The sequence below is a fragment of the Bidens hawaiensis genome, unplaced genomic scaffold (genome assembly GCF_021521415.1).
Source record: "Bidens hawaiensis isolate Kalapana, Puna unplaced genomic scaffold, B.hawaiensis_p1.1 tig00031103_1, whole genome shotgun sequence".
NCBI classification, from domain to species: Eukaryota; Viridiplantae; Streptophyta; class Magnoliopsida; order Asterales; family Asteraceae; genus Bidens; species Bidens hawaiensis.
In genome coordinates, this window is record NW_027495210.1 from 219,609 (window position 1) to 286,050 (window position 66,442).

Consider the following 66,442-nt stretch of genomic DNA (forward strand, 5'->3'; position numbering starts at 1 on the left):
GACCGCGTGTCACGTGTTCGGGTTATCAATATAACGTGTTTCGGTTATTGCTTGTGTGTTTGATTTATACGTATTCTACGCTCGTATCTACCTACGCAGGGATTCCGCACCTGCGCAGATAGCGACATCCCGTGTACGATCCGTCCAGGAACCTGCAATTGGTATCAGAGCCATCGGCTCGATTGTGAGGTTCGGGATTTCACGCGGGTGTAGAAAACGTCTCGTTTGACCTATTCACGGGACGAGTTTTTGTTCGTATTGAGTTCTAATCACTATATACAGTCATTTTCAAGCCTTTACAACGACCGGAAACTGCAGAATCGTCGACATCATATCTGAATATTTTCAGTGTTCATCGGGCGAAGTTACTGTTCTTCAGGCGAAGTTGCCGTCACTGAAAGTAGGGTTTCGGCGAAGATATAAGCTTAAGCGAAGTTATTCACAACTTCGCCTGCCTCATAAGTTCGCCTAAGCGAAGTTATCCTCAACTTCGCTTACCTGCTAAGTTCGCCTAAGCGAAGTTATCCTCAACTTCGCCGAGTTTCACGAATTTAAGAATTTTTCCAGCGAAGTTAACTCTTAAGCGAAGTTATTCTTAACTTCGCCTTTAGTACTGTTTGGACAAATTTTTGAATTTTTCGGGTTTTTAAGAAGATGTCGCAAATTAACATCTCTGAATTGGTGAAAATGGAAGTCGAAGCGGGGTCAGCCACTAAGGCCCCAAGGCTGTTAAAAGGAACCGACTTTGTTGCATGGAAGGATCAGTTTATTCAGTATATTAAATACCAGGATGCAAAGATGTGGGTGTGCATCCAGGATGGATATATCCCACCGACCATGGTGTACGAAGGTCGTGATGTGGTTAAGAAGTACAGTAAGATGGATGAAGAGGAAAAGAAGATGTACGAAGCCGAAAGCAAGGCTCACGCAGCTATCACTATGGCTCTTCCACAGGAGATCCTTCATACTTTCAGAAAGTATACATCGGCTCGAGAGCTTTGGGATGCTCTTGAAAATAGATTCGAAGGGAACGTAGGCATTCGTGCCTCGAAGATTAAACTGTTGAAGACTCAGTTCTCTGTCTTCAAATATTTGAAGAACGAATCTCTGGATGATATTATCACTCGATATTATCATCTAATGACAGAGCTAAACAACTATTCGATTGCTTACAGAGAAGAGGAGATAGTTGAAAAGCTTCTCGATGCTCTCCCACCGAAGTGGGAAATGTACACAGTTCTGATGAGGGAAGACAGAGACTTTCCTAATTGTGATTTGGAGACAGCAGTAAACAAGCTCAGAACCTTTGAGCTTAATATGGTTCGTAAAGAGACACCAACAGATCAGATTCAAGACCCTGGTATGTATGGTGCCAAACTTAAGTCAGGCTCAAGTTCGAAGCCTGAATCTGCTGCTTACTACTCCAAAGGAGAGTCAGGTTCTGACTCTTCTAATGAAGGAAACGTTTCAGTAAACATGAACGGTGATGTTTGCTTCGTTGCTGGAGGTTCAAGTGCTTCAAAACCTCAAACATCCAACAGTAGTTTCTCACCCAGTGCCTCAAGCAATAACTATTCCAAGATGCCAATGAGTGTCAAATCTGCTGAAGAGCAGTTTGCAGTCTATGCATCTTTTATTGCTTCATATGAGAACTACATACAAGGGAAGATAGTGGACCCTGCTGTTTTGGATGAGGATTATGACCAGATCGATGCTGATGATCTGGAGGAGATGGATTTGCAATGGCAAATGGCCATGATAGTGAGGCGAGTCAAGCGTTTCATGAATAAGACGGGGAGAAAGTTTGTTGGTGGTAGGCCCGGATTCGACAAGTCTAAAGTGAGGTGCTATAACTGTCAAAAGTATGGGCACTTTGCTAAAGAATGCAGAAACGAGAGAGTTGAACGGGGTCAAGGCCGGTCTGCACAGCCTACTGGGATTAGTAGAGAAGTCAATGCCATGTTATCTAGAGAAGCCGGTGAATACAACTGGAACCTGTATGCGAATGAAACTGGTGAGCAGGCGAATATGGCTAAGGTAGAAAATGAAGATTGTGAGAAGATGACTGGAGAGGAGAAAGCTGCTGGTGAGGAGAAAGCTTTCATGGCAGATAACGATGGTCAACCCTCCGAGGTAAGTCCTAAACCTGTTTGTAAAAATTGTGAGAATTTGTCTGAGCAACTTGCGACCATAACTGATCAGTATGTTCGTTTAGATGCTGAATTTAAAAATCTTAAAGAAGATCATCATTTTACTAAGGCAAGAGAAAACAGTTATAAAGTTAAAATAAAAGCATGTGAAAAAGATGTCAAAAGCTTAAAAACTAAACTTGCTGAAAAAATTGATGTAATTGACCTAAGTTATGAGGTTTTAGAGGAAAAGACTAAACTTATTGCTGATCGTGAAAAGCAGATTGCTGACCACCAGGTGAAAGTGGTGGAACTGAACCGAAAACTCGAGCAGTTCCGAAATTCCTCAGCTATTCTAGATCACCTCGTTAGTGATCAAGGTACCTCTCCAAAGAGAGGAGGAATTGGTTATCACGAGGTGCCACCACCTTATAACCACAACTACACTTTCAACCCTAGTGTACAGAAATCTGCTGAGTTTGAAGTTCCTCAGACAGTTCCCATCAAGGTTACATTTAAAGAACCAACTGTTAGTAATGGCGAAACGAGTTCGCCTGTTTCTAGTGTAAATATTTCTGTTATGAGTCCAGTCTCATCGGATTCGGATAAGTTGTCCGAATCAGGTAAGACGAAAGAGGAGGTAGTGTTACCCACCTGTGGAGATAAAAATAAATCTTCTAAAAAGAGTACTCCACTCAACCCGTATGTCCCACCTTATGTGAGACGAACGGCTGGTAACACTGCCTCTACATCCAAACCAACATTTGAAAAGAAAATGGAGAGTAGGTGTTGCTTTAGATGTAATAAATTAGGACATCTTGTTGCAGATTGCCCTCTGACGCCGAGATACAGAGGTGTGAGGCCAAATAAAACTGAGAATAAGCATCAGTTTGATACTGCTAAAAATGAAAACTTTTCAAAATGCCAAAATGTAACTAATTCAAGTTTTCATAAAAACAAACCTCAGTTTTTCAACCAAACCACAAGATATAACACTTTCAATTCACATAGGTTTGGAAGGCATCACACTAAATCTTCAAGGAGATTTCCTAACAGGACTTACAGGAATTATCCTGATGCTAACTTTGGAAAGCCAGGGTACGGGACGTATCGATCCAAGACCAATTGGTCTTGGGTCCCAAGATTCTAATTCACTGTTTTATTGTGCAGGAACAGTTGAACAGGGCTGCCCACAGTCTTTGGATCGTAGATAGCGGCTGTTCCCGGCACATGACGGGCAACAAACACTTGTTGCAAGACTTAAAACCTGTTCAGGGAGCGAGAGTTAGTTTTGCTGGTGAAAGCGGAGGGAGAATTACTGGTAGAGGTACAGTGTCAAATGGAAGGATGACACTTGAGAATGTAAATTTTGTGGAGGAATTGAAGCACAATCTGCTGAGTGTGTCGCAGATTTGTGATAAAGATTACACTGTCCATTTTACGAAGAATGAAGCGATCGTGTTGAAGCCTGGTTTCCAGATACCAGACGAGTGGATAGTAATGAAAGCTCCACGTGAAACAAATACATATGTGATGGATATGAGGTCTACTGAAATGGCCACGGGAGAATCTTGTTTAATGACGAAAGCAAGCGAATCAGAATCTGAATTGTGGCACAGGAGAATGGGGCACATTCATCTTCGGAAGATGAACTTCATTGTCAAGAATGGGCTTGTGATGGGCGTTCCCTTAAAAAGTTTTAACTTTGAAGACAAATGTATAGCATGCAAGAAGGGAAAGCAACACAAGAAATCCCATCTCACCAAGAAGGTCAACTCTATTGCCGGTACTCTAGAACTACTTCACATGGATCTCTTCGGTCCCGTGAATGTAAAAAGTCTAGGAGGTACTTCTTACTGCTTGGTGATCACTGATGACTACTCGCGATATTCGTGGGTATATTTTCTGAAATCGAAAGATGAGACGGCTCAAATGGTGAAGAATCTAATTACAAAAGTTGAGAACGTCATGAGTAAATCAGTTAAATACATCAGAAGTGACAATGGAACAGAGTTCAAGAACTTTGAAATGGAAATCTTCTGTCTTCAGAAAGGAATTGAACATCAATACAGCGCTCCGTATACTCCGCAACAGAATGGAGTGGCTGAAAGGAAGAACCGAACTTTAATTGAAGGAGCCAGAAATATGCTGGCAGATTCAAAACTTCCTGTGATATTCTGGGCTGAAGCAGTTGCTACAGCCTGCTATGTTCTGAATAGGGTGTTAACCGTTAAGAGACTTGGAAAAACATGTTACGAGCTTATGCATGGAAGGAAGCCCAACTTGAGCGGTCTTGAACCATTCGGGTCTCCTTGTTCGATTTTGAAGACTAATTCAAAATTTGGTGAAGTAGCCGATGAAGGAATCTTAGTCGGTTATGTTGTTGGGACTCCCAACAGACGGGTCTTCAATACGTCGACTTGCAAGGTGGAGGTGGTGTGTAACACCGACATTACTAGTTACCAATCGCCAAAACCAAGCAATGGACCTGCTGAGCTTTTCGACTATGTTAAGCTGTTTAAGTCATTTAACATCCCTAATTTGGAAATTTCTGAAGAAGAAGAAAGAATTGCGTCGAAGATGATACTTGATGAGGAAGAGAATCTATTGCAACGACAGCTTATTGAGAAAAGTCAACCTTCCATATCAAACACCATTGATACCCCTGCTGCCTTACCTGAAGATGAGTTTATCAATCCATTTCACTCTCAGCCAGAAACAACCATTGATGAGATCTCTTCAAATTTGGAAGATAATTTGCATGTCGGTGCTGTTCCGACCACGAGAATTCACAAAGATCACCCATTGGAGAATATTATAGGTGATGTGTCCTCCAGTGTACAAACCAGAAGTAGCTTGAATGAGCACACCTGTGTTTATACAAGCATTAAAGAAACGGGTATAATGAACGAATGTTTGTACTCCTGCTTTATTAGCCAGATTGAACCGAAAAATTATCAAATGGCTCTTAAGGACAGCTCGTGGGTCGAGGCCATGCAAGAAGAGTTGGCTCAATTCGAGAAGATGGAAGTCTGGACTTTGGTTGAAATCCAAGGAATGTGCATGCTATAGGCACAAAATGGGTGTTTAAGTGCAAGAGGGATGAAAAGGGAATTATCATTAGAAACAAGGCAAGGCTGGTTGTTAAAGGTTTTAATCAGCAAGAGGGTATTGATTACAATGAGGTGTTCGCTCCTGTCGCCCGGTTAGAAGCGATAAGATTGTTTTTGGCATTTGCTACATGTAAGAGAATGAAGGTGTTTCAGCTAGATGTGAAGAGTGCGTTTTTAAATGGGAAAGTTGATGAGGTTGTGTATGTTGAGCAACCTCCGGGTTTTCCTGACCCAGACTTTCCTGATCACGTATACAAGTTGAGCAAGGCGCTGTATGGATTACATCAGGCACCTCGTGCCTGGTATTCAACGTTATCGGACTACTTGCTAGAAAATGGTTTTGAAAGGGGTTTGATCGACAGTACTTTGTTCGTGAAGAGAGAAGGAAGCGACTTCCTACTAGTTCAAGTCTACGTGGATGACATCATATTTGCTGCATCAAGAGTCTCCATGTGTCAAGATTTTGAGGATGTCATGAAGAAAAGGTTCGAAATGAGTGCTATGGGTGAACTAACTTTCTTTCTAGGATTGCAGGTTGATCAGAAGAAGGACGGGATGTTCATTCATCAGACGAAGTACGTTCATGATGTGCTCAAGCATTCAAGATGGAGGACAGTTCTCCATATGACACTCCAATCTGCGTCAATCACAAATTGGGCGCTGAATCAGATGGTGACGCAGATGTGGACCCAACTCTGTATCGGGCGATAATAGGTTCATTAATGTATTTAACTGCTTCTAGGCCTGATATAATGTTTGCTGTTTGTCTTTGTGCACGTTTTCAGGCAAATCCGAAAGAATCTCATTTGAAAGGTGCAAAGAGGATACTACGGTATCTCAAGGGCAAGCCGAAGCTAGGGTTGTGGTACCCGAAGGGAGGAGACGTGGAACTGGTTGCTTATACTGATTCTGATTATGGAGGGTGCAATCAGAGTCGGAAGTCGACAACAGGAGGATGTCAGTTTCTCGGTGGAAGATTAGTTTCCTGGCAGTGCAAGAAACTGACGTCAGTTGTAATCTCAACATGTGAAGCTGAATATATGGCAGCATCCAACTGCTGTTCACAGGTTTTGTGGATTCAGCAACAATTGCGCGACTATGGTCTGAATTTCTTACTCACTCATATTTTAATTGATAACACTGCAGCCATCTCAGTAATTAACAATCCCGTGAAACATAGTAAAACCAAACATATTGACATTCGTCATCATTTCATACGGGATTGTGCTGAGAAGAAACTGATTAAGATCGAAAAAGTCGATACGCTCGAGAATTACGCTGATTTATTTACAAAAGCGTTTGATAAATCCAGATTTCAAAACCTAATTGAGCTAAACGGGATGATCAATCCCGAGTAACCATGCTTTTCTTTTGTGTCTTAAAAAAAAAAAAAAAAAAAAAACGTCACTAATCGCTTAAAATTATGTTGGTTATCTCAGTTGGAAGGACATGTCTTAGGATATGTTTTGGTCCTCATCTTCTACTTGTAGATTTTGAGGATAGCCATTAACCAGATGACTGAAAGTGACCGGGGCGATTTATGATGTGTTTTCTTTCTGTCGCTGAAAATTAGTCGGTCATACATAGTTAGAAGGACACATACTTGTATGTGGTCGGTCCAGTTGATCCAGTGGATCTTCAGGATTGCCGTTTACCTGAAGACTTTGACGTGATCGGGGTGATTGAAGTCAAAATTTTTTTTGGGAAATGAAATTACTTTTCAAGTCTATTACTTCGTATGAAGTAAATGTGCTATGTTTAACAGAAAGTTGATCCAACCTTAGAAAATGATATATATACTGATTGTGTGTGCTTAACTAGTGAAGTTATTAGGCTTAAAAGACTTTAGGACAGTCATTGTATGTCATGGTAATTTTTTATGGTGCGTAAAAGTGTATGTGATATTAACTTAAATTACTCGATTTTACGTGGAAACTCCTTAAGAGTTTTGAATGTCTTCATGCATTTCTTTCCGAATGATAGGCAGAAAAGCGACTACCCAGTCATACACGAGCCCGTAAGTGTTCTGATTCCCGTGAAGAAAGCATTTCAAGACACTGCAGTGATCCAGATTCGGGACTTGCAGTGGTTTAGTACTCCGAAGTCTATAAGTATGTATGGATAAAAAAAAAAAAAAATTTAAAGTACTTATGAGTTATTGTAACAATCAAGACTTCTCAATTCTGGAGGAAGAAGAGAACGGGAAGCAGACAACGAGTATCTACAAGTTAATCAGACACTATGGGTCGAAGTCAATTCGGGGTGACTTGGGTATGGCCAAATACGCTTTGAGAATAGATAGAAGGCTTCATTATCTCTGAGTTGTTGCCCACTTAAATTTTGAGCTAAATTGAACCTTAATCCGTATCACAGAAACGATGAAAACCATTTAAGTTATTTACATGCTTACAACCTGTTTCTCTACGTCATAATACGGCTAAACACGGATCTATATGACAGTCACGTAGTGAGTGTGATTCCTGTTAGGATCTTTTCTAAAAACATAGTGGTCCCTGATTAGACTGAAATTTGATCCCTTATTTCGTTAAATTTTTATAAGTTTTTCTATTTTTGTAGTTGTATTATTTTATATCTGGTTACTTAGACTTGATCATTTTTGTTTAATTCTTTTTGGAAGTTTCAAATGTTAATTGCAAAATGTTCAAACTTAAAGGGTTGATTCTGAAAATATAGGCGAAGTTGTTGAATCAGGCGAACTTGTGCTTAACTTCGCCTAGGCGAAGTTATCCTTAACTTCGCCTGACCAACACTAACCCTATATAAGGATTATTAAACAGTGATATCATTATTTTCACAACTCTCAGCGAACTTGAGCTCCGATTTTCCGGCGAACTTGATTTCTTTTCGTTTTCGATCTTTACTTCTAGTTTCTATTATCATTGAGGGTATGTGTTGTCGAAATCTCTCACAAACTTGTTCGTTCTTGATCGTTTTTACCCAGTTCGAAGTGTATAGAGTCTACAGTCACTACTACTGCAGGGTTACCAAGTGTACCACCTGCGGTCACTTCTGCTGCTGATGTCCCGCCAACTCCAACGCCTACTTCAGACTCCGAAAGGATAGCTTCACTAGAGCGGATTGTAGCTGAGCAGTCCAAGACTATTCAAAGCCTAGTGGAAGCAAACCAACTACAGGCCTCCCTCCTGGTCGAGCATTGGAAGATCATAGACGCTATGAAAGCGTTCTTGGCATCTCAGGGGGAGATGAGCTGTAGGGGAGATGAGTTGAGGACAAAACGGAGAGAAGATCATGACGATGATCCCAATGCACCGGAAGGTGCAGGTGGTGAGCTGCCAAGAACTTCTATAGCTCTTGGTACTTCCACAGCTGAGGGGGAGTCTACAAGCGCAGCTGGTGATGATGATGATGTTGATGACGTAATTGACGCGTTGAAAGAGCTAGATGATGATGATGATTTTATGATTGAAGAAGATGTGCTGCCGAGTGATGAGATTGAGAAGATCGGTGAGCAAATTATTGTTGAAAATGTGATAGAAGAAGGGGAGATAGTAGATGAAGATATTGAACACGAGATTCCAGAGGTTGAGATGTCCGATATGGGTGATGAGACAGTTGTGGAAGATACTGAATGGGAAGAGCAGCCGAATTGGAAGGAAGGTTGTGCTCAATGGTTCGTAAAGACGAAGAAACCGGCGGTCCCTAAAATGTTCAAAAAGAGTTACAATATTAAGGGATACGCTGAAGCAAAGAAAGGTATTATCTGCTGGATATATGATGAGCAGCTGCGGCTCTTCGTGATCAAAAGATATGACGGGATTCAGTACTTCAGGAGAACTTTGAGATCATTAAACACACTGCCTGAATGTGAGGTTAAAGACTTAGCCAGATTGGGGTTGATAAATCGAAGTGACAATAACATGGCTAGAGTCATCAGAAAGATCGTATGGAAAGAGAGCATTAAGGAGAAGAAGTTTGAGCTGCTGAAACCACAAAAGGGGAAACTTGTCGAAGACAAGGATAGAGGTTTGAGAGCTGATGGAAAGCCTTGGATGGTTATGAAGTATAAACCGATCCGGTGCCTTAAAGAAGTACCGATGAAGCTTATGCCCAAGGACGTGCTCAAAGACCTAAAATGGTGGTTCGTGGATTGTGAAACAGCGGAGGCGGTAATGGAAGATGAGGATGAACAAGAAGTGCTTAGGGTTTACGACCCGATGCATCTTGTTAATCTATCGCAAGCTGATCTGAAGATGCTCAACGAAAAGAAGATCTTCTACATTCCTGCTTGGAAGGATCAAGCAAGGAAATATCAAAGGGTGGTGTCGGTATGTGTTAGAGAAGGAGCGCACGCGTAAAGCTACAAGATTACAAGACTCAAGCTTTGAAGATCAAGATATGAAGCTACTGCCAAGGGGGAGTCTGTTGGTACATGTATGTCAGTAGTTCATAGTCTAACGTTTGTAATCGAGTCTGTAATGTAATTATGTTTTTGATTATGTTTATGTAACGAGCGAAGTTGTCAACAAGTTCGCTCAGGCGAACTTGTTGAACAAGCGAAGTTATGGACAACTTCGCCTAAGGCGAAGTTGTCGTGTTTATATAACTGTTCACCGTAACAGTTGGAGGTGTTCGAGAGTTCGAGAGTTCGTGAGTTCGCGAGATTGGTTAGGGTTACGTGTTTACAAGTCAGAGTCTGTAATAGTGACCGCGTGTCACGTGTTCGGGTTATCAATATAACGTGTTTCGGTTATTGCTCGTGTGTTTGATTTATACGTATTCTACGCTCGTATCTACCTACGCAGGGATTCCGCACCTGCGCAGATAGCGACATCCCGTGTACGATCCGTCCAGGAACCTGCGGTAGTTACTTTTTATTTATAGCTAGCTTAGTTCCGGATTTTCTAGCCTTTTAGCCACTTTTCCCAAAAATTCCTCACCCTAACCCTAAGCCAAATTACAACCCTCAAGTACTCGTGTTTTATGCTATGTATGTGTCGGTTATATTTGAGCCTTAACCAAGCCTATGCTTTGTTTGGTCATCGTCTTGGCATCGAGTGTACTCAACATACAATATTACATGTATGATCACTAAATATAGCCGAGTGTATGTGTGAACATTGTGAGGTTTGCAAGGTGGGAATGTGATGGCAAAAAATGTAATGTTCTTTAGACTATGTCTTCATTTTTAATAGGCTTGTTTGGAAACATCAATAGTGCTTGCTTGTAAATCTATTAAAAACATTGAATGATAATTGCTTGCGGGTTATTCTTGTTTTTGTGGAGTTTGTTTCATTTGCTTGAGGACAAGCAAAGTTCAAGTGTGTGGATATTTGATGTAACACAATGTGTACACCTTTTAGAATCAAATTATCCTCTTATTTTGGTAAAACTCCATGCAAATTCGTTGTATTCGGTACTTATTTGAGTTATTTATGAATTTGCAGGTCCGGACGCCCGCCTGACGAAGAAACGATGAAAAGATGGTGTTTTTTCGGACAAAAATCAAGAATCTGCCAAAAGTGCATGACCATGCCAAGAAAGCGCATGACCATGCAGAGAGCAGGTGCATGACCATGCTAAGAAAGTGTATGGCCATGCTGAGCAACTGCACCATCATGCACTTTATGGGTATGATGGTGCACCTTTATCGGAACCCGTGCACATCTGATATCGTGCCAAGGTGCATGACCATGCACTTTAGGTGCATGATGGTGCACCTTTATTGGAACCCGTGCACATCTACTGCCGTGCCAAAGTGCATGACCATGCACTTTATGTGCATGATGGAGCACCTTTATTGAAACCCGTGCACATCTACTGTCGTGCCAAAAGTGAAACTGCACCATCATGCACTTTTTGTGCACCACCGTGCACTCCCGAGGGCACGAGCCCGTGCACTATCCGATGCCGAGAACAAGACACATCAACTTTGAAAGTGCACTAGCCAGTGCCGCAAATGCACGACCATGCACTTTTTGTGCATGACCGTGCACATTTTTGGAACCTGCAACTCTGAGCCGCCGAAAGTGAAAGTTTGACTTACCCAAAATAGTGCACGACCATGCACTTTTTGTGCGTGACCATGCACTTTGACCAGAAGCTTATAAACACTTGTTTTCACTTCATTTTGGTGTGTGGAGTCTTGGGGATTCTCTCCCAACCAAGTGTAGCAATATTTGGGGATTCTTGGAGGCTTCCACCAACACAAGATTCATCATTCCATCCTTTAATCCTTGCTTGATCTTAGTTTGCATTCCTTTGTTCTTGAACATGTTTTGTAAGCTTATTACTAGTTTGATTGTAGTTGTATTAAGCCTTATGGGCTAATTACTTTTGCTATCTAGACAATGTTGAAACTCTTATTAATGTGATATATTATCTATGTATGATTTTGGTAAAGTGGTTTTCTTTCAAGAATATGGTTGAATTTATAAGTTGATATTAATGATGTTCATGCTTGTTATGTTACATAACCTTGTTAGTTTTGCAAATGTTTAGGCATTCATGTTGCAAAACTATGTTCTAGATGTTTGTTTGTAAACCTTGAATGTTCATGAAATCTTTGTTTACATTGCTAAGTTAGGAATGACTAGTAAAAATTAACTTGGTTATATAATTATTGATGAGTATGAAACCCTACACTTAATATTGGAAAATTGATGAGTGTTGTTATGATTCTTGACTTGGTGATGACTTGCTAGTTAAAGTTTCATAAGTTTATATTAATTTCATGAATTTGGCTACTTTAGTGTAATCTTAGGTGGTTAGAATGTTGTTCATGCTAGCTTTCCTTTGATTATGAGACTTTGTTGTTTTGACAAACAAGTTAGTCTATGTTTATCTCTTGATTGAAAACCCATCATGATGATCATTTGCTAGTATTAGGTTGCTTTATTGAAATCTAGTATTTATGTTTAGATTCATGATGTTTTGCCATATCATTGCTATTTTGTCATGTTAGTAGAGTGAATTCTTGTCTAGGTAGTTTGTTGGATTGATAGTTTTTCTTGTATTTTTACTTGCTTTGTTTTTATTTTTTGCTATTAATTAGTTAAATATTCAAATCAAGATTTATTTGTTCGGTTGGTCATTTACAAAGATTTAGTACTAGAAATTTGTCGTGTCCATGGATTGATACCCGGTTCTTACCGACACCTTATTACAAACGATAGGTACACTTGCCTTTCGTGTGTGGTTTAGTTGTAGGTGAAAAACCTATTTTAAAACCCGATTTGTGTGGAACTTTTACTTAAAACATTTATATATATATATTTATACACACGTCAAACCCTTTATAAAAAAGGTTACCTTGCACCACTACTTAGATGTGTGGGCCCTGAACAAAGTCAATATCTGATCAAAGAGGTTCACGAGGGGATATGTGGAGCTCATTTTGGGCCAAGAACGGTCGTTGAAAAATTGATGAACCTCGGATACTTCTGGCCCACGATGCACCGAGATGCAACAGAACAACTTAAGAAATGTGAAGCTTGTCAAATTCATGCACCGGTTCCCAAAAGCCCTAAACACGATCTAGTTCCCATCTCCTCGGCTTGGCCATTCCACAAGTGGGGAATGGTTATCGTTGGTCCATTCCCACCAGCCAAGGGTGGGTTAAAATTTTTGTTAGTAGCCGTGGACTACTTCACCAAGTGGCCTGAAGTCAAACCACTTGCAAAAATAACGGGCAAACAATTCATCGACTTTGTATGGGAAAGCATCATTTGTCGCTATGGGCTGCCAAGAGTGTTGGTCACGGATAATGGGAAACAATTTTCTGAAAAGCCTTTTAGCACATGGTGCAAGGAATTCAGAATCACCCAAGTGTTCAGCTCAGTTGCATACACACAATCTAACGGCCAAGTTGAAAGAACAAACAAAACTATTGTGGAAGGAATCAAAGCAAGGTTGGGAAGACATGACAACAATTGGCTCGAAGAACTCCCAAATGTTCTATGGGCAATAAGAACGACCGAAAAAACAAGCCACGAACGAACACCTTAACAGCTTAGTGTTCGGATCGGAAGCTGTAATCCCAGCAGAAGTCAGAGTTGTGACTCAAAGAACACTCAACATGGACCTCGAATCAAACAACAATGAGACCATTTTGAACTTGCAACTCCTTGAAGAAATCCGTGACCAAGCCACAGTACAAGAGGCTAAGTACACAACAAAAAATGGAAGCTTATTACAATGCAAGAGTGAAACATGAACGTTTCAGGCCAGGAGATCTTGTACTCCGAAACAACGAGGCCAGCAAGAAAGAAAACCAAGGAAAACTCGGCCCAAAGTGGGAAGGACCATATTCAATCCTTGAAGCTCACAAAGGTGGATCCTACAAACTGGCCGAAGCAGAAGGCAAAAAGCTTCCCAGACACTGGAATGGAAAAACCCTTAAAGGTTCCATGCCTAGTCAAGTATTTAAAATGTATTTCAAGAGATGTACAACTCTCCTTTTTGTAAACAAAAACCTCTTGAATGAATGATGAAGTCTTTATCATAACTTGTCTTTACTATCCTATAATCAGGTTGAGAACCTAGCAAGAAACTCCATGGCAAGGGCCATGTAAGGGGATGAGCTCCCAGGTCACATCGCCCAATAGGTTCAAGGGTTAAATGAACCTATATAAGGGGTGAGTTCCAATATCAATATAACTCCATGAGACTTAGAAAATTTTTTCAAACAAAACTTGTCTCATAGACGGGTCTGAACAGCCTACATCAATTCGTTCCTTAAGCTTTGAAAAAAGTTTACGAAACAAATATACACTAAGTAATGATATAAAGGAGAACAACATGTGCTTTTTACCTGATGAAGCCTTGAAGCTAAAGTGATTGCAGCATAAAAACTTCTTAAGGAAATTAGTTAAATAAACACATCAAACAAACAAGACAAACAACAAAAATACAAAACATCAAATGCTACGATTCATAAAAAGGCCCCTAAAGGCCATAACAACATTGTTCACAATAGCCATCCAGGCTAAACAAGGAAATAATAAAGATTCCCGTAAAATTGTTCAAACGACCAACAAGGCCAACCACAACCATAGAGCAGAAACCTTAAGGGTTCCATACAAAACCTAAATTGTTTAAGTACATCACATTGTTTAATGTGCTAAGATAGCTACAAATTAATTGTTCAAACATCAGAATCAGGTTTTGAAACACTGGCACCACCACTCTTGCCTTTCTTAAACTTCCTCACTTTTAAGTCACCACCAACAATAGCTGAACCTTCGAGACTGGCCGCATGAGACCCACTAGTATCTCCAGACAAAGTCTCTTCACTATCAACCCGAGAGGGAACGTTTCTTGGATAAAGACACAAGCACCTCATAACAAATCTTCTCATCAAGCCTAGCTAGTTTTAAAACCCTGCAAAACAGAAATGGGTTTAGTAACTCATCGACGCCGAAGAACGATAACTTTGTTTTCAGTAGGATCGGTTTTGCCATTCAAAAGGGGGTGGCGGCGCAGCTTGTTGCCCGCTTACCTGCCTCTTTATTGTAATTGGAACTATTTTTAATATAATTTAAAAGGAAACTTCACCCACGTAGGGGTAAGTAAGCCTCTCCATTGCATGAACAGAGTCTTCAAAAAGCTTGGAAGCTTCAGGATTGAACGTAGATGATTGCTCCAAGGTTTGACCAGATTCATGAAGTTTGAAACCAGCAACTAAACCCAAGTGTTTTCCATAGTTAGCAATTTTGTGTAAACGCCACCCAAAACTGAATTAAATTCGGACTAGTGAAGAAGGTAAGTCACAACTTGATGAAACCTATGCTCAATCAGCCATCGGTTGTCATTGGTAGCTTGAACGACTGAAGCCTTCTGACCTTTCTTCTCAAAGCGAAGGTTTTCTTCTGAGCCTCCAAGGCTTCCCTCTCGGCTTCCAGCTGAACTCTATTAGCTTACATCTTCTTTTTCAACTCCTCAATATCAACCTCATGATTACGGGAAAGTTCATCAATCTTCTTCACCCAATCTTCCTTCTTCGAAAACCCATCAACATCCTCTTCAATGCTGCCATGGAGGCCTTCATCCTATCCTTTTTCTTGGAAAATTCTTCATACTCTTGCATCCCTTTTCGAAAGCGGGTAACACCCTCAGCCAAAAGGGCAGAAAGGTTGCAAGAGCTAAGGATCAGTCTCGAGAGCATGGTATCACCCTCCATCTCAGATATAGAACTACGAACTCCAGGGGGAGCAAAGTTAGCCAAAACTTCAGCACAAACATCCGGGTCTTTAAAACTATTACCAACTTTAACACTCTAGTCAGGAACATAAACCTCGTATCCACCCAACCCTTGAACAGTGGGTATCACAACCTTTTTATCAACTGACTTCTTCTTCTTAGCTACAATAAACCCTTGCTCTCTCTCTGCCTCAACACTTGGACCCTGATCCACAGCGGTCTCAACGTCGTCACTAACATCTACAAGCTCATGTGAGGACAGTGGACCAGAGGGTTTTAAACAAACGCCGATTAAAACGGTGGGTAGAAACCTTGGTAGTAGTGGCTGTCACACCCCGACTTAGGGCCTAGGCGTGTGACCAATAGTTGGTACCCTGTTTTGTAAATATATCAGAGTTGCGGGTTTGTTTTAGCGGAAGTCTTTTATTATAAAATATTATTATATTAAAAACTCGGGTTAAATACTCGTTTGATATTTCAAATACATTTCTTTAGAAAATATAATTCTTTACTGTATTTTAAATAAAATATCTGAGCCACTAGAAAGCATCTAATGACTAATTATCCAATCTTCTATTATGTCTTGCTTGTATGTTCTAACCTTTCTTGTTTTCCTGTAAAATGGTTAGAAAATACGTCAGCACACAGCTGGTGAATGACGCTGACTCTTTGTAAAATCTTTTCAATACCTTTGTGAAACCAACAATAATACCTTTGTGACTACTCATTAGGCACCCAACTAAATTGGGATCAAATTACCCTAAGTACCTTGTACAATTAATTATATACACAATATCATTTCTTTTGAACAGTCCCGTAGACTTCCAGAGGCATGTTGATGATATGCATGGCCTCGGGGAAATGCCGAGTCACCATGTATGAATGGATCCAGACACATGTATACTCTTAATCAGAGTGTCCGTTTCTTATTATTGTAACACAAGGTTTTAAGAATTCGTAAATCCTATGCAAACTTTCGACTCTAAAAGAGTTTTGTAAAAGTTTATGGCATATTCACCTTTTCTATTTATAATCAGTTTCTATTACTGATTCCTGTTTTCTGATTCTGCTTCTTGTTTTGTTACCTCGGACCTATAGTACGAGAATAACCTTTTGTATAAATAACTAGATCACTGATCTAGCTTCAATCCTTTAGTCTGCTTTGTATAGCTTTAACCTTGATAAAAACATTTGTTATATAAAGCATTTGGACCTTAGTCATCTTGTTTATTTACCAATTATATACTACGTTTCTTCTTCAGGAAGAAACGTCTATACTGAGTTTCTTCTTCAAGAAGAAACATTAATTTAACTATACTCTTTGAATATTATATTTCTTAATAATAAAGAAATACTATTTTGATTATACCCTTTATATGTTCATGCTTACGTTTCTTAATCAATAAGAAAACTATATTTTGACTATAACCTTTACTTAAGAAAAGTTATATAATGCTTAATTGTAATCAAGGTTCGGACTATACCTCCGACTATGGTCTAAGCCATTTATAATAATAAAATAATAACTTAGGCAGAACCCCTACCTCGCACGGGTATTCGGAGTCAGATATTCCTAAGTTTATACGGGCATCACTTCTACTCTATATGCATGTTTATCGAGGCGTTCTTGATCCACCTTTCTTGGCACACAAATCGAGACGATGTTCATGTGTCTCCGGGCCGTGCACATACTTCGAGGCAGAATGTCGGGTTATTTTTGGGTGGCACGCACTTCGAGGAAAACACTGGGTATTTGGCACGGATTACGAGGTGTTGATTGTCGAGTCGGTGGCACGCAAAACAGTGCTTGTCAAGTAAAACGAGGTAGAGAGAGTGTAATCTAGAGAGAGAGTGTGAGAGGTGTGTGGGAAATGAGCCGTGAGGCTCCCCTTTTATAGCTGGTTTCTGGTCCCATCGCGATACGCGATGGGCCCTTTCTTCAACCGCGTCGCGTATCGCTATGCCCACCATTCTAAGATCATGCCACATGTAGCCACGTGGCCTGACACATCTGCCACATGTCGCCACATGGCCTGACACGTGTCACACGGAGGTGACACATCTGCCACATGTCACTGATATACGTCTATTTATACATCTTGGATCCCTTGTAAAGTTATGTTTATTTAATGTTTTAAGTTCGGTTTAGTTCATGTTTTGTTAATCTTTTATTAATTAAGGTTTTTGAGTCAAGTATTATAGATATCATGTTTTAACTCTTTTGGTGTCTTGCATATTAAAGCTTTATTCTTTCTATCTTTTTATGCAAAGTTTATGCTCGATTTGCTCGTTAATGATTACGTGATTACTTCACTTACGAGTTTTTGATTTATGTTCATGTATATGGTGGCTTGGTGTTCAAGGGAAAGGAGGTCTAGAAGATTCTTAAAGTTACTTGGAGATCAAGGGAGATATTTATCAAGTTTATGCAAAGAATAATCAAGAAAAAATAAGAAAATCCGTTGCATCCCTTTTGAGTGTGCCTCGCCGCGCTAAGGCAGAAGGTAATATGCCTTAGTGTGGCCCCTAGGCCTTCTGGTTAGCAAAAAAAAGCAAGCCGCGCCACGCTAAGGTAAAAGGCAATATGCCTTCGCGCGTCTCCTAGGGCTCCCTGGTCAGCCATCTTTGCAAGTCCAAGCCCGTTACTCGCTTATATAAACATCTGTTGCATTCCTAGCCGATTCTACAACTTTGGGCAGCCGATTTTGAGAGAATTATTAAGGGTTTGAAGGTGATTTGAAGCTAGGAACCAAGGAGGATCAAGAGTTGTTTCATCCGGGTGTTCAAGGATCAATCGCAAAGGGTTTTATCGCTCTAACTTTCGTTCCTTGTTCATTATTTGTCATGTCTTTCCTCTTTGTTTTTAATACCTGTTTAGGATTGTTTTTAATAATGATTCTAGGCTAGAATTCATATCTACCTAGGTTTGATGAACATGTTTGAGACTTGATTCTTGCTTTGAACTATTGTTTGATTATGGATTTTCTTATTTAATAGTAAAGACTTGGTTTTTTTTTCATGATGCATATAAGTATTTATTATCTTGATTGATTATTAACTATTGATTCACATAGATCTTTTATCTTTTGATTGTGTTCTTTAGATTTAGGGTTTATGTTTAATCATTACTTGGTGTTTTGATTATTATGGTTGAATAGGCCTATTAGATCATAGAAGCTTGTTAATTGTTGGTTAGGGTTTTAAATGCTTTGCTAAATTCCAATAGCTGTAAGGTGAGGACTTTTTCATGTGTCTTGGTCAATTGCATGCTAGGATAGTTGGTGACAATATTCTTGCTTATTGTGTTGATTCATGTTCATGATGTCATGATAGCTTACCAAGTTATCTAGAGTTTAGTGTTTCGTAAGATTGCTTGCTTTAGATACTATTAATTAACCCTAATTGATGACTTTGCGGAAATCAATAATACTGATTGCTTAATAATCTAATAATTGTTCTTTAGGATTTTATTTGATTCATTCAAAGGTCCTTAGGGTTTGTTAGATGAATACGTTTAGAAATCAGTTTCCATAATCATGTTATTTGTCCATTGCTTGATGATTATTGATGCATGGGATTCTTACCTAGGTAGATTCCTTCTCTTATTGGTTTCGATCTTGTGTTTAGTTGCTTATTTCTCGTTTGCTTGCTTATTTATTTTCTTAGTTTAATATTAGTTTAAAACCCCCCTTAAAACATTAATAATAAATAGTTGTGTCGTAAGTCGAGTCTAATTAGTTAATTTACGTAATTTATAGAGTCGTGTGGGTTCGATATTCCGGACTTACTTAGTTTTAGTACAATTGACCGGTTCACTTGTCAGTGTTTTGCTTAGTTGAGTCTTAAGTCTAGCTTTTATTACTTGTTTAATTTAGTTAATATTTATTGACTGTTTTTAGCATATCAGTCACACGGAGGTGACACGTGTTGCTGAGTCACAACGGACCATCGCGATACGCGATGGCCGTGTTCTTGGACTCATCGCGTATCGCGATGGATCCTTGGATAACATTTTTCACTTTTAGTCCTTTATCTTTAGTAGTTTTTTCATATCTGGGTCTAACTCTTGTTATCCAAAAATACTAAGGCGGCTCTCAAGCGGCGATGCGAGCCTGCGAAGTGCAAAGTGCGCCATCAAAGAGCAACATTGCGCCCAACGCCCTTCGCTGTCGTCGTCGCCTTCGTCCTCGCCCGAGCCCGTGCGCGTGTGAGTCGGGTGCTTCGCACCCTCCGCTAGGACCACTAGCTGCATGCTTGGCATAAAAGAATATAACTATGGAAACTTTGCTTCTTATAAAGAGCTTCCATTTCTTTACCACTTTCCATGTGGGATAGATTCCATTTTCTATACCCTTGTGGAATGCTTCCACTTTCTTACATCCTTCCATGTGTGATGGAGTTTTCTTATTTCTTTCATATAGGAAGACTTAACTTAGGAAATATTTTTATTTCCTTATTTTTTTTATATTTCCTTAGTTAATATTTTACCATGATTTGACTTGAGATTATTTTTGATCCTTTAACTTTATTATTTTGTCAAATTTGGACCAAAATTTTGGGGATGTTACAGTGACCTTGGTAAAACCTTTAACATTTGAAACACTCACGTAACCAGAACCTTCGAACCTATGCTCCGCCCCTCGAACAACAGCATTTTCACCAATAGTAGCTGCAACATCTCCAAATGCAACATCAGAAGTATCATCGCTTTTCACAAAGTCCAAGGCAGACATAACTACAAAAACAACGGAAATTTATCAACAAGCATATTGTGGAAACAAAACAATGCAAGATAATAAAATGCATACCCTTATCATTTCTTATAAGCACGGGATCACGATTAGGCTTATCCCACAACTAGCTAAGTCCTAACAAAACGAGAAAATGTTCGGGAAAGGGGCGAAGCCGTGACGGACACTTTCTAATGGATCTCAAAAACAGATCGCCCAACTTCGAATCAGATGTCTCTGCTCATTCAAAACGGCGTCGGGGTGCCTCCAAATAAGCTTAAAGGGAACAATAGAATCGGAAACAAAGAAAAACCGATCTTTCCAGGTACCAAGGGTTGTAACCCTGGAAGAGATCAAGCAAGTATCAACCTGAGAAGTCTCAAAGGTATACCAATCGCCGTTCTTCGCTAAACGGAAGAAACGACGAAAGAACAACAACGATGGATCAAACGCTAAAGCCCTACACAAAACTTCAAAATTCAAAACCCTAGCCAGCCCCAATGATTGAATCTGACCAAACGATACAAGATAATATTCTAACACATTCAAAACAAATATCGAAAAAGGGTGACGGAGGTTAGAGAACTCGAAATGGCGACAATAAAGAGCAACCGACCCGGCCGGACAACGATCAATCGAAGCGTCAACCGCCGGAGCCACTGGTTTAAACTCTAAACCTATACCCCAATCGAGGCAAAACGATTCGACTTCCTCTGGGTCAAACGAGAATAGCTCACCGATAAATCTTTACGGGCACCCATAATTTCGAAAGAAAAGGTGAAGATTTGAACTAACCTGGCAAAGGATTGAAGGAAACTTGATAATATGTTTGGAGAATAATGTGGGTATTTAAAGAAAAAACTAAAGGGAATAGTAGGTGTTGATATTAAATAGCAGACATTGGGAACTGCTACTTGCAGAAACCACCCAATCAGTCACATCACCTGTCTTTTCAAAAATTCAAAAAAGCGAACCCTTCAAAGCTTGAAGCCTTTAAGCAATAAAAGAATGTGCAAAAGTCAGACATCTTTGAGCCTACTTCCCAAAAACCTCTGACTGGGGGGCTGATTACGGGGGTAGCCCAAAGCCCAATAAAATGACTATCACACATTAACGCTAAAAAGGTTAAATGGTTAAAAGGTTCGTTTACCGCCAATTCAGGAGAACGAGTACACGAACAGTAAAAAGCATGTAACAGTAACGCATCAAATCACTGATTACTTGTCTCTCAGCCGTAAAAAGGACACATGCTCAGAAAGCATACTATTAACCACATGTCAATAACCTCTCGCGCCTAAAAAGGTCAGCCCTCTACTGCAACAAGGATTCACTAGTATAACCACGGGACAAAAGCCTTACATTCCTTCTCTATATAAGGAATGTAACTCAGTCATAACAGACACACCAGATCTGTGAGTTAACTTACACTCTCTGATCTTCTATTATTCCTTGAGAACTTGCACTTTGCATGTTTCTTTCTTACTTCAAAAATAACATAACTTCACTAAGAATCTACATCCAAGAATCAGCTCTTGCATCTCGGTCTTGGATCCTTAGTGAACCATAACAAATAACAACTAAACTAGTGAACCTCTCTCTACGTCTTGCAAACGTAGAGGGACCCGACGACCTGCGTTAGGTTAACCGGAACCCTTGAAGCCTGTTAGCCTAACCAATATATTCACTATCATTGGTCTTATAATTGTTGTAGCAACAACAACCATGATACTTAAAATAATCACAAAACATTATCCATATGTACAACTAAATCATATCTTGTTAAGTCAAAGCTCTTTGTTTCCCGACTAAACAAAATTAAACCTTATGATAAACGATTACAAAGCATTTGTCATTCACGACTTGATGAATCTGTAATCTTTAATATATATAAACGAAAGCATAAATATCTTACGTTTCGCGATGTGGTCGCCCCCCCTTTTTTTGGAGTCACCAAATTTGCTTGATTTTTAATTGAGGCTTCTCATGCATTTGACCTGAATTCACGGATATGGGTCTCATCAAACCCATATATTTATTAGGACGTGATCCGTTAACTACCTAAAATGTTAGGACGTGATCCGTTAACTACCTAAAATAGGCCATTTTGGTAATAAAAAAATGATCTTGTTTTAAATGTGGCCGATTTTTTAGTACCTGTTTAGGGCACTCAATATCTCGGAGACGGCCCTGGTAGGGATGTACTAAAATTAATATATGATTTATTTAAAAAAAGATATATATTATTTATAATTAAAAAATCAATTTTATAGTAAATAAACGGGTCGTGAGTCTCATCAAACCCATATAGCTTTTAACTATGGTTATAACATCTCATTTATCTGTGAAACAGTTTATCATTAAACCATAAGAAGTATATATTAACTTTCATACAATAAAAAAATAAAAATTTAAAAAGTAAATAAATATAAGAAACAAATAATATAAAACAACCACTGTAATACGGGGGATAAAAACTAGTTAAATTATATATGCAAGAGTTGCTTTAACATTGGATAATTTAATGCTTGAATGTTAAATAATTTTAAAGTTATCATTTAAATCAAAATCACAATTAACAAGTAACAACATAAATGTGATATCTTTAGTCAAATCTCATGCTTTAATGTTATGTCTACAAGAACAATATAGAGCAATAAGAAATTTGTCTCGTCTCAAATATCATTAATATGTTTTATAGGTTAACTAGTGTGGGTCACGGACTCTCACAAAATGGTCCGACATGACGTGCCTTATCACGCATGATGGGTCTAAAACACCGCCCATGGTCATGCGTGACGAGTCTGCCTTAGGAGGGTCACACGGTTCAGGCAACAAACGTATGTATTTTCCTTTTCTTTTATCATTTATTCTTTATTTTATGATGGAGGTGGGTGATGGGTGGTTGGCTGGAGATATGGTGGAGGTGGGCGGTTGGTGGTTGTGCTTCGCGGTGGGTGGCTGTTGTTGAAGAAGAAAAGAGGAAGGAGAAAAATGGTTAGGTTTTGGTTTATAATTAACAAAATTTACAACTTTGTCATTCAAAAAAAATATGTTATATATAGTATGAAATATTATTGGTTTTAACATTTAGTTTGTTTTATGGGTATTTAAGATTTAATTAATTTTATAAATATTACAAGTTTAAATATGTATTTTATAAATATATAAATTGTATCTAATAAAAAAAGAAAATAGAAAATAAGAGTGAGGAGAACGACCCATATATACCCCTACTTGAAAGATGATGTTGAATGACGGAGGAAAAGCTGGTCTGATGCGGACGTGACAAATGAGGGGGGGGGGGGGGGATGACTCAAATGAGCCATACCTCTTAGCCTTACAACAATTGTGTATTACAGTATAAGTTCATGGTTAACATGCTCGGTTTAGGTATCCAAGGATGATGACTTTCTACAAAGTCTTTACCAATCTCTAGGATAATGAAAAGTAAATTTATGAGATTCACACATAAAACAGGCAATATTGATACTAGAGACTAGAGATATACCATAACGAAACATCAAAACCAAAACACACTAACTGGGTTATATAACAAACCCACCCTACATAGTACAAAGTACAAAGGTATTAAATGAAACTTTTATTAGAAGCATTGGTTGGTTATTATATGCTAGGCTACAAAATTGTGATTATAAAAAGGACATAGGTACGAACAAAATAGTGAAATACATATGACTATGATCATGTATTAAACGAAAACATGGGAATAGTTAATAGATGTCATATAGTTTGATTCATTTTGAAAACATTATTCATATTCAACATAACAAGTATGCTACAAAGCGAACTAAAATCATCAGCGGTCAATTTATCAACAACCCTTTAAAAAAGTGGTTATCAACGAAAATCGTTGGACGAATCTCTATCAGGAATATAGGCGTGGGTAATTTGATATATGTGCATGAGCAGACATACTATATATAGGTATTTGATGCATTTAACGAATTACGAATGAGATATTCTGGTGTGTGTGTGTGTGTGTGTGTGTAAATTACTTTATAAATAATTCGAGTGAATTGAGCGAGCAACAAGCAAGCGGACCTTTGTTTGTGCTTTGCTCGTTTCCAAACTAAACCAAGCTGATCGGCTCGTTTAAAACAAAACTAAAATTCGAACAAGCATTTTCCAAGTATGTTTCGATTAGGCGTCAAATGAATTTCAAACGTCAAACTATTTAGATAACCCTAACCACTCTCATGGGCCTTTCCCTCCAAACCGTGGCCCAATCATGGACGTGTCACCTCATCTACAAATGCCAAAGGAATGTGGACTAGAGACTTGGATATGGTATTAACTATTAACCTCTGTCTTTCACAAGTGGATTTGTCATGGATCTAGCATAAATTGTTACATGAAATTGATTTTCAAAGGAGCAAGATCCATTTTGTGGAGTCGTTACTTTAAATACTTCTTCAAACATTTGGTTTTGTAGGCAACCACATCTCTAATGGCTAAGAGCGGTCAGGGCCGACCCAAAAAGGGATCAAAGAGGTCAACGGACTCATAATCATTCTTCCAAGAGGCCCATAATCATTAAAAGATATATATTTTATATATAAATTTTCTTTTGAAACATAAGTATGCAAAATAACTCCTTTGTGTAATGGAAAAAGTGGTATTATATGACAATATGTAATCTAATGCCACAAGTTCAATTTGTATTGGTGATGTATTTATTTTTATAGAAAAAAGCTTTTCTTTTGTGTTTTATATGGGTTATTTTAATAACTTTTATTATTATTATTTTATTATTATTTGCTTTGGTCTGTATTGGTTTTTGAAAATGCAACTTGATTGGTAAAATTGTCTAATTATTTATTACATAACTAAAAACGTGATTTCATATGCTCTTTTTATGCACGTCCTATGCCCTGAAATTTTAGAAAATTCTTAAAGATAGTCCTAGAAATGATAGTCCTTGTTCCGTAAAAAAATCACCCGAAAAAAAACAACCAGAGAGATAGTGTTCCTATATGCCCCCCTTTCTCATATGGCTTTTCCCCGACTCCATTCCATACGCTCTAATAGTTGCATATTTGCTTGGAACTTTAAATGGCCAAGCACACCTATTAGTTGTTGGTTATGAGGTATAGTGGGACCCTACATTAATATAGGTTTGCTTGACTTAAAAAAGGCTATTGGTTAGTTTTCAAGAAAAGCTAATTATAATTGAATTTTAAAAAAAAAATAATGGATGAAAATTATGTCTCTAACATCCAACCAACAAATTGAAATGATTTTTATGTAAATCTTAAACTTGTATTATATGTTTCAATATCGACAACATCTTTATAAATTGTTACCATGTATTTTTTGTTTATTAGCGTTTGAAACTACTCACAATACCATAGTGAGCCTTTTTGAGACATGATGCCAATCGGTCATACTGATTTTGACATTGCAGGTCTGATTCACCTAATAACACCATTCAAAGGAAACTTACCACTGTGAGAAAACTTATTTGAGACGGTTTTAAACTTGAAAGCTTAAAGATCCAAAGTGTTAATTATCACCCTCGCAATCATACCGGAAGACCAATTATAAATAGACTTGTTCACCTGTTAATGAGGCTATTAATTGACTTGTGGTACTAATTGTTTACTTTCATATGTTTTTTTTAGACACAATATTAATTATAAAGCAATAAATATTATACGATTAACCACCATACTCGCAACGGCTCAACCCTAAATAAATTTCTATGTTGGACTTTATATGATCGGTTACATATGATCATACATTGTAAATGATCTCTATCTCAAGTGGTTGAGATGCGATATTCAAAAACTTTAATTTAAAAACGAAGGTATTGGGTTGCCCCACATGCGATAAAAATAGAGGGTTTTAGGTTGGGCCAAGGGTTCTCTCACATATGATGAGTTTCCTCCTGATAATGGTGTCTGATACTTGGGGAATGGAGGTCAACGGGTGAGTCAGTGGCCCGTCAGTGATCCACGTTAGCCGTTAAAAAAAACATATGATCATGCATTGAAGCTAACGTCACATGGATTATATCTATACCATGATTGACAAGAACATAGCTGTCGTACTGTTTGGAAGTAATACGCAGTCATCAATTCTTGATAAGTGATAACAAGCAAAATTTGAATCAATGTAGTTGGGTTAATACGGTTTTAAGTTAGTGAGTTTGTTTTATCTTGTTTTTTAATGTTAAGTCTAACCGATACTTTACTAGTTTACTATTATAAGAATTAGTTTGCTCGGTTTCGAGTAACGGGTTTGTTCGGGCTAGATTAATCGGGTACTTCAACATCGACGAACCTACTTTGTCCCTTTATGTATGTATTTTTTTGTCTATTAAAAATGGCATTGTTTTGAAACAATGTTATTTTTAATAGACAAAAAATATCTTTGTTTGTCATTAAAAAAAAGAGATTGTTTTAATACATGACAAAATGATAATAATGTTTTAAGGTGTCAAATAAAATAAAAATAAGAATGAAAGAAAACAATGGAAAACCTAGCAACTAAGGCTTTAAAATTTGAGGAAACTTCATTAGAAAATTTTAACTTTTTTTTAGAAAAGTTATTTTTTTAGAGCAATGACTTTCTTTTTAGTGTTTAGACCACACACTCTTTAATTTGAAGAGTCGTGTTGCTCCCATTCGGGGCATACTATGTTGCTTAACCGAGGCCCACACTGACTTCAGAGTTTGCTTGGGTGTTCCCCCCGAAAAACCATACCACCGGCAGTCGTTGGCTCAACAAGAGCAGCAGTCTCTTGTGTAACACACAGCGAGACAAAAACCCGAGCGAGCTCGGGAACTAAACTGAAAACCTCACAAGACGTAGCTCAAAATATTTTATTGTCAATACCCACCTAAAGTGACACGAAACGGCCAATTTTAAATAATATGGAATTAAACCTACTGCCATTTTTTAATTCACTTGATAGTAAATTAGTAATACTTTGATAGCCCAGCCTAATACACTTCAGCCCAGATTATTTAAGTCCATAAGTTTAGCCCAAACACTTAATTAAAGTGCAGCCCACTTTTGGACTTTCAATTGAGATTGGATGACAACGACACGTCAACACGCCATGGCGGTCATGCTACTTTTATTCATTTTTTTTTTCTCTTCTAATTCATTTTCACAACTATGGAAATAAGGCAAATAACATATCATAAAAGTTTTTATGGGATTTTGCCTAGCGGTATCATGCTTTATACTAACCTTGCATAATTATGATCGTGTTGTATACAAATTACATAAAGAATATTTTTTTCGTAGGATTGTAAAGCGAAGGTGAACTTTTTTTTATCTTGTTTTTAATCTGGATTAAATTAAGGAATAATAGATAATGGTTATTGCTTATAGGGGAAAATTCATGTACATTTAATATTAACATGAGAACGTAAAAATCAATACCAATTTAAAAAAATGAGAACATAATAAACCATATAAACTACAATAGCATTCTACATAAACAATTATTTACAATAATAAATAAAAAAAAGCCTAAAAATTACAACAAAATAATCAAAGCAAGAACAAAATAATAACAACAAATACTAGCAAATACTTATAACATAAAAAATGATAAATCTAATAATAACAAAATATAAATCAACAAATACTTTTAACGTCTCATAATCGAAAATTAACAAATATAAACAAAAAATACCAGCAAACACCTATAAAAATAAACATAATAAAAACGTGAAATTGATTCTCACTGTTTTAATGTTAAGAATATAATGTATTTCATCGTTTCTTATATGCTTTATGATAAAAGTATGGAAAAACTCACATATCCAAATAACACAATAATCTACCATTATGTAACATTATTCTCACATATTGCAAGACAGTCAAAAGAAACTTTGATATATATACTAAAAACATGAGAACACATATGTTTTAATTTTATGTATGTTTGGTAAAGATAGGGTACACGTGGCATTGAGTAAGGCTGATCTAATCCCTTCAAGGTCTTGGATGGTTAGATATCACACACACCCTATTCGTTATCTCATCATATGCACTTCCACATTCTTCTCTTCCTTTTTTGTCATCATCACCATCACCTCTTTAATTGTGTTCAAGGGTTGTAGATAAAAAGTTAACAAACATATAAAAATATATGTTAAGAAAGAACAATTAGTCATATCATTATTACTTTATAAATATAGGTTTTGTATTCATATAAAACGTGTATCTATTAAACATTTAGGCAGGTTTTATGTCTAAAGTCACACATTTCAATAATGATATGTTAGCAGATTAAACAAATATGCGTAAACCACGTAGAGCATATTCATTTGGTCATGAAAATGATGTTTATGAAGAAAGAAAAGATAAATCAACTCAAAATTAAATACATGTAAACATAGAATAAACAAATTGAATGTGATATTTAGGCGTTAGCTCCTCTTGCAAACATCAACTTGTTAAGGCTTATACGACTCGTATATGCCTACACGAGTTGAATAGGCATGGCAATTTAACGAAAAGGTCATATTTTCAGTTTGACCCTTCTATATGTCTCGTATACCTTTTTGTGTATGAACTATATGTATCGCATAAACCCTAAACGACTTGTATAGTTCTTCATTGATAACCATAAACTATAAGTCTCATATATATATCTATTGGACTCAAATACATCTACATGACTTGTATATTTGATGGTGAATGATGCCTAATGAAAAAATTAAACCTATACAACTCATACAGTCTAATATACGATAATGGTCTCCGGCGGCCAAATTTTTAAGCAAATTTAAAACTAAAATTCCAAATCTAAAATAGTTATTTGAAATATGTATTGAGAGGTTGTCAGTTCGGATCCCGAATACACCCAGGTTTTCCTCTCACGATATGTTACGCCAAAGAGTTATGCTCTTATGGCGACAAAACGCCATCAAGTAGCAGTTGAAGTTATGGTTTTCTGGGGAACGCTTAAGCCAACGTGAGTCTGATTAAGACAACATAATATAGTCAGAATAGGTCAATAAGACTCTCCAATTTTGGAAGTGCAGTGATCTAGACACAAAAAAACTCACAGTTAAAAAAAAAATAAAACATAATATTTGTAAAAAATGGCAGGTACATACTACAACAATAATTAATTAATGTTATGATATTTTGTAATATACGTTGTCAGAGTGTCAAGATTTGTTTTGATCCAGGTGTTTTTGTCGATAGCATCTAACTTGTAACGGATATTTATATTACGATATTCAGTTGTCCGTTAAAGAAAATACAACGGTTATTTATGTTATGGTATTTTGTAACACACGTTGAAACTGTGTCAAGATTTGTTTTGATCCGAGTGTTTTTGTCGCTAGCATCTAGCTTGTAACGGATATTTATATTACGATATTTGATATTCTGTTGTTCGTTAAAGGAAATACAACGGTTATTTATGTTACGATATTTTGTAACACACGTGGTAGCGGTGTCAAGATTCGTTTTGATCCGGGTGTTTTTGTCGCTAACATTAAACTTCTAACGGTTATTTATATTACGATATCATGTTGTTCGTTTAAAAAAAAAAGTAAAAAGAAAACACACTACTATAGTCTATACCACAGACACGAACAAAAGCATACAGACCGTTGGATTTTTAGGGTAAAAGGTGAACCACACGATCAAACCCCAACATCATCATCAGGCGCACATAAACTAGGTGCCAAAAATACACGTTTGACCTAGGCCCTATTATTATTATTATATATATTTATTCTTCTTATCATCGTCAGACATACAACATTAATCCACCCACAAATAAATACCCTCATCTCATCTTCTCTTCTTCCAACCATTCTCATTTCATTGATTATTAAGTCAAATCAAAGGCTTCATTCATGTTTAACATTTAAACGATGGAGGTTAATTTGTTGTATGTATGTATATTGTTTGATGATTGAGTTGAAGAATACATATTGAAGAATACATTGAAGTAGAAAGAGAAAGAAGATTAAACGCAGGTACGGAAAACCCGTATTTTTTATATGATTTGAAGAATTTTCGGCTGTTAAAACGACGTAGTTGAAAGAAAGAAAGAGTCGTAAACTGAAGATACGGCGTCGTTTACTACCGCATCAATAATAATAATAATAATAATCGGCTGCGGCAGATCTGAGGATACTAAGTCCATCGGTTAATAATAATAATAATTATTATTATTATTATTATTGTGGTGGTGAATGATGATGTCTTCAAATTAGGGTTTTTTGGTCTACGGAACAAGATCTGATCCGTGATGAGATATTGAGTGGTTATTGATCTTGATCTGGTGGATAATAATATGAGTGGCCGTCGGCTGTTCAAAAAACTCGTGGCTCGAATAAAACTTGATTTGAAATGACCCGAGCTGAGTTGGCTCATTTTTTTTTGTAACCGACCTTGGGCTAAGCTTGGATCGGGTCATGGCTCGGCTCGTTGGCTAGATCTTACGCTCGTTTAACTTCAAAGTCGAGCCCGAGTCTAGCGGAGTTGCCATATTTAATATCGAGCTTGAGCTTGAACCCACCCTGGATTGGATCGGACCGGTCAATGTGACAACGGGCACGGGAATGGGCACCGCTAGGCGCGTGTTGGGCGGTGGGGGTGAGGACTAGCGATTAATCGGGGATTAATCAGAAACCAGGATTAATCGACGGGATTAATCAATGATTAATCGCCGCCTAGTCGGCTGTTCAAAAAGCTCGAATAATACTAGCTAAAAAAACTTGATTTGAAACGACCTGAGCTGAGTTGGCTCATTTTGGGCTAAGCTTGGTTCGGCTTGTTGGCTAGATCTTAGGCTCGTTTAACTTAAAAGTCGAGCCCGAGCCTAGCGGAGCTCCCATGTTTAATTTCGAGGTTGAGCTCGAACCCACCCTGGCTCGAACCGAGCCGGTCAATGTGACAAGGCGCTAGTCGGGCGGTAGGGTGGGGACTGGCGATTAATCGGGGATTAATCAGAAACCAGGATTAATTGACAATTAATCGGGATTTATCAATGATTAATCTGTCGCCTAGTCAGGATTTTTTAGATCTATAAAGTTTCTATGAAGGAATTAGATCTAAGCTTCAGGCTAGATCTGTGATGCATAAGTAATATACGTATACGACTAATCCTGTATTCATCTGTTTGTTGCAGGTAGCTTTGTATTGGATGGTATAATTAATGACATTGAAACTGTCTCAACTATCGAATACTAGAATGGATGTTGAACTTTTGAAGGTTATCAATGCGGATATGAAGTGGAATGTTACGAGGAAAAATAGAACCAGCATGACTAGACGCCCACGGAAGCCCGGTGCAGGTGGTTTCGAATGGGTCTGCAGTGTACATGAACTAGCAGAAAACAAGAAGGTATTGTGTTTTAATATTCTTATATGAAAGCCCGAGCGTTTGGTTTGTTTTGCATCACTATATTTAAGTAAGGGTTTGATGTTGAGTTTGACATAATGTTTACTCGTATATTGAAGGTAATTGATGGTTCTTCGAAGAAAAGAAGATTTTTGCATCAATCGACATCAAAGCGTTCCAAAACTCCGTGTATCAAAGGCGAAGACGGGATGTCACCTGGACCGCAAACTCCTTCCGTTTGTTATGAAGATATTGGTCAACGGTGTTGGTCAAGTTCATTACCATTATCAAAGAGCCAGAAGGCAAAATCCAAATCCCGGTTGAGAAACAGTAAGACGAAGAAGACAAAAAAGGGTGTTCAAAATCTGATTGACTTTTCGGGTATTGCGCTTCTTGCGGATGTTGCGTGCAGTATCTCCGTTCAAGAAGCTACATATCGTGTGGAAGATTTTTCCATGTCAAAAGAATGCACGAAACCTGAAGTTAAAATAGGTAACACATGCGGTGTTGATGTAAAGGAAGGTATTGTATCACCGGGATCAAATGGTTCGGCGGTTCAACCGAATGTGAATGATATTGGGACGGAAGTTGAGGAGAAAAAGGTTGCGCCTTCTAAAGGGTTAAGGTTACATTGGGACTTGAACACCGTGATGGATGATTGGGAGGATCCTTGTGATGATATGCAAATCGAATCCGTGAAGCATGAAGATACTTTTATCTCAGTCGCTCCACTCCTGGAAACCTGTAATGCTGTTTCTACTGAAAAAACGTATGACAAAAAGACGGTTACTGTTAAGACATCGGACGGCGAGAGTTGTGCTAGTAAGTGTGAAGATTTTTTGACTTCACCGACGTCAGTTTTAAAAGAACAAAGCGTTGCGAATTGTGAAACGGACACGATAGATGGTCTTAAGTTAGACCAGCAGCGTGTATCCACAGAAGTAATTCAAGGTGTATGCGACAAAAAAGTTACTACAGAAGATCGTGTGATTGAGTGCTGTGGCTCAAATGTTGAAGTTGACTATGATTCACCGTTTGAAGATGGTGAGTTGCGAGAGCCAATTGAAAAACCAGAAAAAGAGACTGTATGTAACGAGTCTGATAATATATACACAGATGAGTTTGGTACTATTGGCAACTCTTTATTAGGAAAAGTTGACCATGGTCAAACCATGGACAATCAGCATTCATTGCTGGTGAAAGCTGTACCAAAAAATGATACCGATCAAGATATGCAAGTAGATGCTTTTGAAAGACCGCGTACTGATGAACCGGAAAAAGATATTTGTGAAAGGAAAGAATTTCGTCTAGACGAATCAACATCTTTTGATGTATGTAGGAATGGTGAATATTTACACCAAAGCAGGTAATTTCTAATGCTCTAAATGTTTTACATATTTATCTGATGTTTTATTCATATTTTTTAACTTTTAACGTTTCAACTTTGTGCAGGTCTAGTAATATAGGAGATTCCACCGTGAGAGAGTACGACTTGAAAAGCCATCGGAGTCTCGACCGAAACTATTCTAGAAACTACAATTCAAGGGGTGGGCCGGGTGGCGGTTACAGGACCCAAGACCGAAGGCCATCACCACCCGAAAGAAACAACGGTTATGGTAGTTATAGAGGACCACCTTTAGCTAGAAGCCATAGCCGTGATAGATACAGATATCATTCACAAGAATACCATGATCCCAAACCACATTTTACTCCCAATTTCAATCGACCCAGTGCTCAACCTCGATCCAGATCCAGATCCGGGTCCCCAATCGCTTGGAATTTTCAAAAACACAAGAACTCGGATACAAACAGTTCTGGTGAGATTAAAACCGGAACTAGAGGCGGTCATGTCTCTCCGGACCGTTCCTCTAAATGTTTTGATGACCACCATAGATTCAAGGATGGCCAGTTTAGAGACAAGAGACAACCATCCGTCACACAACGGTATGAACCAACCGGGTATTTTGAAAAACAGAAGCCAGACGATTATTATCGATTCAATCAACGGTCTGCAAGGTTTTCACAGATGAATGGTTACAAGTACAAGGATAACAGTGATGATTTCAGGAAACATGATGGTTATTATGACAAAGCGAACCGTGTGGGTCGGTCTGTTGATGATGGTGCGAGGCGGTTTAGGTACGCTAATAATCGAGAGTAGAAAGTTATAGTTTACAGGACTTTCTGTGGAGTATTGAATCCCTTAATTCTTTTTGTTTTTTTGTTTTTTTTATTCATATAGTCTGGAGGGTTCTTTTTGTTATGATGGGTATTTAGGATAATATCATTGTATGTTTCATGTCCTGTTTTTTGTTTGGTCAAATTCCATTTGATTGAATGGTTCTTTTTGGCCATCATCATCATCCCCTCTGTAAGAGAATGAAAAAAGAATGCTAGTTTTATGTTTTTGAATATTGTAGGACTGCATTCTGCGGTTAATCATGGTTTGGTTCAATTGTTTTAAGAACATGTAGTCGCATGTGTAACCGGTGCTGGTACGCGTGTAATGCTGCATGAGATGTGTAATGGTTTCAGTATGCGGTACGTGCGTAACAGTAACAAAGCATTGAGGACATAACCGGTGCCGAAAACGTGACCAATGCTGTTACGCGCGTAATGCTGGCATGAGATGTGTAACGGTTTCAGTATGTAATATTAAAAGATCGTTTTCTAAACCAACCTGTTTTGACCTGTAATATTAAAAGACCGTCTTTTAAACCAACCCGTTTTGACCTGAAGCCTATTCCAACTTGAACCCATTCTATCTCGAAACTTGTTTTGACTCGACTCGTCTCGACCCGAATCCGTCCCTACTTGGACCAAATTAACTCTCTTTGAATCGAAATGTACCGTAATATTAAAAGACCGTCAAAACCCCGTTCTATCTCGAAAATTGTTGAGTCGACTCCTCTTGACCCGAACCTGTCCCCACTCAGACCGAATTAACCCTTTTTCGAATAGACATGTTCTGACTCTTGACCCGAATCTGCCCGACCCGACTCGACCGTTGGCCATTATTTACTTGTGATTAACTGTCATACAACAATCATTTATAATCAGGAACTCTTAACACTTGCATCATGGGATTGATCTCTACTCATTACACTGAGTGAGAATCAAATCCCAAGTGTAATTATTACACAATGTACTTAATTTACAACCAATATAAACATCTGAAACTTCTTCTTTTGATCAAATATATACATCTGTTATCATCATCACCAGTTAAAGCTCATGGATTCCAAATGAAGATTATTAACTTCTCTTGAAGAGCATATCTTAGCAACTTCATGTCTCATTTTTCTGGGCCCACAAACCACAACTCCAACATCTGATCTCTTCTTGTTGTTCTCCATCAGTATCTCTGTGATCATTAAAAAAACATCAATAAGTTAATGTTATAGATCTTAGTCATCTTACATTATACAACATTTAATGCAAAGGGATTTGAAAGTTGAAACATTACTCTTTAGATCAGGCCTATGTCCAAAATGGACCTCCGTAGTTTCGACAACGGACATATTAGGAAAGCTTTCGATTTCTCCGGTTTGGTGAAGTTCCACATTTTGCACTTTAATCCCTTCCTTTTTACCGTTCTCTTTCTTTCGCCACAAAAAAACGAAACTAGTAGCTAAGAAGACGCTAACGCATACAAAAAACATGTCCCATAGAGTTTTAAAAGTGTAATTATAAGCCGAAGGTCCTCCAACGAGCTCTTTTGGGTAGATGTGGTATCTAAGAACAAGCCCCAAGAAAACAAGATACACGATGAACGCCGAGGAGATTATTAAACACAACCATAGCCAACTGTTGGGACCAAGTGGTTCTGAAATGGGCACGTCACATGGCTCGGGTTTGAACCATATGGTTTGAAGATTGTTATCCGTGTTTTCAAGGGTTGTTGCTGCTCGGTTTCTCTAGTAATGTAAGCTTGTATTTTAAGATTTATTTGAGAAAGATTTGAAGTGGTACTAGTGTTTGATGTTAATGGAAGCAAGAGTTTGAGCATTGAAAGATCTGTCGAGTTTTTGAAGGCGCAAACGAGGAGAATATTTGTTGGGATCTTGCGGTTATCGTTGAGTTGTTGTTGGAACGTAAGCTCACGGATTATGGAAATGAATGGTGTGATGCCACTGCCTCCACTAATCAATACTAGATTCTCATAGCTACACAAGAAAATATATAAGATTATAATCATTAAGTAAAGTTTATTCATTCTAAATAGTTAGTTAGTTAACTAATTAACCAAGAGTTAACTAACCTTAGAAAATGTGGTGAAGCAGGTCCATAGGGTCCTTCGACGGACACTTGAAGACTATTAATCGGTGAACCAGAAAGCTCTTTGTAAAGCTTTCGGGACCAAGTTCCCTCACACTTGATTACAATGCTTAAGATATCAGGCTCGGTATTAGCATTGGATGTCACTGTAAAAGGATGCCACTGCAAGGTGGAGATTGATGGTACATTCACAAACAAGATGCTTGTTGGAGTATACTCCAATCCTGCAACATATATATATGACACATATCAACATTTAATATATTTTACTTATCTAGTTATAGAGTTGTACCATGGACGGACTCACTATATAAGGTGTGGGGTCAACAGACTTTGCCATTTTTTTTTTAATTTTACATGTAACATATATTACAGTTTTTTAGCTGATCCTTTAGAATTTTGAATGCCCACCCCATAGTTTTATAAACTTACTTAGAAATGAACAATTTATACATGTTGCAATCAGAAACAAAGTGAAAACATAATAGCAATAAAATAAAAACTTCAATTTAATTTGATAAAAATATTTTAGTTATTCTTTTTAAATGATTATTGAAGGGTTTATTGTTTTTCGTGACCATGATTACCTTAAAACCTTGTTTTAGCTCTTTATCAGCTAGAACGACAAAATATTATTATTTATGTGACCCGATTTGACACAAACTGAATATTCAGATGTCTAGTTAAGAGACATCCGAGCATAGAAAAAAACTTACCCCAATAGATAAAATCCTGGATATGCTGCTAGTTATACAGTGTCTATATCTAATGAACAAAAATAGTTTTTAGATTGTTTATTTATTAATGTGTTTTAAAGTAAACAAGTGAGATTGCTCATGTGTTAAAGACTTAAAAGGACATAATTGAGGTATAATCTTACCAGCAACCTTGGCGAAGTTAAGTTCAATGACATTACAAGGCAGGAGACGTGCAGCGACAAGCCTAATTTTCGTTTGTGATTGTAAGAATCTTAAGTATCTATCGATTAAAAAGAGGAAAATCCCGGGAAGAATCAAGCAGAAGTAGGCCACTCCAACGTGAATGATGTAAAAGAAGAGGTATAGAAGGTAAGTTTGGTGAACATAGAAGAAAATCTCAAACATCTTTTGCCTTACTCTACGGATGCTTGTAACCCACATGACTATTGACACCACGAATGCGATTTCTCCGGCTACGTTGGAAAGGTAAGTTTGGCTCCATTGCTTCATCTACATCATCATAAAAGGTATTAACTTGTTGATTTTCGGTTCCTTATGTTAACTTAATAACAATTGAAATTATAACATTTAAGGATTTGTCGTTAAAAGCAGTTTTGTAATTACAGTTCAACATAACACACAATTAGGGTTTGTGACAGTATCTTACTAAAATATAACGAAATAGTGAATACTATAACTTACCAATCGAACACTACGCAAACATATATAAGATGATTCTAAGTATTCAAAAAACCAGAAATATTCATGCTTGGTACCAAACATAATATCTACTAACTAAATATATAGACAAAATAACTAGACCCTTTAAAGATCACCTATTAACAAGTTTTACTTATTCAATACACAAGCTTAGTAAAACACATTTGATCTGTAAATACAAAGACCACCTAAACTTATTTCTTTAATAGTACTATTGACATAGATATATATTTTTAATACAAAAATACTATTGACATATGTATATATATTTTTAATCCTAACTGCTTTAAGATGGTTTGAATTATCAATCACACCCTATTGAAGCAACTATAGATTGCTTTTAGAAGAGTATAGTGGAGGTTTCAGTCTTTCAATTCATCTTTGTCTAAAAAGAAAAGGGATTGAAATATTCTAAGACAATTCATATAATTCCAGTAACATAACAATTAATATTCGTCAATTCTCCCTCCCCATCATGCCCCAGCCCACCCACTCACCATCATTTAACATTCAATTATTATTAATAAAACTATCACCACTATTAGTACTTAATAAAGAATTAAATTATAAACTTTCTATTTAAACGTTTCATATGTAAAGGATATTCTATTTAAACATTCAATTTAAACTATCTATTTAAAGTATCCTACGATATTGATAACTTTATACAATCATTTAATCAATTTAAATTATAAAAAATATGTTGTGTTAAGTTTTTAAAACTATATGATTAGATGTCTTAATTTGGACACGTATTAATTTCTTAATAAAATAGTACTTAAAATAAAAAAAAATCAAGAGATAATGTTGTGGGAAGAACCAAAGAACCTTGTAAAATGAAAGTACAAAACTACAAATAATATGTTAACTACAACTGGCATAAAATTTGATAATCTTACTCTTAAATTATAGAGTTTGTCTAAAAGCAAGTGTGGACAGTTACTAAAAGTATAATAATTAACAAAGATTAGTCAAGTCTATTTTTTAATGTATTTCTTTTTAATATAAAAGAGTTTTGACTTTAATATGTGCCCTTAAGGCTTACGGCGCAAAGAGATAATTAAATCTAGGAAACTGATAATGAATTCAAAACAACAATCTACAAGTTTTTATCTCATATATATAAGAACGGCCTGATTTAATTTAAAGGCGTTCCTAAGTTCGAATCCCTCTTATAGTTGTATTATCCATCTAATTATAGTATATAACTTTTCCTTTTTTTGTGTGATATATTAATTTTACTTAATATATATCATTGTTGTGTTACTAACGACCAATATTATAATACGAGTGTAAATATAAAACCTAAACCAATGATTGGAATAGGATATTGAAGAGGTAGGTCCCAGCAGAGCCCAGTTGGACCCGCAAGACTCACCTCAAAGAGGGACGTCTGCGCAGTTGAACCCGCAAGACTCACCTTCAAGAGGGACGTCTGCGCAAAGACTAAACTCGCAACTCACCTTGAAGAGGGACGTCTGCGCAAAAACCAACTAGATCCGCAGGACCCACCATGCTCAGAGACGTGACGTCCTTACGCGCAGTACGCAAGCTGTTCCCGCAGGAAAAGCCTCCCAATGGTCGACGTACTTCGCCTGTTCCCGCAGCAACGGATACTAGCCATCAGGGAAGGCTACCCGCGCAGCAAGGCTACACGCACAAGACACTAACTCTTAAATAATTCAGCAATGTCACCTGAAGAAGGAGTGAGCAAGCCGGGAATACTCCAGCCCAAAGCCGGGAAAACTCCCGCTCAAATGAGCCAGTCCGTACGCTACTGGAGGATCTTTTGTACTGTACCTGCCAAGGTATGGACAAAAGATCTGACCAAAGCTGCGACAGCTCACTGACAACAGTACGACGAGCAGCACGCTCTACTACTTAATGTCACTATCAGCCGCTGCCTACTCACCAACCTGTCGTAGCACGTGCATAGCCTGCAGTTGGTGGAAAAGGAATAGTACACAGCCGGCCTGGTCACTATCAGCCGCTGCCTACCCACCAACCACCAGCATGGCACGTGCGTAGCCCACAGTTGGTAGAACAGGAATACTATTCAGCCGGCTGTACCTAGAGGTGCACAAACCGGTTTTTTTAAAAAAACCGGTTCGGTTATTAACCGGACCGGTTTTTTTTGGCCCGGAAAAAAACCGGTTCGACCGGACCGGTTAATAACCGGTTTTTTGCTGTCAAAACCCTAACCGGTCTAACCGGTTAGGACCGGTTTAGAAACCGGTTAGAACCGGTTAATAAACCGGTTTTTTTATTAACCGGTTTTTTTTATTAACCGGTTTTTTTTATTAACCGTTTTTTTTTTTTTTAAATTTCGCGGTTTCAAATACGAATATTTGTTTTTTATATTTTGTACTTAATGAAGACCATTATTTTTTCACAGTATAAACAAACCGGTAACTACAAGGCAAAACGGTAACTACAAGGCAAAACGGACTGACCGAAGCCATTCTTTGCTTTCGTTGTTAGGGTTCTTTGCTTGGAAGATGAGTATGAGTGTGTGTTGGTGAATGTGTTTTCAACAAACCAAAGATTAAAAACACATAACTTTCATTTATAGTTTTTACATTAAAAATACAAACATTAAATCGTTATCGCATATTCGTAACTCAAAAATACAAACATTAAATCATTAACACTGAAGAAATCTCTGCCAAGAACTGTTGTTCATGATTTAACTCAAAAATACAAACATTAAATCGTGAACTAGCAGATGCTCCTGTTATTCCCAATCGCAGTTTGTTCATGATTTGCCTCCATGTTTGCTGTTTCTTTAACTAAATTAGAAAAATCCAAATCAACAAGTAAATAAGAGCACATATTAGGAAAAAGAATGCTTAGACACGATTACATGAACAACTTGCTGTTTCTTACTCATGATTTGCCTCCATGTTTGCTGTTTCTTTAACTAATTTTCTTCGCTACCCGATCCCGAGCTATTTATTAGGTAATCGTCGTACGCGGCTTCTTCATCGGTCATTGGTTGAGTGTGTCATTCATTGACCTCGTCTTCATACAAGCCCGCTTCATACTCCATTTCCCCCTCGAGTGAGCGTTGATGTTGTGCCCTATCTAAAGAGTCCAAGTAATCCTTGTAGCAAATCGACATCTCTATAGCTGGTGCAGTGAGTCGAGTCCTCCTAATCGATATAACCCTGCCAGAAACAGAAAAAGCAGACTCCAAAGCTACCGTGGAAGCTTGTACCGTTAGTAAATCTTTGGCCATGGCGGCGAGGATCGGAAACTCATCCTCCTTACCTCTCCACCAAGCCAGCAAATCAAGACTTCTAAATTCATCCGGAGTCATGTGTTTCACAAAGTTGGTACCACCATACCTTCCAAGTTCACTGCTTGGGGTGTTTACCTTTTGACGTTTACCGGCGTCTTCCCAAATCATGTAGTACATCCCCATTTCAAGGTCGGTTTGGGATTGGGATTGGGCAACAGCTCTTAACGAGTCATGAATTTGGGAAGACGACCCGTATTTTGTAAGGTAGACATCATACATGTTTGACAAGGTGGTGTTGAAAGCATTATTTAAAGTTTGGCTATAATAGGGGTTTTGATCGTCGTTTAACCCTAGCTCATCACAAATTTTTTCTATTAAAGCTTCAACACCACCAACATTGATGCAAGGGTTTAACGCAGCAGCACATGTCAAAACAGCGGGTAGTTCTTGAAAATATTTTCTAAATTTTTCTTTCATTTTTACACCCATATCAAAATAAGGTGCACCCCTACAATGAAGTTCATTCAACTTTGTGCACATGACAGCAATATTTGGTAAAGCAATGGGGCTTGTTGGATAGTAAACCCCGGATAAACTAGTTGTGCAAGATTTAAAAATTTGAAGGACCTCCGTAACGATCTCAATCAATAACCAGTTTCTAGGATCGTACGGTGCACATTTACCCCTACTTGACAAAATTTGATGAAACGCAATTAATGATTCTTTTTGTTGGATGGCTTTCTCAAACATATTACAAGTCGAGTTCCATCTTGTTGGACAATCCCAATTTGGCCCCAACCATTGACAATTAGCTTCTACACAAAATTTTTTGTATCTTGAAAATGTTTTATTGTTGCTAAAAACATCTCGTAACATTCTTTTAAAATTGTTTCTTTGCGTTTCGATCACGTTTAACCCATCTTGCACGGCCAAGTTGATAATATGTGCAATGCATCGGCTATGAAAAAACGCTCCATCACAAATAGGTTTATACTTTAATTTTAAATGGCCAACCGCGGCCGTATTGTTGGACGCGTTATCAAACGAAATTGAAAAGATTTTATGTTCAATCTTGTATTGTCGAATGACTTTATCCAAGATTTGAAAAATATTTCTACCCGTGTGCGGGTAATCAAACAATTGAAACGCAACGGTTCGTTTCATCATTTGCCACTACTCGGGGTCAACCCAATGAGCCGTCACACAAATGTATGAGTCGGGCGAACCATGAGGTACCGACCACACATCCGTTGTTAAGTTTACACCAGTTTGTAAGTTTGAAAAGTATGAAATTAGTTCGGATTTAGCGTTTTTCCATGCTTTAAGACAATCTCTTCTAAGGGTCGAACGACTTACGTGTTGGTAGCGTGGTTGAACATAGTTTTGCATCATCTCCGTGAATTGAGGGTTGTCGAAGTGGTTGAAAGGAAGTGTTTGTTGAATCACAAAGTTTGAAAACTGTTGACGCACCGCTTCAACGTCGTACGTAAACACCGCTCATTGATTCGTCATCTCCGGCTGCGAACTACTTCCCGATTCGTCCTTCAAGGCCTTGCAAAAGGGCCTTTGTACATGAGCTTTTAAAGTGGAGTTTGCATCTTTGCCATAAAACTTCAAACAATGTTTGCATCGAGCTTTTTGGCTACCGTTAGACATTTCGCATAGGTCGAAATGTTGCCAAACATCATGGTTTCGTTTCGTGGGGATGACCCGAACGACCGTTTCTCCCCTGTTCGAGGCACCCATGTTGACGGATGAAGCAGCACTTTGGGAGGCCATGATAATCGACTACGAAATAAGAGTGGTATACTCGAGTATGAAATAAACGACTACGAAATAAGCCGCTGCCTACCCACCAACCACCAGCATGGCACGTGCGTAGCCCACAGTTGGTAGAACAGGAATACTATTCAGCCGGCTGTACCTGCTTGGAAACCTACCTTCAGCTATAAATACTCCAACACCTTGGAACGGTATCATTATCTTATATCTTCATATATTATCTGATATCTGCTCTAGTCATTTCTCTTAATATACACTTATATTCAAGAGCAATCTAGTCTGATTCTCACGCCGGAGGGTGATCACAAGGAGGTACCCCCCCTTCTCAGTGACGAGCTCACGGTGTCTGTTTTGCAGGTCATCAGAAGAATAACCATCTTGCCGGACCTAACCCTCGTGGGAAACATCTATTTAACCCCCAGATTATTCGTAATCTGCCCGGGGTCGATTAGTGTTTCTTTAGATATGTATGAAAGAGTTGAAGTAGTACCAAGTACATTGTATCAGTGATACCCCAGTAGATAATGAACCCAACACTGTGTAAAGCAAAGAGAACCATGGATACATGCCCCAACCATATGTGATACTTGATACTCGACTCCGATGTAAGTCCAACCAATCGTAATAGTGACGATCCACGAGTCACGGGAAAGAACAAAAACGCCCACGTTATGTTCCCTATATACCCGAGCCTCAACGACACGCTACGGAACTTGGCTGTCCACCTGCATGATCATTTTATCATTTGTAAAAACATATATATATGCTCTAAAAGTACTTTCAAGCAATCACAAAAATTAATAATCCAAAAAGGTGTTTATAATATAATATTATATAATATAAGTAACTAGCCCCTGTAATCTGATCCCATAGCTCGCAGATGGTCGTCCAAACAAATAAGGGTCGACCATTCAAGTGGATAATAACTGACAGTACACTCAAATGGTCGTCCCTTATTATTTAGGACGGCTGTTTTGACTTTTCAAATGATGTGGGATTAATGGCTGCTTACACTTTTTCATCAACCCCGTGCATCATAAGGTGCGCGAAGCTAACATGCAAGTAATGGTATAGAGACCATCCTAATAACACAACGAACATAGCTGAAAACACAACCGCCATCACGCTCACGATCCCTAGAGGATTCATCACAATCAACGGCCGTTTCCAGAAGTCCAACCATCTTGATCTTCTTGTAAAACTTCTGCACGCGCGCACACAAATATTACATACACAGACTTCATATAATGATATATCATATATGTTTATGTTCTAGTTGGCTTTATAATTAGGTCGATGGATAATATAGTACAATTGCATTTACCTTTTAGGAACATGTTTGGCCTGAAAATGAAGGTAAATACATCCCAAAGATGCCAGAAACATTATTGGAAATGAGAAAAGCGCAAGATTAGTCCCTGGAATTTAACACAACAACTGTTAGCTAGATTAAAAATTATAATAGTTTTCGTTGTATCCATATACATATCAATAATTAAAATTAAGAAAATGACCTTGTTCGCGAAAATAAGTGGAGTTTGTTCGCGAAAATAAGTGGAGTTTAGGTGTTTGAAGAGGGAAGGGGTCCATGAGTTTTAGTAGGTTTTTGTTGGCAGCATAACCCACATAAAGAGCCACCCCACAAACACAAGAAGCATCACCAATCTTGTTAATGTACCTGTGTGCTCTATCTTTCATAGATGTTTTTCAAATGTTGTGGTGTGTTTCTATTAAGGTTTGGGCTTAAATACCCTCCAAAAGGAAAGAGAAATAAGTGACAGAAATCCCTCTTTGATAGTTGACATTGATTATTCAACCATAGTGTCATTATCAAGGGTTAAAATATAGTTGTAATTACATGCAAGTGGTATAAAGAGATAGGCAAAGAAAAATAGCCGACAAAAATATTAGGCATATATAATTACCAATAATAAAGAGAGAGACAAAAGAATTCCTTTAGGCATCACTGAGCAGCTTGCTCTAGAGCGTAAGCACACGCCCATACAACCTTGAAATATTTTTGGGAAATTGCAGAATTCCCAAAATAGTCTATTTGAAGAGAAAGATTCCAAAAATAGTTCATACAAACTTATCTTTAACGTGACATTGGTATTCGTGACGTGAGATTTGTTAACTACTTACAGTGTGACACGTGTAAAGGTAACGTGGAAGTTACTACCAAATTTGTTTGCGCCGATAGTTTTCTGGCCAAAATTAGTTTAAGAAAAAGCATGGTTTTTCGAATTAAAGTTATCGACCCCGTGAGTTTTCAAAAGCTATCGGTTTCCGTGTTTTTTTTAAACTCATCGTCTCCGACGCATTTAAGGTGAATTCATCTTTTTTTTGCATAAAAAGAAGAGTTGTCAGAAAAGTTAGATTTTTATACAAAGTATTTAAATTCGACGGTTTTTAGATGAAAATTATTTTTTTTTGCATAAAAAGAATAGTTGTCAGAAAAATATTAATTTTGATATGAAACTCATTTATTTTTGCATTGGAATTAGAGTTGTCAGATTCGATGAGTTTTGATATAAAACTAATCTTTTTCATTGAGTTTTGATATGAAACTAATCTTCTTCGATGGTTTTAATATGAAACTTATCTTTTTCGTGAGAATTGAGCCCATTTTGTCAGATCCGATGAGTTTTATTTGGAAAATATAGTATCCGATGTTTTTGAATTTAAATCTGTGGTCAGAACAAAGTCACTAACAGCAACATCAGCAGGCTTTGGCCTTATTTTATCGGCCGTCACAAACTCTCTAAGAAACCCGGACTGATCATCTTCCAGCAGGGTACGAAACTGAACGATGTAGGTCTTCTTCCAACCCGTGACACTATGTTGCCATTATAAAACGAACCGACGAACCCAGAACCCATATCAACAACTTCAATCCTTTCACCTCTCTTACATTTCATTGCTTTATAAGAGATTTTTTTGAAATGGAATAACATGCAAGGGAAACATAATATAACAAGTTAAAATACACATTATTTGGATTTATAAAACTTTAATGAAAATCAACGGAGGAGATAAAATTCAGATGTAAATTATCGTTTTTTTAAATTATTTGTAAATTTATTGGTTTTGTTTAAACTTTTTTGAAAATCATCGGACAAGACTAACTTCACTGCAAAAGTATCTTTTTTTTGCAAATTTTTAGAAATTTAACGTAGAAGACAAAATTAACTTGAAATGCGTCGGAGGCGATGAATTTCAAAAAACGCGAATTTCGTCTTTTTTTTAAAACTCACGGGGCCGATAACTTTAATTCGAAAACCATGGTTTTTCAGAAAATGATTTTGGCCAGAAAACTATCGGCGCAGACAGATTTGGTAGTAACTTTCACGTTACCTTTACACGTGTCACACTGTACGTGGTTACCAAATCTCATGTCATGAGTACCAATGTCACGTTGAAGATAAGTTTGTATGGACTATTTTGGGAATCTCTCTATTCAAATGGACTATTTTGGGAACATCTCTCTTCAAATGGAATATTTTGGGAATTATCCCTTTTAATAATCCTAACTTAAGGCACTGCCGATAATAATCTCAATTTTGAAAATAGTTTTCACGGGTCTCAACCTTCACACTATTTGTTTTTATTGGACTACTATTAAAAAAATTTAAGGATGTTAAGTTTTTTTCAAATTTCAAATTGATGTTTTAGAGCTTTTGATAGGAATGAGAATACGAATCGATTGATGTAAAACTGTAGGTTCCTAGCCGGATCTACACGGAATATCTCGTTCTACGTAGGTGCGGAATCCCTACGTAAGACGATACGAGCGTAGAAGACGATACACGTTAAACACAAGCAAACACAAGTTACAATACTCAAAAGACACGTTGTATTGCAACTAGTAACACGTGATATCAATCACCGATTACACAAAACTGAACTCCTTCTTCTAAAACCTAGCCGCAGCTAAACATTTATAACATACGACAACTTCGCCTAACATGTTTAGGCGAAGTTGTCACTAACTTCGCTTGTTTCACAAGTTCGCCCATATCAGGCGAACTTGAGACACAACTTCGCTTAATTTCAAATACAAAACATACTAACTCGATTACAGACACTAGATACTGAACTACTGACATCATGTACCAACAGACTCCCCCTTGGCAGTAGCTTCATATCTCTATCTTCAAACACGTGTCTCGTAATCCCAAAAATCTTGTATCTTCCATCGTCAAGCATGAACGCCTTCTCGTACACAAACTGAAACTACTCTTTGATATTTCTTTGCTTCTTCTTTCCAAGCAGGAATGTAAAATATCTTTTTCTCGTTCAGCACCTGCAGATCAGCTTGAGACAAATTCACTAAATGCATAGGATCATATACTCTCATCAGCTCTTGTTCATCTTCATCCTCCATTACTGCTTCAGCTGTTTCAAAATCAACGTACCACCATTTTAGATCTTTGAGCACATCCTTTGCGCAGTTCCAAGGTCGATTAGTGTTTCTTCATTGCGCATCTTTTAGTGTTTCTTCATTGGCGCCATATTGTGGGATACAGATGTTTAACCCCCAGATATAGTTACTTGTATCCCACATACTGTGGGATACAGATGTTTAATTCCCTGCAGGTGCTAAGTATGTGAAGGGTTTTGCCTTCATCCCACGAGGGTTAGGTCCGGTATCATTATCCACCCAGTTGCTTCATTATGAAGATATAAGATAATGAAGCAACTGGGTGGGGAACCGCCCCAGAGTACAAACCTCTACACGCAGAGGACTAGAGAAAACAACGTCCGGACCGCCCGGCAAAACAAAAAGAGGAAGCTAGGCATTTGGCAGTCAAGGGTAAACTTTGACACCTCATCCAGCTCTCGCTCTTTAGTAGGCGGAAGGGATAACACGCACCCATCAAGCCGACACCCCCGGTGGACGCCGCTCACCAAAAGCGTCACGGAGATATTTGCCACTGAGAAACTCCCATGGCCAAAAGCTCCAACGGTCCGGCACCGACTTGACGCGGATCAGAGCAAATACTGTGACTTCCACGGGACAAAGGGTCACACCACTGAGAAGTGTACATCCTTGAGGGATATTGTTGAATCATTCGTCAAGGATGGAAAACTTACACACCTTGTGGCATCAATCAAGAATGGAAGGAAGAATGACAACCGATACAAAAGCAACGGACGAAAGCCCGTTGACATCAGCATCCACATGGTTCATAGTAACATCTGAGGAATAAAAAGACGGACGACAGAACCATGCGCATGGAAGGAAGCTGAGGTGCGCTTCCCGCGAGTGCCAGGAGGACCCAGCAAAGAAGGCCCTATCGTCATCAAAAGCCAGCTGGGGCACTACATCACTTCCCGCACTCTTGTTGACAACGGCGCCTCGTCAACAGTTATGTACAGGCAGTTCTTCGACAAGCTAGACGACGAAGACAAAGAACGTCTGGAAACGGTCTACGCCTCGATGGAAGGGTTTGACGGCAGCACAAACACCCCCCTGGGTATCCTATCCTTCCCCGTCATTCTCACAGACGGGAAACACTCCCGCACAGAAGACGTGGACTTTGTCGTAATGAGGAAGCCACACCACACATACGACATTCTCTTCGGGAGAGACGGGATGGCAAGATTCAATGCCTTGGTATCTTCAGTCCACGGCATGATGGGATGGCCAACAGCTGAGGGCGTAGCGATGGTCACCGGTATTCCCCAGGTATGCATCGCATCTGTCTCAACACCCAAACCAAAGATGGCTAAACCGACCATCACCGAACCAGAAGAATGGGCCTTCAATGGCAAATACCCCGACCAGGCGGTTACCATTGGCCCAACAGTCATTGATCCTACGCGCACCTTACTCAAACGCTTACTACAGAAAAACGCTGACATCTTCGCATGGAAACCAGCTGACATGACTGGGGTACCTCGAAGTAAGGCAGAGCATAAGCTCAAGTGTGACCCGGCTTTTACGCTGGTCATACAAAAGCGCAGAGTAATGGGGGCGGAACAAGCTAACGCGTGTAGAACCCAAGTCAAGGAACTCCTTGACGCGGGCATCGTACGCGTCAGCAGATATCAAACATGGGTTGCAAATCCTGTCATGGTACCGAAGTCTAACAAACAATGGCGCATGTGCTTAGATTTTAAAGACTTGAACAAAGCATGCCCCAAAGATTGTTACCCGTTACCCGAAATTGATCTTAAGGTAGATTCGCTAGCACCGTTTCGCCTTAAATGCTTCCTTGATGCGTATAAAGGGTACCATCAAATCCACATGGCCGTTGACGATCAGGACAAAACCGCATTTCGGACGCCCGATGGCACATTTTGTTATCAAATGATGCCATTCGGACTTAAGAATGCCGGGTTCACATACCAACGCCTGATGGACAAAGAGTTTCATGCCCAAATTGGGAGGAACTTGGAAGTCTACATGGATGACCTGGTCATCAAAAGCCTTGACCCAGAAACGATGTTGAAAGACATCGAAGAAACATTCAACACACTCAGAAAGATAAACATGAAGCTCAACCCGAGCAAGTGTTCCTTTGGGATGGAAGAAGGGAAGTTCTTAGGAGTCATTGTTACTAAAGATGGCTTCAGAGCGAACCCTGAAAAGGTCGAAGCCATTATCAAAATGGAATCACCTACTACCATCAAACAAGCTCAGACACTGAATGGACGCCTAGTCGCACTTAACCGCTTTTTGGCAAACCATGCGGATAGGTCGTTCCCATTCGTGTCAACGCTGAGAAACTGTTTAAGGAAAACGCACTTCCGCTGGACACCAGAAGCGGAAGCAGCTTTTCAGGAAATTCGGTCACGTTTGATCGAACTCCCAACGCTCACAGCGCCAGAAGCGGGAGAGGAATTAATCCTATACCTCTCCGCCACAGATAGAGCAACCGGGGCCGTCCTGCTAGTCGAGCGAAAAGGCATCCAGATGCCAATCTACTATGTTAGCCGTCTCCTAACAGACGTCGAAACCCGGTACTCTACCCTGGAAAAATTAGTCTTAGCACTTGTACAGGCTTCACGCAGGCTAAGACGATATTTCCAAGGTCACCCAATCACCATTCTCACCAACTTCAAACTTGCAAACGTTTTAGGCAAACCTGAACTGTCGGGACGCCTAGCCAAATGGGCAATAGAATTGGGAGAATATACGATAAAGTATAAGCCGAGGCCAGCCATAAAAGGCTAGGTCTTGGCCGACTTTATTGCAGAAGTCCCCGCCTCGCGGGAGAAAGAGTGCCAGGACGAGGCTCAACCTCTCCAGCACAGGACATCGATGATGTCTGGCGACTCTACACTGATGGAGCAGCCAGCAACGAGGGCTCAGGCGCAGTGTTAAAACTAACCAACCCAGCGGGCCAAGAATACACTTACGCTATTCGACTGGATTTTCCAAGTACAAATAACGAAGCGGAGTATGAAGCATTCTTGGCCGGGCTGAGGATTGCGCGTAAGATGGGAGTAAAGAACTTGGAAGCCCACGTGGATTCCATGTTAGTAGCCAATCAGATAAACGGGACGTACACGGCCGTGAACGACATAATGGCCCTGTACCTCGCTTAAGCAAAAACCCTCATGCGCGATTTTAACGATTGTAAAGTCATACACGTCAATCGTAGCGAAAACAAATCTGCGGATGCGTTAAGCAAGCTTGCGTCATTGGCTTTCACCCACTTGGGAAAGGACATCCGCATTGAACTCCTTGGAGCACCATCAGTCCCACACAAGGAAGTCTGTGTCATTCAAACCGGCACGGAAACGTGGATGACACCAATAATAAATTACCTTGCGGCGGGTATACTACCAGAGTCGAAAAAACAGGCAAGAAAACTACGCTGTAAAGCACTGAACTGTCAACTCATCGATGACATCCTTTACAGATGTAACTTTCTTGGTCCACTCCTCAGATGCGTCGACGACCAAGATGCCGACTACCTCCTAAGGGAAGTACACGAAGGCATCTGTGGGATACACGCAGGTCCACGCGCAGTTGTAGCTAAGCTAAACAACGCGGGATACTTTTGGCCGGGGATGCATACGGATGCACTGGCATACATCAGAAAGTGTAGGTCTTGCCAACTCTACGCACCCAACACGCATCGCCCGAAGAATGAACTTGTTCCAGTCACCTCTTCATGGCCATTTCAGAAGTGGGCTATCGATGTGACAGGCCCATTTCCCACAGCAGCAGGGAACGTCCAGTTTCTAATGGTTGCCATCGACTACTTCACCAAGTGGATAGAAGCAAAACCCTTAGCCCAAACAACAGCAAAACATATCAAAAAATTTATTTGGGAATTTATTATTTGTCGTTTCGGGCTTCCACAGAGTTTGGTGAGTGATAACGGCACCAACTTTGCCGACAAGAAGCTACAACAGTGGCTGAAAGAACTTCAAATCACCCACACCTTTACCTCAGTGGCGCACCCACAGGGTAATGGTGAGGTGGAAAGAGCAAATAGGAGCATCGTCGACGGCATAAAGAAAAGACTATTGGAACACAGATCCGGCTGGGTGGACGAACTTCCACACGTCCTTTGGGCACACAGAACGATGAAAAAGGCAAGTACGGGAGAAACCCCGTTCAGCCTCACTTATGGCACTAAAGCCATGGTCCCGGTCGAAATTGGTCTACCCTCACCAAGGGTCTTGATTCATCCAGAGGACAATGATGCGGAAAGACGGTTAGACCTTATGCTAACCGAAGAACGCAGAGACTTAGCCGCAGTGCGTGAAGAGAACTACAAACGACAAATGCAAAAGTACTACAACACGCGGGTAAAACTCTGCAACTTCAATGTCGGAGACTACATACTGCGTAACAACGAAGCTTCGAACCAAGAACGCCCAGGAAAGCTGGCCCCCGTCTGGGAAGGGCCATACATTATCAAAGAAGTTTTGGGAAAGGGCGCATACCGGCTCGAAAGGCTCGATGGCACCCCCATCCCAAGAACATGGAATGGAGCTCAATTACGCAAATGTTACATGTAGATCAATTCCAAACTTATAAAGAAACGGCCTGGGGCCACTTCTAATGGAAATGATTCTCCTTTATCACATTGTGTTGATCGCTTTACATTTATAAACTTTTCGGACGGTATGCCGGTATTCACCGCATAAATATGGAAAGAAGTCGTTGCGTGTGGACGGCGGCAAAACCCGCATAAACACAAAAAACGACAAACCTCCACGCAGGTCAGTTATAGGTGAAGATTGGTCATCCCACTAAATGAAAGTGACAGTCCTACTCGCACAATCATGATAGAGGAAACTGAACACTAACCTATTGACAACCGCGCGTCGAACGGTTAACTTATTCAAAACACTGGGAAAATTGCTAAAATAAACTAAAATATGCATGCGCAAGTCATGTAACGTTTATAACGCAAGTCACAAAGATTCAAAAGTAAGCAGGACTATACCCCTTACCTTGGCAACCAAGTAACTATAAGACAGGTGCGGGTACAGTGTCAAGGCAAAATCCTTCACATACTTAGCACCTGCAGGGAATTGAAGCCAAGAATACCTCGGCAACCAAGTAACTATAAGACGGGTGCGGGTACAGTGTCAAGGCAAAACCCTTCACATACTTAGCACCCGCAGGGAATTGAAGCCAGGAATACCTTGGAAGTAAAGTAACTATAAGGCGAGTGCGGGTACAGTGTCAAGGCGAAACCCTTCACATACTTAGCACTCCGCAGGGAATTGAAACCAAGAAGGATCTTCTGGGCCATGCTTGCGGAAAGGGATATAACACCCCCGCATAGCGGGAACGTTGAGAACTAGATTGTTGGAAGCTCCAAGATGGAATTGGTTGTTTAACAAAATTGATCACTATGTTTAAAACTACCAAAACCCCGTGGAGAATCTACACAAATGAAACTCAACGCTCCCGACTTGCGAGGAGGTTACACACCTACCCGCATCATACCCAAAGGTCAAGCAGAACAGTGGGAAATTCTGCACGTGACATTAGGAAACCCGTGGGAAGAATCCCCGCGGAGAACCTTAAAACCAAACCCTTTTCAAAACCCCTTGCTTAAGTCCAAAAGTTCACCTCACTTATTAACAATTCATGAGAAGAGCATTGGACTGGGGGGACTTGAGGAGGTAGGTCCCAACAGAGCCCAGTTGGACCCGCAAGACTCACCTCAAAGAGGGACGTCTGCACAGTTGAACCCGCAAGACTCACCTTCAAGAGGGACGTCTGCGCAAAGACTAAACTCGCAACTCACCTTGAAGAGGGACGTCTGCGCAAAAACCAACTAGATCCGCAGGACCCACCATGCTCAGAGACGTGACGTCCTTACGCGCAGTACGCAAGCTGTTCCCGCAGGAAAAGCCTCCCAATGGTCGACGTACTCCGCCTGTTCCCGCAGCAACGGATACTAGCCATCAGGGAAGGCTACCCGCGCAGCAAGGCTACACGCACAAGACACTAACTCTTAAATAATTCAGCATTGTCACCTGAAGAAGGAGTGAGCAAGCCGGGAATACTCCCGCCCAAAGCCGGGAAAACTCCCGCCCAAATGAGCCAGTCCGTACGCTACTGGAGGATCTTTTGTACTGTACCTGCCAAGGTATGGACAAAAGATCTGACCAAAGCTGCGACAGCTCACTGACAACAGTACGACGAGCAGCACGCTCTACTACTTAATGTTACTATCAGCCGCTGCCTACTCACCAACCTGTCGTAGCACGTGCATAGCCTGTAGTTGGTGGAAAAGGAATAGTACACAGCCGGCCTGGTCACTATCAGCCGCTGCCTACCCACCAACCACCAGCATGGCACGTGCGTAGCCCACAGTTGGTAGAACAGGAATACTATTCAGCCGGCTGTACCTGCTTGGAAACCTACCTTCAGCTATAAATACTCCAACACCTTGGAACGGTATCATTATCTTATATCTTCATATATTATCTGATATCTGCTCTAGTCATTTCTCTTAATATACACTTATATTCAAGAGCAATCTAGTCTGATTCTCACGTCGGAGGGTGGTCACAAGGAGGTACCCCCCCTTCTCAGTGACGAGCTCACGGTGTCTGTTTTGCAGGTCATCAGAAGAATAACCATCTTGTCGGACCTAACCCTCGTGGGAAACATCTATTTAACCCCCAGATTATTCGTAATCTGCCCGGGGTCGATTAGTGTTTCTTCAGATATGTATGAAAGAGTTGAAGTAGTACCAAGTACATTTTATCAGTGATACCCCAGTAGATAATGAACCCAACACTATGTAAAGCAAAGAGAACCATGGATACATGCCCCAACCATATGTGATACTTGATACTCGACTCCGATGTAAGTCCAACCAATCGTAATAGTGACGATCCACGAGTCACGGGAAAGAACAAAAACGCCCACGTTATGTTCCCTATATACCCGAGCCTCAACGACACGCTACGGAACTTGGCTGTCCACCTGCATGATCATTTTATCATTTGTAAAAACATATATATATGCTCTAAAAGTACTTTAAGCAATCACAAAAATTAATAATCCAAAAAGGTGTTTATAATATAATATGATATAATATAAGTAACTAGCCCCTGTAATCTGATCCCATAGCTCGCAGATGGTCGTCCAAACAAATAAGGGTCGACCATTCAAGTGGATAATAACTGACAGTACACTCAAATGGTCGTCCCTTATTATTTAGGACGGCTGTTTTGACTTTTCAATTGATGTGGGATTAATGGCTGCTTACACTTTTTCATCAACCCCGTGCATCATAAGGTGCGCGAAGCTAACATGCAAGTAATGGTATAGAGACCATCCTAATAACACAACGAACATAGCTGAAAACACAACCGCCATCACGCTCACGATCCCTAGAGGATTCATCACAATCAACGGCCGTTTCCAGAAGTCCAACCATCTTGATCTTCTTGTAAAACTTCTGCACGCGCGCACACAAATATTACATACACAGACTTCATATAATGATATATCATATATGTTTATGTTCTAGTTGGCTTTATAATTAGGTCGATGGATAATATAGTACAATTGCATTTACCTTTTAGGAACATGTTTGGCCTGAAAATGAAGGTAAATACATCCCAAAGATGCCAGAAACATTATTGGAAATGAGAAAAGCGCAAGATTAGTCCCTGGAATTTAACACAACAACTATTAGCTAGATTAAAAATTATAATAGTTTTCGTTGTATCCATATACATATCAATAATTAAAATTAAGAAAATGACCTTGTTCGCGAAAATAAGTGGAGTTTGTTCGCGAAAATAAGTGGAGTTTAGGTGTTTGAAGAGGGAAGGGGTCCATGAGTTTTAGTAGGTTTTTGTTGGCAGCATAACCCACATAAAGAGCCACCCCACAAACACAAGAAGCATCACCAATCTTGTTAATGTACCTGTGTGCTCTATCTTTCATAGATGTTTTTCAAATGTTGTGGTGTGTTTCTATTAAGGTTTGGGCTTAAATACCCTCCAAAAGGAAAGAGAAATAAGTGACAGAAATCCCTCTTTGATAGTTGACATTGATTATTCAACCATAGTGTCATTATCAAGGGTTAAAATATAGTTGTAATTACATGCAAGTGGTATAAAGAGATAGGCAAAGAAAAATAGCCGACAAAAATATTAGGCATATATAATTACCAATAATAAAGAGAGAGACAAAAGAATTCCTTTAGGCATCACTGAGCAGCTTGCTCTAGAGCGTAAGCACACGCCCATACAACCTTGAAATATTTTTGGGAAATTGCAGAATTCCCAAAATAGTCTATTTGAAGAGAAAGATTCCAAAAATAGTTCATACAAACTTATCTTTAACGTGACATTGGTATTCGTGACGTGAGATTTGTTAACTACTTACAGTGTGACACGTGTAAAGGTAACGTGGAAGTTACTACCAAATTTGTTTGCGCCGATAGTTTCCTGGCCAAAATTAGTTTAAGAAAAAGCATGGTTTTTCGAATTAAAGTTATATGGGGTAAACTCATCGTCTCCGACTCATTTAAGGTGAATTCATCTTTTTTTTGCATAAAAAGAAGAGTTGTCAGAAAAGTTAGATTTTTATACAAAGTATTTAAATTCGACGGTTTTTAGATGAAAATTATTTTTTTTTGCATAAAAAGAATAGTTGTCAGAAAAATATTAATTTTGATATGAAACTCATTTATTTTTGCATTGGAATTAGAGTTGTCAGATTCGATGAGTTTTGATATAAAACTAATCTTTTTCGTTGAGTTTTGATATGAAACTAATCTTTTTCGATGGTTTTAATATGAAACTTATCTTTTTCGTGAGAATTGAGCCCATTTTGTCAGATCCGATGAGTTTTATTTGGAAAATATAGTATCCGATGTTTTTGAATTTAAATCTGTGGTCAGAACAAAGTCACTAACAGCAACATCAGCAGGCTTTGGCCTTATTTTATCGGCCGTCACAAACTCTCTAAGAAACCCGGACTGATCATCTTCCAGCAGGGTACGAAACTGAACGATGTAGGTCTTCTTCCAACCCGTGACACTATGTTGCCATTATAAAACGAACCGACGAACCCAGAACCCATATCAACAACTTCAATCCTTTCACCTCTCTTACATTTCATTGCTTTATAAGAGATTTTTTTGAAATGGAATAACATGCAAGGGAAACATAATATAACAAGTTAAAATACACATTATTTGGATTTATAAAACTTTAATGAAAATCAACGGAGGAGATAAAATTCAGATGTAAATTATCGTTTTTTTAAATTATTTGTAAATTTATTGGTTTTGTTTAAACTTTTTTGAAAATCATCGGACAAGACTAACTTCACTGCAAAAGTATCTTTTTTTTGCAAATTTTTAGAAATTTAACGTAGAAGACAAAATTAACTTGAAATGCGTCGGAGGCGATGAATTTCAAAAAACGCGAATTTCGTTTTTTTTTGAAAACTCATGGGGCCGATAACTTTAATTCGAAAACCATGGTTTTTCAGAAAATGATTTTGGCCAGAAAACTATCGGCGCAGACAGATTTGGAAGTAACTTTCACGTTACCTTTACACGTGTCACACTGTACGTGGTTACCAAATCTCATGTCATTAGTACCAATGTCACGTTGAAGATAAGTTTGTATGGACTATTTTGGGAATCTCTCTATTCAAATGGACTATTTTGGGAACATCTCTCTTCAAATGGATTATTTTGGGAATTATCCCTTTTAATAATCCTAACTTAAGGCACTGCCGATAATAATCTCAATTTTGAAAATAGTTTTCACGGGTCTCAACCTTCACACTATTTGTTTTTATTGGACTACTATTAAAAAAATTTAAGGATGTTAAGTTTTTTTTCAAATTTCAAATTGATGTTTTAGAGCTTTTGATCGGAATGAGAATACGAATCGATTGATGTAAAACTGTAGGTTCCCAGCCGGATCTACACGGAATATCTCGTTCTACGTAGGTGCGGAATCTATACGTAAGATGATACGAGCGTAGAAGACGATACACGTTAAACACAAGCAAACACACGTTACAATACTCAAAAGACACGTTGTATTGCAACTAGTAACACGTGATATCAATCACCGATTACACAAAACTGAACTCCTTTTTCCAAAACCTAGCCGCAGCTAAACATTTATAACATACGACAACTTCGCCTAACATGTTTAGGCGAAGTTGTCACTAACTTCGCTTGTTTCACAAGTTCGCCCATATCAGGCGAACTTGAGACACAACTTCGCTTAATTTCAAATACAAAACATACTAACTCGATTACAGACACTAGATACTGAGCTACTGACATCATGTACCAACAGACTCCCCCTTTGCAGTAGCTTCATATCTCTATCTTCAAACACGTGTCTCGTAATCCCAAAAATCTTGTATCTTCCATCTTCAAGCATGAACGCCTTCTCGTACACAAACTGAAACTACTCTTCGATATTTCTTTGCTTCTTCTTTCCAAGCAGGAATGTAAAATATCTTTTTCTCGTTCAGCACCTGCAGATCAGCTTGAGACAAATTCACTAAATGCATAGGATCATATACTCTCATCAGCTCTTGTTCATCTTCATCCTCCATTACTGCTTCAGCTGTTTCACAATCAACGTACCACCATTTTAGATCTTTGAGCACATCCTTGGGCATTTGTTTCATCGGCACTTCTTTTAGACACCGGATCGGCTTATACTTCATTATCATCCAAGGCTTGCCATCTGCTCTCATTCCTCTGTATTTGTCTTCAACGAGCTTTCCTTTCTGTGGTTTCAACAGCTCGAACTTTTTCTCCTTTATGCTTTCCTTCCAGACTATCTTCCCAATGATCCTAGCCATGTTATCATCACTCCTGTTTATCAACCCCAACCTGGCTAAGTCCTTCACTTCACATTCAGGCAACGTATTCAACGATCTCAACAGCCTCTTGAAATACTGAACCCCATCATACCGTTTAATCACAAAAAGCCTCAACTGCTCGTCATATAACCAACATATAATCCCCTTTTTCGATTCAGCATAACCCCTGATGTTGTAACTTTTCTTGAACATTGTAGGGACCGTCGGTTTCTTAGTCTTACGAACCACTGAGCGTAGCCTTCTTTCCATCTTGGCTGCTCCTCCCATTCTGTCTCATCACATCCTGTATCTTGACCCAAATCTGACTTTTCAACCTCTGGAATTTCATGCTCAACATTCTCCTCCACAATCTCTCCCTCTTCGACTTCACTATCAATCACGATCTCAGCCCCTATCTTCTCTATCTCCTCCAACGGTAACACATCCTCATCACCTATAACATCATCTAACACCTCCTCAGCATCCACAACCACCACATCATCACCCCCTGAACCGCCAGATGCACTCGTTGACTCCCCCTGAGATGTGGAAGTCCCAAGAGCTTGTTCAGTTCTTGGCAACTCTCCACCTGCACCTTTCGATGCATTGGGATCATCGTCTCGATCGTTGCTCTTTTTTGTCCTCAGCTCGTCACCCTTACAGCTCGTCTCCCCCTGAGATGCCAAGAATTGTTTCAAGGCATCAATTATTTTACCATGCTCGATCAGGAGAGACGACTGAATTTGATTCTCCGCAACGAGGCGCTGAATAGCATGAGTCTGGATAAGATTTACTCTTGATTGTTCTGCCACGACCCTTTCAAGCGCTGCTATTCTTTCCGAGTCGGATAAGGTTGCATCGAAATCAAACCTCAGATGTGATATGTCTTGAGCGTACGGAGGAGGGATTCCCAATGTAACCGGCACCTCAGAAACAGGTGGAAACGTAACCGCAGGTGGTATCGTAACCGACAACTCTGCAGTAGCAACAACTGTCGACTCAACAAACCTTGCTACGACCTCCGTTGGAGTAAGAGTTGGAGGTGGAAAGGACACAATCTCCGGAGCCGAGAGATGGAATGTAGCGGGTGGGATGCCGAAGGAAGATGAGGTAGTCACCACGGGAACATCCGTGGCGATTGGCCCTGTAGTTGGCAATGGTGTAGAGACTATAGTCATACCAGACAGTGCGGGTGGAGTGAAACGAACCACCCTTGAGCTCTCACCAGCTCCCGAACCTGCACCTGCCCTTTCTCTTCTCGATCTATGGACCAACTGATGTAAATCTTCCTCAAAGTCCGAATCACTGTCATCGTTGTCTCTCTTCCTCTTCCCATGAATCCTTTCTTGTGTAACTAAAATCCGTCTAGCTTCAGCCACATCATCATCTGAGGAATCAGAATCAGCCTCCGTCGTAGCTGCCATAGCAACATCCACACTAGTAACCCGTGCAACCGAGACTTGCACCTCTTCCTCAGGATCAACACGTTCCATATCGAAGAAACCTTGACCGCCAAAAGCAGCTTCAAGGTCTACAGTTTCCTCCGGTGCCACAACAGGAGCAGCAGGTAAAGCTTGTTGTACCTCAGGTGGTGGTTGAGGTGCTCCAGCCTGTTGTGGTGCCGGATCCCGAAACTCGTCCCCACAAGCTGGGACATACTCTGGGTTGATCAAGTACCCAAATAATGGAGTATGTCGAGGACGGAGCTCAGGTTTACTTCTTGCACTTGATGATCTACACTGAGCGAAGATCCTCTTGCTTACACTCTCCACATATCTAATCGGGCGGCGCTGAGGCAACGTGGGAGCAACGTGATTCAAGATCATTTGAAGGAATCTTGGATACATCAGAAATCTCTCACGCGCCACCGCTCGTCTTTGACGGTCTATCTCGTAGAACACCATCTGACTAAAGCTATAACGCTTATTGTAAGTCAGTGATGTCATTGTCGACTGCATGATCGCACCCATTCCATCTGTACCAGCCTTTCTCCCTGACATACACATGATCATTACGTGCATAAGAAATCGCCATTGGTCTAACAAGAATCCCTTTCGTCTTTGAGTATCTCCCAATGGACCAGAATATTCCATTCTCAGAAAAGCACCACCTCTGAATGGAGCCACGAAATCTGTAGGATCGTCTCTCGTTTCATCCCCAAACTGCAAAGCCACCCTGATCTGTTCAGACGAGAACTGCACTATCTGATTGTTAACCGTTGCACGCATAACCGGGGGCTCGACTCGACAATCATACTCCACTGTCTGCCAGAAATCTTCTATGTTTGGCAAAGATATAGGCAGTGTTGTGGTAATAGCGTGGAAGATACGCGAGCGGATAAGAAACTTGATGATCTCGTGGAAATCATCAACACCGCTCGCATCCGGATCCAAGGTTATGTACATGTTATGCCCCGGGAAAAACTGCCGATTGTTATCTCCTCCTTCGTCACCACCTGCACCACCTGCTCCAGCTAAAGCTGCCATTTCTGCAACAAAAACAGTCTAAGTTAGAGAATCGTCGAGTCAAATCACAACTTCGCCTGTTACCCTGAGCGAAGTTATGATTTATTCTGTATAGGCGAAGTTAGGGGTGGGGCGAAGTTGGTAATAACCTCGCCTTAACTTGAACTTCGCCTGGTAAATGTTAAATAAAAAGGGCCAGGCGAAGTTAATGATAACTTCGCCTAACCACAACTTCGCCTCATATACTGTTAAATAATTAAATATCAGGCGAAGTTAAACCTTAGGCGAAGTTAAGGATAACTTCGCCTAAACTGTAACTTCGCCTGAATATGAATCGGCAACAGTTTAGACGTTCAAACGAAGTGATTTTGGTCAATTTGGAGATTGCGGACTAAACCAAACATGTTTTGACGGAGATCAACACGATCAAGTTGAATATGACTACGTTAAAACAAGTTTGAAAAGCGGGTGTTAGATGTTTGAAAGAACGGGGTCGTGAATCGGGTCGAAACGATCTCTGATTAACGTCATGACATAGATTATAAGATATGACGACACTACACACCTATAAATCGGATTGGTATTTGTCAAAGATAACAAAGATTGAATCGAAAAATAACTTCGCCGAGGTTACTGGAAGATAAGTTCGCTGGGTTTGAAAATAATGATGAGTCTGACCAATAATGTCTTTATATAGGGTCAAAGATGAACAGGCGAAGTTGGGGCTAAGTTCGCCTGTTATATTAACTTCGCTTGATAACCATGTTACAAAACAGACCCTCTAATTTGAACATTATGCTTTTAACTTTTAAACCTTCCTTTAAAAAGTAGAATGTTACGATCAAAGACCAAGTAACCAGATATAAAGACATAAAACGACATAAGTAGAATAAAACTTAGAAATAAAGTACACGGGATCAAATTTCAGTCTCGACAGGGACTACCACGTTTTAGAAAAGATCCGAACAGGAATCATACTAATTAAGTGACTGTCACATAGATCCATGTTCAGCTGTATTAAGACATAAAGAAACAGGTTGTAAGCAGGTAAATAACTTAGAATGATTTTCATCGCTTCTGTGATACGGGTTAGGTTCAATTAAGCTCAAAATATAAATGGGCAACACCTCAGAGATTATGATGTCTCCTATCTATTCTCAAAGCGTATTTGGCTTTCCCCAAGTCACCCCGAGTTGACCTCGACCCGTAGTGTCTGATTAAATAGTAAGTACACGTCGATCAATAGAGTCTTCTTCCCGTTCTCTATCTTGCATCTTGATTGAGAAGTATTAACATTATAAGCTCTAGAATGTCTCAATAACACATAATTTTTTTTTTAATAAATATTTACACAGTTTCAGAGTAGTAAACAACTGCAAGTCCCGAATCTGGATCACTGCAGTTTCTTGATACGCTATCTTCACGGGAATCAGAACACTCACGGGCTCGTGTATGACTGGGTAATCGCTTTTCTGCCTATCATTCGGAAATATATATGCGGAGACATACACAACTCTTAATGAGTTTCCACTTAAGATCGAGGAGATTTAGTTAGTATCACTTCTACTTTTACGCACAATAAAAGGCTACCATGACATACAATGACTGTTCTAAAGTCTTTTAGGCCTAATAACTTTACTAGTTAAGCACACAGATCAGTTTGTCTATCACTTTCCAAGGTTGGATCAATTTTCTTTTAAACATAGTAAAGAAACTTCTTACGAAGTAGTAGACTTGAAAAATTATTTCATCTCCCAATAAAAAAAATTTAACTTCTATCGCCCCGATCAAGTCGAAGTCTTCAGGTAAACGGCTATCCTGAAGATCCAATGGATCAGCTGGACCGACCACATACGAGTATGTGTCCTTCTAACTAAGTATGAACGACTAATTTTTATCGAAAGAATAAAAACACATCATAAACCGCCCCGGTCACTTTCAGTCATCTGGTTAATGGCTATCCTCATACTCTACAGGTAGAAATGAGGACCAAACATATCCGAAGATATGTCCTTAAACTGAAGCAACCGACATAATTCGAAGCGATAGTGAGGTTTTTTTTTTTTTTTTTTTTAAACAAAAACGAAAAACACGGTTACTCGGGATTGATCATCCCATTTAGCTCAACAAGGTTTTGAAAACGAGTTTTGTCGAACGCTTTAGTAAACAAATCAGCGAAATTATCTAACGAATCAACCTTTTCGAGCACTATCAATTTCTTCTCAGCACAATCCCGTATAAAATGATGATGGATGTCAATGTGTTTAGTTTTGCTATGCTTTACGGGATTGATAGTTACTGAGATAGCAGCAGTGTTATCAATGCAAATAGAAGTATGTGTGAAATTCAGACGTAATCGCGCAATTGCTGTTGTATCCAAAGAACCTGGGAGCAGCAGTTCGATGCTGCCATGTATTCTGCTTCACAGGTAGAAATGGCGACTGAGGTCTGCTTCTTGCACTGCCATGACACTAATCCGCCTCCAAGAAACTGACATCCCACCTGTTGTTGACTTCCGATTCTGATTGCATCCTCCATAATCAGAATCTGTGTAGGCGACTAACTCCAAGTCTCCTCCTTTCGTGTACCACAACCCTAGCTTAGGCTTGCCTTTGAGATATCGCAATATCCTCTTCACACCCTTCATGTGAGATTCTTTTGGGTTTGCTGAAAGCGAGCACAAAGACAAAATGCAAACATAATATCAGGTCTAGATGCAGTTAAGTACATTAAAGAACCTATGATTGCCCCGATATTGGGTGGGGTCCACGTCTGCATCACAGTCTGAATCAGCACCCAGTTTATGGTTGACGCAAACTGGAGTATCAAATGGAGTGCTGTCCTTTATCTTGAAGCGTTTGAGAACGTCTTGGACATATTTAGTCTGATGAATGAACATCCCATCTTTCTTCTGATCAACCTGCAGTCCTAAAAAGAAAGTTAGTTCACCCATAGCACTCATTTCAAACCTCTTTTTCATGACGGCTTTCAAATTCCTGACACATGGCGACTTTTGATGCAGCAAAGATGATGTCGTCCACGTAGACTTGCACCAGAAGAAAGTCGCTTCCTTTTCTCTTAACGAACAGTGTGCTATCGATCTTTCCCCTTTCAAATTCATTGTCAAGCAAGTAATCGGATAGAGTTGCGTACCAGGCACGAGGGGCCTGATGTAGCCCATATAGCGCTTTACTTAGCTTGTACAACCGTGATCAGGAAAGTCTGGGTCAGGAAAACCTGGAGGTTGCTCAACTTACACAACCTCATCGACTTTACCGTTAAGAAACTCACTTTTCACGTCTAACTGGAACACCTTCATCTCCTTGTGTGCAGCAAATGCCAAAAACAATCGAATCGCTTCCAATCTCGCTACAGGAGCAAACACTTCATTGTAGTCGATCCCTTCTTGCTGATTAAAACCTTTTACAACCAGCCTCGCCTTGTTCCTGATAATTATCCCCTTTTCATCTCTCTTGCATTTGAAAACCCATTTTGTGCCAATCGCATGCACATTTTTCGGTTTTGCAACCAAATTCCATACCTCCATCTTCTTAAACTGGGCTAACTCTTCTTGCATGGCTTCAACCCACGAGCTGTCCTTGAGAGCCATTTGATAGTTCTTTGGTTCAATATGGCTGATGAAGCAGGTGTACAAGCATTCGTTAATGATGCCTGTATCTTTAATGCTTGTGTAAACACAAGTGTGCTCATTCAAGCTTCGTCTTGTTTGTACACCGTGGACAGATCACCTATCACGTTCTCCAAAGGGTGATTTTTGTGAACACTCGTAGTCGGAACCGAACTGACTTGCAGATTGTCTTCCAGGTTCGAAGGTAGCTCATCAATGGGTGATTGTTGTTGAGAATGAAACGGATTGAAGAATTCCTCTTCTGTAGAGGCAGCAGAGGTATCGACAACATTTGACGAGGAAGGTTGACATTCATCGTACTGCGGTCGTTGCACAAAATTTTCTTCCTCATCATAAAGCATCTTCGTAGCAATTCTCTCATCAACTTCTGCACAATCCAAGTAAGGCAAATTAAAAGATTTAAAAAGCCTATCATAGTCGAAAGCCCCAGCGGGTCCCGTGCTTGGTTTTGGTGATTTGTAACTTGTGATGCCAGTGTTACACACCACCTCAACCTTGCTGGTCGATAGATTAAAGACTCGTCTGTTGGGGGTCCCAACAACATTTCCGACTAAAATACCTTCGTCGGCTATCTCACCAAATTTTGAATTCGTCTTTAATATCGAACACGGGGACCCAGAATGGTTCGAGACCACTCAAGTTAGGCTTTCTACCATGCATAAGTTCATAACATGTTTTATTCAATCTTTAACAGTTAAAACTCTATTAAGGATATAACAGGCTGTAGCAACAGCTTCAGCCCAGAGCACCACAGGAAGTTTAGAATCAGCCAGCATGGTTCTGGCTCCTTCAATTAGCGTTCTGTTCTTCCTCTCAGCCACCCCATTTTGTTGCGGAGTATACGGAGCACTGTACTGGTGGTCTATCCTTTTCTGTAAGCAGAATATCTCCATCTGATAGTTTTTGAACTCTGTCCCATTGTCAGTCCTGATGTATTTAACCTTCTTCCCCATAATATTCTCAACCTTGGTAATCAAATTTATTACCAACTGAACCGTTTCATCATTTGTCTTCAGGAAATATACCCAAGAATATCGAGAGAAATCATCAGTTATCACCAAGCAGTATGATGTTCCACCTAGGCTTTTTACATTCACGGTACCCGAAGAGATCCATGTGAAGTAGGTCTAGGGTACTGACTATTGAATTAACCTTCTTGGTGTGATGAGATTTCTTGTGTTGCTTTCCCTTTTTGCACGATAAGCATTGGTCTTCAAAGTTGAAATTTTTCAAGGGAACACCCAGCACCAGCCCATTCTTGACAATGTAGTTCATTTTTCGAAGATGAATATGCCCCATTCTTCGATGCCATAACTCGGACTCCGATTCAGTTGCTTTTGACAGAAGACATGATTCTTCTGTTGCCATCTCAGTCGACCTCATGTCCATAACATATGTATTCTTTTCCCTTGGAGCCTTCATTACTATCCATTCCTCTGGTATCTTGAAACCATGATACAGTACGATCGCTTCATTTTTGGTAAAGTGCACAGTGTAATCTTTGTCACAGATCTGAGATACACTCAGCAGATTATGCTTCAGCTCTTCAATGAAATTCACTTTTTCTAACTTCATTTTACCATTAGTCACCGTCCCAATTCCAGTAACTCTTCCACCACTCTCTCCAGCAAAACTTACTCTACCTCCCTGAACAGGTTTCCATTCGTGTAACAAATTCTTGTTACCCGTCATGTGCCGGGAACAGCCGCTATCCACAACCCATAGATTGTTTGCAGCCCTATTCAACTGTTCCTGCACGATTAAAGCAAATGATTAAAATCTGGGGACCCAAGACCTATTGGTCTTGGGTCGATTAAATCTGTTAAAAGGCATCCCGTACTTTGGCTGTCCAAAGTTAGTATTAGAATGATTTCTGTAAGTCCTAAAAGGATACCTTCTAGTAGATTGACTCTGAGGCCATCCAAACCTTCGTGAATTAAATGAATTATTACTAATGATTTGGTTGTTAACAGGGAAAAACTGAGATCAACTTCTTTGAAAACCTGGATTAGTCCAATATCTGAACTTTGATGAGTTTTCATTTTTACCATTATAGTAATTACTGTTAGTTCTACTCTCAGTTTTCGAAGGCCTCATACCTCTGAATCTCTGATTCAGAGGGCAATCAGCAATCATGTGTCCTATTTGATTGCATCTGAAACAGCTCCTGTGTTCAACTTTCGTCTCAACAGTTGTTTTAGATGTTGAGGTTGCATTACTGCCCGTTTGTCTAACATATGGTGGGACATACGGGTTTAGTGGAGAATTCTTTTCAGTTGGTTTATGTTCCTCTCCACGTTTTAGTAACACAGCCTCTTCTTTTGTCTCACTAGACTCAGATGTCTTGTCCGAATTTGATGAGACAGGACTAGGAACAGAAATCTTAACATTAGAAACAGGCTTACTTGTTTCGCTTTTACTAACTTCTGGATCTTTAATCGTAACCTTAACAGGAACTGTCTGACCAATTTCAACATCAACAGATTTCTGATTACTAGGATCATAAGTATAGTTATGATTATAAGGAGGTGGAACTTCAGAATATCCAATTCCTCCCCTTTTAACTGGGGAACGTTGATCACTTACGAGGTGATCAAGTATTGCGGAGGAATTTCTAATTGCTCAAGCTTTCTGTTTAGTTCCACCACTTTCACCTGGTAATCAGCTATCTGTTTATCCCTTTCAGCAATTAGTTTGGTTTTCTCTTCTAGCACTTCATAGCTAAGATCAATTACCTGTATTTTTTCAGCTAGACTGGCTTTAAGACTTCTGATATCTTTCTCACTAGCTTTTATTTTTACCGTGTAATTTTTTTCTCTAGT

General features: G+C 39.3%; 3 protein-coding genes and 1 pseudogene across 3 annotated transcripts; 1 reads left to right on the forward strand and 3 right to left on the reverse strand.

The window, feature by feature from the left end:
- Window positions 1-30,403: 30,403 nt before the first annotated feature.
- LOC143581567 (uncharacterized) lies at window positions 30,404-33,952 on the forward strand. The gene is made up of 4 exons (XM_077064328.1): window positions 30,404-30,436; window positions 31,286-31,501; window positions 31,618-32,864; window positions 32,951-33,952. Exons 2-4 carry the CDS (start codon window positions 31,313-31,315, stop codon window positions 33,657-33,659), a joined length of 2,145 nt encoding a protein of 714 aa, XP_076920443.1. The 5' UTR covers window positions 30,404-30,436; window positions 31,286-31,312; the 3' UTR covers window positions 33,660-33,952.
- A 764-nt stretch (window positions 33,953-34,716) lies between these two features.
- Window positions 34,717-35,160, reverse strand: LOC143581568 (ferric reduction oxidase 5 pseudogene; annotated as a pseudogene).
- LOC143581569 (ferric reduction oxidase 4-like) lies at window positions 35,111-43,915 on the reverse strand. The gene is made up of 7 exons (XM_077064329.1): window positions 43,732-43,915; window positions 43,542-43,635; window positions 43,230-43,421; window positions 42,708-42,942; window positions 36,657-36,984; window positions 35,760-36,000; window positions 35,111-35,664 (listed from the first exon to the last, which is right to left on the reverse strand). Exons 1-7 carry the CDS (start codon window positions 43,913-43,915, stop codon window positions 35,286-35,288), a joined length of 1,653 nt encoding a protein of 550 aa, XP_076920444.1. The 3' UTR covers window positions 35,111-35,285.
- Window positions 43,916-53,356: 9,441 nt separating this feature from the next.
- On the reverse strand, window positions 53,357-54,605 carry LOC143581570 (ferric reduction oxidase 4-like). Its single transcript, XM_077064331.1, has 4 exons — window positions 54,422-54,605; window positions 54,232-54,325; window positions 53,920-54,111; window positions 53,357-53,633 (listed from the first exon to the last, which is right to left on the reverse strand). The coding sequence occupies exons 1-4, from the start codon at window positions 54,603-54,605 to the stop codon at window positions 53,357-53,359; spliced, it is 747 nt and encodes a 248-aa protein (XP_076920446.1).
- Window positions 54,606-66,442: the final 11,837 nt, after the last annotated feature.

Excerpts from the sequence above, each read along its gene's own strand:
- LOC143581569 (XM_077064329.1), bottom strand. The coding sequence starts at position 43,915 with ATGAAAGATAGAGCACACAGGTACATTAACAAGATTGGTGATGCTTCT. Across the intron at positions 42,943-43,229 it reads CACGGGGTTGATGAAAAAGT|GTGGACAGCCAAGTTCCGTA; the intron begins GTAAGCAGCCAT and ends ATGATCATGCAG. Across the intron at positions 36,985-42,707 it reads TCACTGATACAATGTACTTG|ATGAAGCAATGGAGCCAAAC; the intron begins GTACTACTTCAA and ends ATGATGATGTAG.
- LOC143581570 (XM_077064331.1), bottom strand. The coding sequence starts at position 54,605 with ATGAAAGATAGAGCACACAGGTACATTAACAAGATTGGTGATGCTTCT. Across the intron at positions 54,326-54,421 it reads CACTTATTTTCGCGAACAAG|GGACTAATCTTGCGCTTTTC; the intron begins GTCATTTTCTTA and ends GTTAAATTCCAG. Across the intron at positions 54,112-54,231 it reads GCCAAACATGTTCCTAAAAG|AAGTTTTACAAGAAGATCAA; the intron begins GTAAATGCAATT and ends GCGCGCGTGCAG.
- LOC143581567 (XM_077064328.1), top strand. The coding sequence starts at position 31,313 with ATGACATTGAAACTGTCTCAACTATCGAATACTAGAATGGATGTTGAA. Across the intron at positions 31,502-31,617 it reads AACTAGCAGAAAACAAGAAG|GTAATTGATGGTTCTTCGAA; the intron begins GTATTGTGTTTT and ends CGTATATTGAAG. Across the intron at positions 32,865-32,950 it reads GAATATTTACACCAAAGCAG|GTCTAGTAATATAGGAGATT; the intron begins GTAATTTCTAAT and ends AACTTTGTGCAG.